This window comes from Lactuca saligna, chromosome 1 (genome assembly GCF_052625555.1).
Source record: "Lactuca saligna cultivar CGN05327 chromosome 1, ASM5262555v1, whole genome shotgun sequence".
Classification (NCBI taxonomy): Eukaryota; Viridiplantae; Streptophyta; class Magnoliopsida; order Asterales; family Asteraceae; genus Lactuca; species Lactuca saligna.
In genome coordinates, this window is record NC_136417.1 from 137,348,281 (window position 1) to 137,420,369 (window position 72,089).

The 72,089-nt window shown below is 39.8% G+C and overlaps 1 protein-coding gene and 1 non-coding gene across 2 annotated transcripts; one reads left to right on the forward strand and one right to left on the reverse strand.

Annotated features, from left to right (window-relative positions):
* Nucleotides 1–29,517: 29,517 nt before the first annotated feature.
* LOC145027970 (small nucleolar RNA R71) lies at nt 29,518–29,624 on the reverse strand. Its single transcript, XR_013675731.1, has one exon. It is a non-coding gene; the product is annotated as a small nucleolar RNA R71 (small nucleolar RNA).
* A 1,189-nt stretch (nt 29,625–30,813) lies between these two features.
* On the forward strand, nt 30,814–31,272 carry LOC145012043 (uncharacterized). Its single transcript, XM_078970814.1, has one exon. It carries the CDS (start codon nt 30,814–30,816, stop codon nt 31,270–31,272), a length of 459 nt encoding a protein of 152 aa, XP_078826940.1.
* The last annotated feature ends 40,817 nt before the right edge of the window (nt 31,273–72,089 follow it).

Here is a 72,089-nt window from a genome sequence, read left to right on the forward strand (position 1 = left end):
GTCATGTAGAGGTTATATGTGCATCAAGATTGTGACTTTACGTGCTAAATAAGCTTGGAGGGACTGGATCTATGGATTAATGGACTGGATCTGGCCTTTAGAGCAAGATTGAGTCAGTGCATGGCACGGACTCGCCGAGTCCGAAGAACAGACTCGGCGAGTAGCTTGAATATTGCACGACCACTCAGCGAGTGGCCTCGCCGAGTTGGGATGAGTGAACTCAGTGGGTCAAGGGGGAGTCAGGATGGTCAGGTGGACCGAGTCAAACCGGACTCGCCGAGTTGTTCTTGAGACTCGGCGAGTTGAGTTGTGGTGGCCCCACAACTCGTGCCAGGTGGAGCTCGTCGAGTTGGGGGAAATACTCGACGTGTCAAGAGAGGATTCCAGGAAAATTGGTGTATGCGCTCAGACTCGCCGAGTCGCTATAGTGCACTCGCCGAGTCCGGTCAAGTTGACCGTTGACCAGCGTTGACCTAGATTGTCTTGTTATAGTGTGGTCAACCCTAGTTGGGAAAGTGTTAATTAGAGATGTATTGTACTATAGGGGGACTTCAGCTCGGCAGATCGAGTGTTTAGCGATTTCAGGGTTACGGTTTACCGAGACACGCGAGGTGAGTCTTCTCACTATACTTTACCTTGAGTAGGTAACCAGAGCTATGTGATAGAGTATTTGTGTGCTATATATATGTTATGTGTTGTACTGCATGATTTCTATGTGATTTATGTGGTGCATGATTATCAGAGTTGGAACCTGAGGGTTCACAGAGTTTGGGTGCACGGACCCACAGAGTTATAGCCTAGAGTGGCTAATATGTGCTATATGTGGTATTTTGGGAAACTCACTAAGCCTTGTGCTTACAGTGTTGATGTTATTTGTTTCAGGTACTAGTGACGACCGCGGGAAGGCGCCGGCTTGATCCGTACACACACGTTTGGAGCTTGACATTTTGATCTTGGGATTTTGTACTATTTTGTTGAACAATTAAAATGGTTGTTTCTATGAATATTGATGGAATTATGTTTTTATAAAAAAAAAATAAAAAAAAAAAAATTTGTTTGAAAATGCGGTGTTACAAAGAGTAATCACAGAAAACCACTCGAATAAGGATTACTACAGAGGATCGAGATCGAGAAATACTCCCATAGTATTTCATGAATTGATTACGACAATGATTCGATGTTTGGGATTTTAGGGTAAGTTTTAGGCATGCCACATACCACAGTCACTCCCAAGCACATGTTGGCCGTGTCTCGAATGAATATAGTTGGCCAGGCCATATTGACCCTAGACACGACTACATAACTACCCAGGTTTAACCATAGTACACAACGCCCAATTACTTATGTTCGGTTCTACTTGTGGTTACGGATGACGACGGTTCAGTATACTTGTACACTTTTGAAAATACTTGTAGTTTGAAGATACTTTTAATTCAGATCACTTAGGCCCTTTAGTGTTTATAGTTTTATACCATGTAAGGTTTGGTATACTTCATTCACTATAAACAAGGGCTCTGATACCAATCTGTCACACCCCGAAAACCGAAGGCAGAAAACATTTCCGGGGTTGACTACCACGTTGAGTATCAAATCCAATGCACATTGTAAGTAAAGTAAAGCAACCATACATTACATAATAAAGTTTTACAGTTGTTTCAAAAGTAAAGTTTGTACAGTTGTGATACATAATATATATAGACAAAATGAAACGGGTCTTCATGTACTCCGTCTTCTGATCAAAAGAAATCTTCGGGTACCTGATCTAACGCTGACCTGAGAACACAAGCGGTTTGAAAATCAGCATAAATCTGGTGAGTTCATAAGCGGTTTTTGTTTGTGAAAATGTTGCGAGTTTCCTTTCTGTTTCTGAAATGTTATATGCACCAAGAAAATCCCATATTTTCTTAATAGTTGGTTATTGTTTCACAAATGTAAAGTATAGTAAGTTTGTACACTGAAAACATGTTTATTCATGTGAAAATGTATAGTTGGTTATCGGACTGGTTAAACTGTTCTGTTTACTTATCATGTGTTACCAGGAAAGTCCAAGACTTTCCTTATTATATGTTACCAATTGTGAAAGATGTATTGTTATCCAATTGTTACTCTTTCTAGTTATGTAAGTGTTACCCAGGAAAGCCCCATGCTTTCCTGCATGTTGGTTTCTAATGTAAACGATGTTAAAGATGTAAAAGATGTAATCATGTTTATCTTCCATGTTTTCCCCAGGAAAGTCCCGTACTTTCCTGATTAATAGTTACTGTAAGTGAAAGATGTAAAAGATGTAAAAGATGTATAAGGTGGTTCATTATTACTATAAGTAAATCTCTGTTATCCTAATTGCGAGTTCCATAACCATACATTAGACTAAAACCTGTGGAAATAAGTAGTCCACATGTGGCAATAAGTCGTCCACATACTTATGACTTTCGTCACCCTTGAACCATTTCGGTTCGGCTGTAGCTAGCTGCCAGGTGTGGGGTAGTCAGCCCTGTATAGATCTATATGCTCAAGTCACACTCTCTAAATACCAGAGATTCTGGTTATGGGTGTAGTCCTCCACTCGCGTATCTCGGTGGAGTGTTCTCCGAGGACGTGTCTCCAATCATACAGGATTAACAAATTTACTAGTAATAATATGATAATCCTCCACTCGCATATATGTGTGGAGTGTTACCAAGGACAAAACATTGTATAGGTATTATGTTCAAATTTCTAATGTCATGCTTTTAACTGATAAATCGTGGAAAAACCATTTGTGAAATATATATAAAACATAGCAGTTTAAAGACCTATTTCACAAATATATGTTACGTTTTCTGCATATTCAAATGGTTATCAGTTATGGTAATCAGTAATAAAAGCATATGAAATATGAAACACACATTTGAAAACATGTTTTGAGTACAAGAATTCCCTTGTAGTTTGCTTGTGTTCCCCCCTGAAAACAGTGAACACAGTGAAAAAGGGTATGGGTATGAACTCACCGGACTCGGAAACGTGTCGGTTTTGAATGCTAGACGTTGGTTCGTGGTTTGATTACTCGCGATGTCCCTATGTAAAATGAAATAATGTCCATATATATACAATTAGGGATACGTTCACTAATCATATGGAACATTACACTCCAATGAGGTTAAACACCTCAAAACGAGCATTTGGAGTGACTCGGGTGACATCTTCGGACGTGTAATGGCACTAGGAACTTGGGACTTGAGTTTACTCCCCAAGAGTAAACATTTTAAGGAGTTTACAACTATTGAACACACACATACATGAGTTTACGGCCGTAAACTCATGTGGGTGTGGTTTTGGGTGATTAAATGGCTTAAATGGACATGGGGGTTGTTGGAATTGATTTCTAAAATGCCTTAGAATTAATTGAATGAAATTATAACACTTAAAAGGGAGTTTACGGCCATACCATAGGAGTTTACGGCCGTAAACTCACCTATGGCCAAGGAAAATTGATTTGAGCTTCAAAGGACAATCACATGTGATTCTAGTTAATTTTCCAAGCTTTGTCATGAATTTAAACATCATTTTGCATACATTTTGGAGTTTACGGCCTAGAGGCATGATCTAAGGCCGTAAACTCTATTATACCCAAGAAAAGTTAGTTTTTGATGCTTAAAACAATCACATGTGATTCTAGAAATTTGAACAAGCCATTTGGGGTGGTTTAATGCATCATTTGACAAAGTTTCATGAGTTTACGGCCAAGGGTATGCTCCTAGGCCGTAAACTCTTATAAGTGACATTTTTTTTGTGTTTCAAACCTTTAAACCATTTTTAGATGCATCTAGATTTTACCACAAAGCCATTGGTTGAGTTTCAAGGCATTTGGACAAGTTTTAGGGCACTAAATCTCTTTTTAAGAGGAGTTTACGGCCCAAGAATAAGTCTTGGCCGTAAACTCTCTTTTGTCCCCCAAAAATCATGTTTAAGGTGTTTAGATGCTAAAACCAATGTCCCTCAAGTCATATCTAAGTCCCAACTATGATTTGGAAGGGTTAATTGGCTCAAAAACCCCTTGGATATGAGTTTACGGCCCAAGAATGTGTCTTGGCCGTAAACTCACTTTTGTCACTTAAAATCAATGTTTTAATTGTTGTAAGTCCCTTCCATTAAGTCATTAAGCCATTACTAATGTCTAACATTGCTTAGGAGGGAGTTTTAGGGCTTAAAAACCCCCATTGATACGAGTTTACGGCCCAAGCTAGTTCCTTGGCCGTAAACTCATGTTCTTGGTCCCAAAACACAAATTAAACACAAATTTGAAGGCTAAAGAGGTTGAATAACAAGTTAGGGGTGTTACCTCTTTGATTTCAAGCCTTAAATCTTTGTTTTGGACCTTGATTTTGGGTTAAGGAGAGAGGTTGTGAGTGTTAAATGAGAAATTGGCCAAAGGCTTCAAACGAAGGCTTAAACACGTTTATATAGTGTTTAAGTTTTGGACACGGTGGAATTCTACCCGATACCGGCGTTAGACGAGGCTTTTGGTCGTACCCGATTGAGTTACCGTAACCCGATACGGTAAATTCTAGAAATATTCCGATCATTAAAGTTGGGTGTTAAAATGATTTCTAAATGTATTAAGACACCCATTAAGTCATTTTAAATGTGTACTAATTAATGACTTAATTATACGGAAGATCGGAAATCGAATTTGGAATGACGATTGGTTGCGCGAATTGTACTACGAAAGAGTTACAATAAATGATACGGAAATTTCGGGTTGTTACACCCACACCTTACCAAAATCGATTACGCAAGCTCTTAGCATATCTTCCAAGGTTTGTATGGTCCTCTCACTTTGACCATTGGTTTGTGGATGGTAAGCAGTACTCATGTCGAGCCTCGTTCCTAGCGATTTTCGTAACGATTGCAAGAATCGCGAGGTGAACCCACTATCTCTGTCGGAGATAATGGATATTGGTACACCATGTAATCGCACAATCTCTCGGATGCAGGTTCGAGCTAGCTTCTCCATCTTGTCGGTTTCTCTTATTGGTAAGAAGTGAGCGGATTTTGTTAACCTATCAATGATTAACCAGATTGTGTCTAGTCCACCCGCTGTCTTGGGTAATTTGGTTATGAAGTCCATCGTTATCCGTTCCCACTTCCACTCGGGTATTTCGGGTTGTTGCAGCAATCCTGATGGCTTCTGGTACTCTACCTTGACCTTAGTGCAGGTCAGACACTTGCTCACATAGGTAGCGATCTCTGCTTTCATGTTCGGCCACCAATATAATTTCTTAAGGTCTAGATACATCTTGTCCGAACCTGGATGCACGGAGTATCGAGTCTTATGAGCCTCGTTCATGACTACATCTCTGAATCCACCAAACTTCGGTGTCCAGATCCGATCCATGAAGTAATGGACTCCATCACCCTTGACTTCAAGATTTTTGTCCATTCCTCTTAGGGCTTCACCTACCACATTCTTTGTTTTCAAGGCTTCCCTCTGAGATTCCTTAATTTGTGTGGATAGATGTGAATGGATCATAATGGTTAAGGATTTCACTCGGCGACCTGAGTATTCTTTCCGACTAAGGGCATCAGCTACTACATTCGCTTTTCCTGGATGATAGCGAATCTCACATTCGTAGTCATTCGGTAGTTCTACCCATTGTCTCTGCCTCATGTTGAGTTCTTTTTGGTTAAGGATGTGCTGAAGGCTCTTATGATCGGTGAAGATCGTCCATTTCGTGCCATAAAGATAATGCCTCCAGATTTTTAGCGCGAAAACGACTGCTCCTAGTTCAAGATCATGGGTAGTGTAGTTGACTTCGTGCGTCTTGAGTTGTCTTGAGGCGTAAGCGATGACCTTACCTCATTGCATTAGTACGCATCCAAGACCTTGGTTAGATGCATCACAGTAGACTACGAAGTCTTCTGTTCCTTCTGGCAAGGACAATATAGGTGCGTTACATAGTGCTTGCTTAAGCGTTTGGAATGCAGCATCTTGTTTTCCTTCCCAAATGAAAGTTACACCCTTCTGTGTCAGGGTGGTGAGTGGTTTAGCAATCTTCGAGAAGTTTTGTATAAATCTACGGTAATAGACAGCAAGACCCAAGAATTTTCGAATTTCCATTGGGGTTCTTGTAGCTGACCAACTCTCGATTGCTTTGATTTTGGAAGGGTCCACGTGTATTCCGTCTTTGCTAACCACGTGACCTAGGAAATCTACCTTCCGAATCCAAAATTTGCACTTGGAGAATTTCACGTATAACTTCTCTTTTTTTAGCGTTTCCAAAACTTGTCGGACGTGTTGACTATGATCCTCTTTATTCTTTGAATAAATAAGTGTATCGTCTATGAACATGATCACAAATTTGTCCAAGAATGAACGACACACTTTGTTCATTAAGTCCATGAACACCGCCGGTGCGTTTGTTAATCCAAAGGGCATCACTACAAACTCATAGTGACCGTAACGAGTTCGAAAAGATGTTTTGGGAACATATCCTTCCAAGACTCATAGGTGGTGACAACCGGATCTTTAGTTGATCTTTGAGAAATAACTTGCTCCTTGGAGTTGGTCGAACAAGTCGTCTATGCGGGGTAGTGGGTATCGGTTCTTGATAGTAAGCTTTTAAGTTCCTAGTAATCAATGCACATGCGGAAAGATCCATCCTTCTTCTTTATGAACAAGACCGGTGCTCCCCAAGGTGAGAAGTTTGGCCTAATGATCCCTTTGTTGAGTAGTTCGTTTAATTGGCTGGATAATTCTTGCATCTCAGCGGGCACCAGACGATACGACGATTTAGCTACTGGGGTAGCTCCGGGAATTAAATCGAATATGAACTCGACTTGTCGTTCTGGTGGGACTCCTGGGAGATCTTCAGGGAACATATCGGGAAAGTCACTGACATCTTGAATGTCTTTGATGCTCTTCGTTTCTTTTTCCTTATCTACTGCGTGGGCTAAGAAGGCATAGTACTCCTTACATAGGTATTTCTGGGCTTTGACGCTAGAGATGATTTGTAAGTTGGTATCGGGTTTGTCACCATAAAGGACAAGAGTTTCACCGTTTGGTAGGTTTAGGCGAACAACCCTTTTGTGACAAAGAATATTGGCATGGTGTAGGCTTAACCAATCCATACAGATGATGACATCAAAGCTCTTTATAGTAATCGGCATTATATCGATTTGAAATGAATGTTCGTTTAGAGTTAGTATGCAGCCTATGTATATATCATTCGTGCTTTCTGTTCTACCGTTTGCCATTTCTACTGTGAATATATTATTGAGTGTTTTAGGGTTCTGTTTTAGTATATGCTTGAATTTATGACTCACGAAACTGCTCTCCGCACCACAATCAAATAGTATGCATCCATAAGCATTATTGAGGAGAAACGTACCCGTAACCACCGTGGGATCAACTATTTCTTCGTTCTTCCCTATTGCCAGCACTCTTCCTATGCCGCCAACATTCCTTGCCTTAGGGCAGTCCCTCTTGTAGTGTCTAGCCTCACCACATCCATAACATGTCTGGGCTACACCAACTCCTTGGACTTGGGTGATCGGTGGTGCTGGTGCTCTACAGAAACGGGCAGTGTGCCCCTTTTCGTTGCAGTTGTTGCAATGCATCTCTCGACAATCTATGTTGTGATGGAAATTGCATTTGCTACATTTTGATAGGTTTCCAGCATATGGCTTTGCTGGTGTAGTGGTAATTGGTGCAGTAGTAGGGGCAGTAGCGGAATGGACTGCCACGATCTGTTGTTTCTTGGAAGGTTCTTGTGAAGGTTGACCCTTCCTTTTTTTCCAGAACCTCTTCTTGTTGGTGTTTTTGGTATTGTCGTTGTTGTTGTTGCTTCCTCTAGGTTGCTCCGGTGCGGTAGTAGCGAAGTTTAGGCAGACCCCGTGGTCTACGAGAGCTTGTGCTAACTTGTTGGCGCTATCGAAGGTGATTGGCTGGGAAGCTAGAACACTCCCTCGAATCTGGGGTGATAGTCACCAGATGTACCTTTCAATCTTCTTACTCTCTAGAGCAACTATTCCTGGGCAAAGGATTGCCAAATCACTGAATCTGTTGGTATAGGTGCTGACATCTGAGCCTATCATGGTAAGATCCCACAGTTCCTATTCGAACTTTTGCAATTCGCCCTGCGGACAATACTCTTGCAGTAAGATTTGTTTTAGGTTCTCCCAGCCCATAGAGTTAGCCACTACTAGAGTTATTGACTTGACATGGCCATTCCACCATGTGAGAGCTCTTTTAGAGAAAGTATAGGCAACAAACTTCACTTTGTTCCCTTCCAGACAAGAACATATTTCAAAAACCGCTTCAGTTTTCTCTATCCACTAGGATAGAGCCATTATTCCTCCAACCCCATTAAAAGTAATGGGTTTGCTATTCATACAATCTTTGTATGTACAATCCCCTAGGCGACCTTGACGTTGGCCATTTGTATAATTGTTTACTCCCCTACCAGAACCATTGTTGCTTATTTGAACCATTGCCGCTGTTACTACAACTATTAATGCGGCATTTTCTGATGCGGGAGGGGTGATGGTGGAGGTGGTGCGTTGTTGACACGACATCTAGATCTACGGGGCGGCATTGTGCTGATAAAGAAATAGAATGAAGAACTTAAGTTTTTAGTGTGTTAATAAATTTTTCATTTTTATCAATTTATCAATTCGACTGAACTACCCATGGTTTAGAGTTTGATTTATAATAAAAGTTTGCACAATTTTAGATAACTTATGAATCTACGTGGTAGTCAAAGAATTTATACACAATGGAATTTCTTCATATATATTAAACACATGCCGAGTTACATTTGGAGTTAGGAAAATTTTCGACCCTTCTAAGGATCTCCGATACAGATGTTAAGGAAAAGTAAGACTTTCAGCTGAGTTCCTATTCTATAACGAAATTTTGGGATTTAGCAAGCACTACTTGCGACGTAGGTTGCGCTTGGAGCTTGACTCCGCATCTGATTGCTTTGCTTCCATAAGACGCCTATTGAAGGCGTCTTGCTGTTCCCTTATCTCTGCGAGGGCTGCAATCATTTGTGCTTGTAACGCGTCGGCGTAGAGGTGGGTGTCATCCTGCAACCTATCCAGTCGACGGATGTCGGAAGTGTGAACTTGTACTTCCACATTGACTTCGCGAAGTCGATTTGCTTGGACCCCGGATTGATAGGACTGGTTGGCCAGTTTGCCCACCATGACTGGAAGTGCTCAGTCGGCTGAACCTCCTTCCCAGATGTCGTAGAAGTTCCAACACATATCGTAGGGAGAACGTATCCCTTGTTGTTGGCTCCAATGGTGGAGGTGACTTCCCCAAACGGGGGTCGGTCCCTGAAAGTTCCTCCTAATGGCTGGAGGGTCGACCACTTCTGGTTCTGAGTCCGTACCAGAGTAATCCCCTTCATCCAACTTGATAGGTTCCTCATCCTCTTCGGGATCCTCCTCTACCCATCCTCCATTACCTTGGTTCGGGTAATAGGGGTCCCCTGGTGGGTAGAATCCAGCAACTTTGCCTATACAAGAATAGGATTATAAGAATTGAACAAAATTTGAAAACATGTAACACTAAGCGTGTCGATTAAACTATTGTATGCACCAAATACTCCTATAGTATTTAAACTTTTATATATTGATACTAGTGTCTATTTTGGTAAGTTTTCACTTTTTGTTCACTACGACCATTCCTCGACATACGTGTCACACCCCGAAACCGATGGCAGAAACGTTCCGGGGCGGAGGACGTCATGTAGTATCGCAACCAATGTACATAGTAAGCATAGTAAACACAACCATTACATTACATAGAAATATTTACATTGTCTTGAAAACAAAGTGTTACAAAAGTTATACACATATATCATATGAACAAAAGTTAAGACGAGTCTTCTATACGCTCCGTCTTTTCCAAAAGATCGTTGTGTATGTGTCTAATGTGGACATGAGAATACAAGTAGTTTGAAAATCAGCATAAAGCTGGTGAGTTCATAAGCAGTTTATTTTATGAAAATGAACAAGTTTCCTTTGGTTTTTCTGAAAAAGTCGTTATCCAAGAAAATCTTAGTTATCCATTTGTTACACAGTCAAGTTAGGAACAGTTCGTAATCCACGAAAATCCCATATTTTCTTATTTGGAAGTTTAGTTATTCGTTTATTCTACAGTTTGGTTAGGAACAATTCGTTATCCACGAAAATCCCATATTTTCTTATATGTAAATTTAGTTATTCGTTTATTCTACAGTTTGGTTAGGAATAATTCGTTATCCCAGGAAAAACCCTTATTTTCCTAAAAGTCGTGGTTAGTTCTTGGTTCGGAATGCTATGTACTAGTATCTATCATACTTGTAGTATTAGTTAGGTATTCTGATATCCTGGTTATCCTACACTCGAATGTCGATTATCTACTTTACTTATCTGTATTCTGGAATGTTTGGAGACACTCAAAGACATACATTAGTTGTATATTCGATGTTCTGATGACTTCCAAAGGCGTACTTTAGACGTATTTCCGAAACTCTGTCAACATCCAAAGATGTATGTTTTCGCAACTCTGTCGATATCTGAAGGCATACTTTCGAATGTAACAGCCCGGATTTCCAGGTATCTTTTATTCGCATATTTTTGGTAATTTGTGAGGGGACTCGGCGAGTTGGAGCTTGAACTCGACGAGTAGGGTTGAGGTTCTGGACGCGGGTTCGCGCCTGGACTCGGCGAGTCCAAGGGATGGACTCGGCGAGTTCGCGCTGTTTGATGAAACCCTAATTTTCCAGTCCTAAGCTCTATTTAAAGGATCTTATGGCCCTTCATTGCGGCCACCTTGATCCTTGAGAGCACCAAATTAGCTGAGAGCTCCTGTGAGTGAGATAAGAGGCTATTGTTCACCAAATTTGTGTGTTTTTGCAAGAAAGGAGGGGGGAAAGTCAACCTAGAAGAGTTGGGAGCTTGGATCTACTTCCATTTCGCCAAGGAAAGCTTCTTGAGGTATCTTTCAGAGCTTATTTCCGTGTTTATGTTGATATGGTCAAATCTAGGGTTTCTTCTTGCCTTATTTGCTTTATGAATGAAGTGTGAGAGGACCCATGGAGATATGGTACCTAGATCTGGACCTTAGCAGGTCCAGAAAGTCCCAAATGATATGCTTTATGTCCTTCCTTTTGGGTTCGAGGCTAGCGTTGCCATATTAGTGGTCATTTCTCCAAAAAGAACCTTGTAAGTGTTGCATGATGGCCAAGACTGTGACTTTACGAGATAAATGAGCTTAGGAGGGCCAAATCTATGAGTTTATGGAGCGGATATGACCTCAGAAGCAAGTTTGAGTCGATGCATGGCATGGACTCGCCGAGTCTGAAGAACAGACTCGGCAAGTAGCATGAAGATTGTCCTTAACCACTTAGTGAGTGGTCCTGCCGAGTTATGGTTGACTCAGTGAGTCATGGGGAGTTAGAGAGGGATTGACAGGTGGACTGAGTCGAGCTGGAACTCGCCGAGTTGTCCTTGTGACTCGGCGAGTTGAGTCGCGGTGGCCCTGCGATTCATGACCAGGTGGAACTCGTCGAGTCAAGGGAGTACTCGACGTGTCAAAGGGAAATCCTTGCGAGTTGGTGAAAACGCTTAGACTCGCCGAGTCGCTCTAGTGCACTCGCCGAGTCCGGTCAAATTGACCATTGGCTGTTGACCAGAGTTGACCAGTGTTGACTTGATAGGGATGGTCAACCTTAGTGTTACAAGTATTAATTAGAGATATATGATGTTATAGGAGGATTATAGCTCGGGGGTTCGAGCACGAGTGATTTCCAGGGTTCGCAAGTATTCGAGATATACGAGGTGAGTCTTCTCACTATACTGTACCCGAAAGGGTTTGACTGTGTGACCGGAAGGTCGAATATGATATGAGATATATGCATTATGTGTGATAAGTTAATCGTTATATGTGCCATGTATGATATGCTTGATATGGGCCGGAAGGCATTATGTTATGGGCCGGAAGGCTTTGTAAAATGGACCATAAGGTTGACATGGGTAAAACCGGAAGGTTTACCCAGTCGGGACAGAAGTTCCCTGAGACACATGGACCGGAAGGTCAGGGCCTGGAAAGGCGTATGTGCATAGGTTGTATTTTTGGGAACTCACTAAGCATTTATGCTTATAGTTGTTGTGTTATGTGTTTCATGTACTAGCGAGGACCGCAGGAAGGCGCCGGCATGATCGTACACACACTCGGGGGAAACAAAGAATGACCGCAGGAAGGCGCCGGCATGTGTTTCTAGTATCTATCTTTACTAGATAGTAAGTATAGAAGATAGATACTTACAATATGGAAGCAAAGAATGTGATTTTCGGCCCAAAACACTAGTATATGTTCTTGGTGTTCTTGGTGTAACTAAGAACACTTGAAGATCTACATAAATGGAATGATTTCATGGATGAAATCATGTACAAACACTTGAATATGGGAGGAATCAACTAGATAGGGTAAGAAACATTTACATTTTAAAGATTTAGAAGGAAAACCGGATGATACTTGAGAGGATATCGGTTCTTGTTCTTGAAAGAGTGGAAAAGTGACAAATATGGCTAAGTGTCATATATATACTCATGGGGGTTTTCGGCCCAAATAGTGTTTAGACCAAAAACTACTAACTCTTGGAGTTTTTGCAAAAACGATTGCAAAATGAACTTAGGGTATCCTCTCTCCTGTTATTCCTTGAAGTACTATGCTTTAAAACACTTAAAATGACTCCCACAATGATTAGTAGATAGCAGAAATAGTTCTGATTTCTATTGAAGTTAATGATTGTTCAGAATAGGAATTTCAGGTTGTCACAGGCTCTAACACACCTTTGGTGCTACCACTTGTGTAACAGCCCGAAATCCAGGTATCCTTCTATTTGGCCCTGCATCTTTGATATGTTGTCATTTTAGGGCTTTCATGTTAGGCGAGTACGTTGGGCGTACAAGGTGTACGCTGCGCGTACTCGCGCGCTTCATTTGGACGCGTTCACCCTCAGGTACGCTGGGCGTAACCGGTCCAGACCTAAAAAACCCTAATTCATTTGGAGGGCTATAAAAGGAATGTGTGGCTGGACTTCTCAGCCATCATCCCTCAAAAAGAAACCCTAAAGAGAGTGTCCATTCGTTCTTAGGCCATTTTGTGAGTATTCTAAGCTTGGTGGTGCCATTCCAAGGTAGCAAAGGAGAAGAAGAGATCATTGGGAATGCTAGAAGTGGTGTTCAAGTATGGATCTGAGCTTTGCAAGGGTTGAAGCTTCATTATCAGGTAAAAAGTTTGGATCTTTTCATTTGGTTCATGTTATATGCTTCAAGTACCATTTTTTAGGGTTTTAGTCCCAAAGGTGGAGGCTTTTTGTGCAAATGGTCTCCATGAGCTTAGATCCATCATATTTATGGTCTATTGGATTTGTAGACTCATAAAAATGATATCTTTGACGTGAATGTTGCACCATGCATGAGATCTAGGTCCTTAAGTTGGAATAGAATGATGTTAAGAAGTGTTGGAGCCTTTACAGCCATGCCAAGGCTTAAAGGTCTCGACTTTATGGGTATAGATGCATAAACAGAGTCGGATCTAGAAGTTGGAGTAATGGCTTAACCGATTAAGACCAGAAATGATGTATGTTGAAGTCTGATGGTTACGTTGGGCGTAACTCCCAGTACGGACAACGTACTGGCTGGAAACCCCGATCCTTAGGTTGGCGATGTACACCCCGCGTACTGCAAAGGGTTGACTTTTAGGGTTTTGGTCAACATGAAGACTTTGGGTCAAGGAGGGGTAAAATGGTCTTTTACCCTATGAGGAATGATGATAAGGGGTAAAGTTTAGTTGTGGAAGTTTTTAATTATTGAAATGATATTTTTATGATTAGGGGAGGTAGAGTCGTCGTTGGGATTTGGAAATAGCGAGTACGCGAGATCTTAGACTTTCCACAAGGTGAGTTTTCTCACTATACTGTACCCGGAAGGGTTTTATTGTGTGACCGGAAGGTCGGATATGTTATGAGTTATATGCATTGTATGTGATAAGTTGATCGTTTATATGTGCCATGTATGATATGGGCCGGAAGGCATTATGTTATGGGCCGGAAGGCGTATATGTTATGGGCCGGAAGGCGTTGTGATGTGGACCGTAAGGTTGACGCAGGTAGGACCGGAAGGTTTACCTAGTCGGGACGGAAGTCCCCTGAGACACATGGACCGGAAGGTCAGGGCCTAGAAAGGCGTATGTGTGTAAGTTGTATTTTGGGGAACTCACTAAGCATTTATGCTTATAGTTGTTGTGTTATGTGTTTCAGGTACTAGCGAGGACCGTGGGAAGGCGCCAGCATGATTGTACACATTGTTGGAGAAACTGTTTTTATGATCATGGGATGTATTTGTTTATGAAAACCTTGTTCACTTTTGAATTTGGAATATTAAACTATGGTTTTTGATTTTGCAAAAATGAAAATTTTGTTTTAAAAATTTACGTTGTTACAAGTTGGTATCAGAGCCTTGGTTTAAGGGATTCGGATACACCTTCGGGCGTAACTGGATTCAAATCGGGGATTTGAGGAAATTTTTTTAATTAAAAGCAAAAAATATTTGATAAGAGATTTCGAAACAACCAAAGGAAGAAGCAGTGTGTACGGTCAGCCAGCGCCCGAACGGTAAAATTCCCAAAATACTCTTACAATATGTGTTATAAGATATGTTGATATGATACGCATGTTAGTAGACTAGCTATTCATATTAGGACTAGAGTGGCCTGATTTGTGATGCCTTAGTCTAGGTGAATTTGCTGCTATGAGATGCTTTGAGGGCGAGTGGGTAGCCAGTGCATAGCAAGAATAGAGTACTCATGATCCGGGGTTCGGGGAGGAGGACTTGTGGTGAATATTGATGCGATGTAGTTGGTAGTATTGGGCCCGTACTACTTAAGACACCGGGTCAGTGGGCAACCCAAGTAAGAATCCTTGGGTATCGGAGACCGAGTAGGGTTGCGTTATCGAGTGCGATTATGCTCGATGGAGTCTGTGATATTTTTATGTTGTATTTCAGAGGCATTATGGTTGGACCACACCACAGACCTGGTACGAGCGGTGTGAGTGACGAGGAGCTTCGTCAGATGATTCACGAGGAGGTGGTTGCGGCGATCCGGGTTGAGATTCCGGAGATGTTTGGGTCTATAAAGACCATACTGATGGAGACTTTTGATGAGCGGTACGCCGCGGTGACTGAGGCTGCAGCCGCTGCAACTACCGCAGTTGTGGCTGCTGCCAGACCATAGGGAGGTGACTCGTTGCCGTTCCGGGAGTTCAGCAACACGAAGCCACCTGAGTTTGACGGGACTCAGGATCCGATCGCTGCGATGAGATGGATTGCTGATATTGAGGGATGCTTCTACACTTGTTCATGTCCGGAGCATCTGAGGGTACGGTTCGCTTTGAACTAGCTCCGCCTGGGAGAAAAGGATTGGTGGAAGTTCGTGACAGCGAACTTCACTCTTGCGGAGGTTTCAGCCGTGACTTGGGAGAGATTTAATGCTATGTTCAGAGACGAGTATGTTCCCCCGGTGGAGAGGGAACGGTTGGTTCAGGAGTTCTTGACCCTCAAGCAGGGTAATGATTCTGTTACGGTGATCACTCAGAAGTTTCATGAGAGGGCGATGTTTTGCCCTGAGCAGGTGTCCACTGAGTAGGCTAGGATGAGCCGATATTTGGGTGTACTGAGGAGGGATATTCGGGAGTTCGTATCGAACTCGTCATACCAGACCTTTGCTGAGCTCCAGGCAAATGCCAAGAAGAGAGAGATCGAGTTGGAGACCCAGGCCAGGGAGGAGGCCGAGTCTCAGCGGGTGGATCGGCGGCCGGCTCAGTCCCAGCCGGCAGCCAAGTGAACCAAGTCTGCCGATTCAAGGACGGGAGGTCAGAAGGGCCGCACTTGCGGAAAGTGCGGCAAGGGTTATGAGGGGGTGTGTCGATCAGGTGCTTGCTACAAGTGTGGCAAGGAGGGGCACATTGCTAGGGATTGCCCCAAGGGATTTATGGTTTGCTTTCATTGCAACCAGACCGGCCATCGGAAGGCCGAGTGCCCTTAGCTTCACCAGGGATCTGCACCTGCTGCTAAGGTTACCGAGAACTCGGCCGGTGAAAGTCGAGGCTCCGGAGGCTCGTGGGAGAGCTTTTCAGTTGACTGCGGAGGAGGTCTGCGCGGCGCCCGACGTCGTAGCTGGTATGTATTCTTTCGTGTATTTACTTTTATGCTAAGATATTGTGTTTATGTTATGATATACGTAGGTACTTTTCTTGTGAATTATGTACCTGCCTTGGTATTATTTGACTCGGGTGCGAGTCGGTCTTTTGTATCTTTGGCTTTTAGCCAGCACATCGATATTGATCGGGAGGTGATGAGTCGAGCCCTGTGGGTTTCTATAGTGGATGAGAAAGTGGTATACGCCACTGACATGATTCGAGAATGTGTGCTCGAGATTTTTCGTGTCAAGTTCCCTATAGACTTGATTCATATAGTGATGGGGGATGTCTGCGTCATCATGGGTATGGACTGGTTGAGTAAGTTTGGGCAGTCATTGACTGCGAGAGACAGCTGGTGACTATACGAGACCTTAGTGGGGGAGTGTTTACTGTGTATCGTGAGGGGACCCGGTGTGGGTTAGCGTTTTGTTCGGCTGCCAGGGCGAGGCAGAGTTTGCAGCAGGTCTGCAGTGGATTCATAGTCTATGTGATGGACACTCGAGTGGCTGTGGGGAGGCCCAATTCGGTTGACGAGGTTCCAGTAGTATGCGAGTTTTCGGATGTGTTCCCCAAAGAATTACCAGGTGTGCCTCTAGAAAGGCAAGTGGAGTTCCGTATCGATATGGATCCGGGAGCGACGCCCATCGCCAAGGCGCCTTATCGCCTCGCTCCACCAGAAATGCAGGAGTTATCCTCGCAGCTTCAGGAGCTATTGGGAAAGGGGTTTATTCGACCGAGTAGCTCACCTTGGGGAGCGCCGATTCTATTTGTCAAGAAAAAGGATGGTTCACACCGGATGTGTATCGATTACCGGGAGTTGAACAAGTTGATGGTTAAGAACCGGTATCCGTTACCTAGAATCGATGATATGTTCGATCAGTTGCAGGGGGCATCTTGGTTCTCTAAGATAGACTTGAGGTCTGGTTATCATCACATGAGGGTTCGGGATGAAGATATTCAGAAGACTGCATTCAGAACTCGTTATGGGCATTACGAGTTTGTGGTGATGCCTTTTGGGCTCACCAATGCCCCGGCTGCGTTCATGGATCTCATGAACAGGGTGTGCAGGCCGATGCTGGATCGGTCGGTGATCGTATTCATTGATGATATTTTGGTATATTCGAGGACTAGGGAGCAGCATGAGGAGCATTTGAGGGAAATTCTTGGAGTATTGAGGTCGGAGAGACTATATGCCAAATTCTCCAAGTGTGATTTCTGGTTACGAGAGGTCCAGTTCCTAGGGCACCTTGTTAACTAGAAAGGGATATTGGTCGATCCGGCCAAGATCAAGGCGGTGACGAGATGGGAAGTGCCGAGATCGCCGACTAAGATCAGGAGCTTTCTGGGATTGGCCGGCTATTATCGAAGGTTTATCAAGGATTTATCCAAGATTGTCGTGCTGCTTACTAAGATGACCCGGAAGGGTGTTGCATTTTCATGGCGACCGGAGCAGCAGTCCTCATTCGAGACCCTTCGTTAGAAATTGTGCGAGGCCCCGGTGCTTGCACTCCCGAAAGGGATGGAGGATTTTGTGGTATACTGTGATGCATCTATATCGGGATTAGGGGTGATGCTTATGTAGAGGGGACACGTTATAGCGTATGCTTGAAGGCAGTTGAAGTCTCATGAGTCGAGATATCCCACCCACGACCTGGAACTGGGGGATGTGGTGTTTGCCCTCAAGATCTGGCGGCACTATCTTTATGGGGTTCGGTGTACCATCTACACGGACCACAAGAGTCTGAAGTACTTGATGGATCAGCCAAATCTGAATATGTGACAGAGGATATGGTTGGATGTGGTGAAGGATTATGATTGTGAGATCCTGTACCACCCGGGCAAGGCTAATGTGGTGGCTGATGCGTTGAGCCGTAGGGCGGAAAGCGCCCCGATCCGAGACATATGTATGAGGTTGATGGTGATGACCCCAATTTTGGACACCATCCGAGGAGCTCAGGCTGAGGCTGCGAGACCAGAAAACCAGAAGAGGGAGCGGGTTGTCGGTCAGGTATTAGAACTCATTACGGATGGTTGTGGACTTCTGACTTTTCAGGGTCGGATTTGGGTGCCGTTTGTGGGCGGTACGTGTACTATTTTGATGGAGGAAGCGCATCGATCGAAATTCTCGATTCATCCCGGGGCTACTAAGATGTATTTGGACCTAAAGAAGGAGTATTGGTGGCCCTGTATGAAGAGGGATGTTTCATGGTTCGTCGAGAGGTGCTTGACTTGTCGTCAGGTTAAGGCCGAGCACCAGCGTCCGCACGGTAAATTGTAGCGGCTGGAGATTCCTGAACGGAAGTGGGAACAGATTACCATGGATTTTATCACCAAATTGTCGAGGACTGTGAGGGGAGTCGATGCGATTTGGGTGATTGTGGATAGATTGACGAAGATCGCTCATTTTCTAGCCATCAGTGAGAGCTCTTCTGCGGAGAAGTTGGCAGAATTATATGTGAGGGAGGTGGTATCGCAGCATGGGGTTCTGATATCGATTGCTTCAGATCGGGATGTAAGATTTACTTCCAGGTTTTGGAAGAAGTTTCGTGAGGCGTTGGGTACGAGGCTGCATTTCAGTACCGCATACCACCCGCAGACGGACGGACAGAGCGAGCGGACAATTCAGACGCTTGAGGATATGCTCCGAGCATTTGTTTTGGATTTTGGAGGGAGTTGGGACACCTATTTACCCTTAGCGGAGTTTTCGTACAATAACAGCCATCATTCGAGCATTGGTATGCCACCCTTTGAGCTGTTGTATGGGAGGAGGTGTCGCACCCCCATCTGCTAGGGAGAGGTGTGGCAGCGGGTGATGGGTAGCATGGAGATTGTACTCCAGACGACCGAGCAGATTCAGCAGGTCAGGCAGAGATTGTTGACCGCGCAGAGTCACCAGAAGAATTATGCGGATAGGCGTCGGTCTGAGCTCAAGTTTCAGGTTGGTGACCTTGTGCTCCTTAAGGTCTCTCCTTGGAAAGGATTGATACGATTAAGGAAGAGGGGCAAGTTGGGACCCCGGTATAATGGACCTTTCAGGGTAATTTCTAGGGTAGGCAGGGTAGCCTACCGGTTGGATCTACCTGCTGAGTTGGTACAGATCCATAATACCTTTCATGTCTCGCAGTTGAGGAAATGTATTGCCAACGAGTCGGCAGTGGTGCCATTAGATGATATTCAGGTGGATGCAGGCCCGAACTATGTGGAGAGACCAGTGGCGATCAGAGATCGAAAGGTTAAGGTTCTGAGGAACAAGGAAGTACCCTTGGTACAAGTGCAGTGGCAACATCGGAAGGGTTCCGAGCTGACATGGGAGTCCGAGTCTGAGATGCGGGATCAGTATTCGGAGTTGTTTTTGTTGGGTCATGAGCATTCTAACACTCCTAAGTGTACATGCAACCCTAAATACCTTGGATCTATGTTTTCTCTATTATACATGCAAATATGAACATCCAAGGTATTATCCTAATCTAGCATACAAAACTATCAATATAACAAGATAGAATACATACCTCTTTGATGTAGAATGTCTTCAATCTTTAAGAGCTTAGCCCCAATAGTGTGGAAGCCTCAAGTGGAATCACAAATCACCAAAACACCTTGGAAGACTTTAGAGAATATGGATACTTGGTTCTCTCTAGTGAAATTGGCTAGCCCTTCGTAGTGTACCCACACTAGTGCCAATTTCACCAACCAAGGACATCTTTATATAGTGTGGAGGATTAGGGTTAAACCCTAATACCCATGACCTTTCATTTCCTAGGATCCATGGGTTAAACAATCCATGGACTATCCATGAAAGCTTAGCCCAACCTAAATGAACTTGGCCCATTCCATATATATACGAGTCCATATTTAATTAGTTCCTTTTGATCACTTAATTAATTATAAATTAATTCTTGATCAATACTAATTAAATAATATGATTCCATAGTAATATATTAGAACTTATAATATATTAATATTAATCATAAACATACTATTCTCAAAAGATTATCCATATAAATTGTGTCGGTGAAGTGCAACCCAAATGGACCATGCCGGGTTGGGTCAAGTACATACCAAATATAGTTATGGACTTAGACATTAATCCAACAGTCTCCCACTTGGATAAGTCTAAAACTATTATTGCGTATGACTTCAAACCTAACTGGCAATCGTAGCTCTTAAAACCACTGTCGAACTCTGATCTTGTCAACGAACTTGTCCATTAGATAAGGGATCATATATTCCTCCATTCTAGATATCATATGGACTGAGACATGGATTATAATCATTCTCTCTATCCATTTGTTGTTTCCCGATTTCCGATTTATGACGACTGACTAATTGAACAAATCAAATTAGTCCTGGCCCGGCTGAGCACTTCCATTTGTCATCATCAAATCATCGAGGGACCCACAAATATTGCTTTTATCCCGAAGGTAAAAGGAATGGATAAACTTCGACTCATATGGCTTGTTCTACTACTTGTTGAATCATACACAAGGGCATGTTTTATGGCACCGAGTTACCAAATGCGTTTTCGTGCAATCAATGTACAACCAACTCATAGTAACAACTCATATCTCTAGGTTTGAAGAATATAAGATATTATCGTCTCATGATCACTCGTGATAAAATCCATGAAGTGATTTCAATGAGCGCGGGTTGAATCCAATACTCAGAACTTATGAGCACTCATGAGTGTTGTAGCCCTTTGTCTAACACCTTAGACCTCTACAAGCCAACCCATGACAATCTTAATTCATATCTACTTCCAACATATGACCGACTGTGGATGGTTTGAATAACTTAGTCATTATGGAAGAATAACCTAGTTTATTCGGGAAGTCAAAACATGCAAAGTGAAACACAATAATAATTGAATCCAATATGGTATCAAAACCTATGAACATAAATAAAACACCTTTTATTTATCACCATATGATTACACATTATTCATTGTATACTGTTTCAGCTATCAACTTTATTCTTGAATTTAAAACAATAGTTGTCCCATGCTCTAAGCATGTACAATATGTTTTCTAAACACTAGTCATGCCACACACCAAGTATGCATACTATGTTTGTCTATGATCTTTACTTTGTGAACTAGATCAATTGAACATAACTTCAATGATTCTCTTTTCACACTCCCAAATCCTTACTGCAAATGCAAGAATTCCAAATTCATGCCATTTACTGAAATCTATTAGATTCTGAACTTATATGCATTGATCCTCTTGCAATGATTATGCACAAATTCACAAAGACTTGGCAACAATCATTACAGAGTATTCCAAAGGAGATCATTTCCTTGGAAACATCTTTCTTGCATTAAGTTTCCTTAATTTTACACAGATTGATAATTTCTGACTTTGAAACATTTCCAGATTCATTTTGACTATCACTTTTGAATAAGAGTTGCCTCCTTACAGATTATGTCAATATGGTCCTTCCAGAATTATCACTATACTTCCAATTGTCATTGAGCAACCAATCTTTGGTAAACCTTAGATTGTCCTCAACAATTGTTTAATCCTTTTAGTCATATCCAGTTCTAAACCTTTCCCTTCTTAATACCCCAGGCATTTGGAAACTTTTAGAAAGGATGAATATAGCACATGTAATTGATCCTATATCTGAAGCATATGGGACACGATCCATGATGTCTCACATAAAGACTAAACCAGTCTTTTGCTATAACATTTCCATTTCTATTTGCCAAGTTCTCATAATTCAAATTATGAAAAGGGATGCCGTAATCATAATCGAATTTAAGAACGCAAATAATGGACCCATATACAGAATTTCCTTATGTTGAGCCATTCCAACATGAAAATTCATATATATCCTTGACTAAATGATTAAAACCTCACGATCCAAGCTTATAGATTTGAGATGAAGTATAATTTCCTCTCCCTTAATTATAGCAAAACAACTTTTTCCCAATTGAAACCTTTTGTTTTCTATAATTAACATTGCTAACATGATGATTATTAGCATAACACTTATGCTCCCACTAGCTTTGACACGTACTCAGAAATCAGCTGGACTTCTAGAAATCAATACTTTATTGACTTTCTTACCAAAGTTCAGATTTCTGATACTGGATTGTTTTGATAAAACTTTATCAAAATCATACACCTTCCCTTAGATAGCACACTAGTGTGTCTAAACAATTATGAAGAGGGATTTCGTAATCATAATGGTTGGACCTTTTTGCCACTTCTCACAAGTCCAGGTTAGTGTGCCGGTAAACCACACACGCTCCACTAACGACTTTGAGAATGCAAATATCACAATTGCTATCTAACTAAAATCTACTTAGTGAAAGTGTTTCCTCACCATCATTTTCATGAATCGGAGAGAAACCTTATGACACTTAGATTTAATGGTGTATGTGTTCTTATCCATGTGAATTGTCAAAACCATAGTCACAAGACAAGGATAATGACAAATCCAAACTCATATGGACTGAACTCAATCTTAACTTCTTGCCACCTGGCAGCTCAAGGGCCTGCCATTTCTTCCAAGTTGTTGTGCAACCAATTGAGAACTCTAAGAACTCAACTTTAACTGGAATGGGCACAGACTATGTCAACACGATAGGTTATAAACCTCAAGTCGTGTGCTAGTGAAGAACTTTAGGTTTTATTCTTGATTAGTTCTTGAGACTTTCAGGACCTTTAAGACTCCCACTGTCCTCTTGACCTATAAGACTCCCTTGTCAAACATCCAAGAGATAGTGTGGATTCTAACCAAGACAAACACTTCACATAGTTGGCCTGAGTTGGTCTTTGTTTTATCCAAAACATCACAACTTACCAACTTCAAATGAACAAGAGTAGGACACTTTTACTCTTACATTTGACACGTGTTTTAAACCTTCTTAAAGACATGTCACTCAAATTACAATCTTGGAGTATGACTCTAAGACTTGTATTGGAACGAAGTATGACTCATCTTCTTGATTTAACCATTTTAACAATTCAAGATTCCTTCTTCTTAGTCATAAGAATGCACTAAGACTTCCTTAGAGAACTAATTTTGATATGGTTTCTTAATCATTAAGATGATCACAAAACTTATACTAAAGTACTCTCCCATCTTTTCAGATTTGAGAAACTTTTATCCTTCTGCCTAATTTGATTCTTCTTATTCGCTCTGCCTTACATTGGAACCTTTTCCAATGTCTTAGAGTTACACTTAAGCTTGTAAGTATAACCATATTTACTAAGCTTTAGTAAACTATGACGAATAGTCTTATCGATCTTTTGTGGTGGACTTGACCAGTGCACAAGAATGTGTACTCAATCCCTTAGTCCTTCACATTACTCACACATCCATGTGAACAAGTAATTAGTCTTAATTTTCCAATACTTGAAAGTTCTCATTCATCATGCTATACACCTTGCATGATTCCAAGTTTCGGTCCAATTGAGACTTGGGTGATGAGAATCTTTCCTTTATTTGGTAAATTTAGACATTACCACAAATGAAAGAATCAATTTCATATTTCCACTCTTGCTATTAATGGAATCATATAAGCAACAATTTTTCCTCAAATGTCATTGTAAGGATATTTTAAAATAACTAAAATCAAAAAAAATTTCTTTTATTTTAAAACTATGCGGAAAACTTATCCTTACAATCCATATGAAAACTTGTTGTTATCTATTCCTAAGCAATATCTCATAACTCCTAAGAAGTAGCTCAAGAATCTGATCTTCAAACTACGCGATAGAAGTCCATCTATGCGATCAGATTCATCATATTCTTTCTTTAGGTTCCTTCACTTTTCTTTGATATTTAAAACATCAACATGTGACCCAGTCACATCATGTAATAAGAATCTTAGAATAGAAACTTAGCAGAGTTAGATACTGGACTTTACCTGAAGTAGAGTCAAACTTATTAACTTTAACATCCTTAGGTAAATTTGGCAGCTTCGCAACTAAATGACCCTTTCTTTGGCATTATAAACATATGGACCCTTTGATAATGGTACACGGGACTATCACAAACTTAGCTTTTCTCTATACCATTTGTTCAACCGAGTTGACTATGGCCGATCCCTTTCCATTTGGAAGAGAATGCTTTTCTGGATTTCCTGTGTCACTATTGTCAATGTCCATCAAGTTTTGAGGAAGTTGATCTTAACAAATAGATAAGATCATTAAGGGTCTTGTCATAGTTTGTTTCATAGGTGTTCCAAAAGAACTCACTATGTGACTTAGAAAGTGATTGAACCACCAACTTTCTCAAGACTTTGACACCCAACTCTCCCGGCTTGTCAATATGTGACTACATCTCCAAGATGTGACCACACCTAGACCTTCCCTTGCCAATAGGGTTCGAGTGACCTTAAACTTTTTAAGAACTTGTGGGGTAGGGAGAATAATTGGAGGAGGTGAAAGAAGTATGATTTCCATGGAACATCATCTTCATTTAGGAAAGCTTGTTTCAAGAAATTTGGGAAGATCATAAATGTCTAAACCAGACATGTTTTGGGAGATATTCAAGATAGTTGATCTTAAAGTCCTTAATATGACACCCAATATGAAATTAAGGCTAGGACCCAACAAACTATTTTATAACTTAGAAGAGGTATGCTGTAATCCAAGCTATAAAACAATTTGAAGGTAGGTGAATGACGATTCACCAATTTCCACCAAGATAAACGAAATGTATTATTAGGTTTTAATTGTTTTTGAAACTCCTAGATCTTTTGAGATTCATTGAACTGTTCAATGGTATGTTTCAATCTCGAGTGTGCCCTTCAGGTTTTGTGACTGGGATGCCAAGGATCACAAAACAAGGTGTGAAGTAACCATGCAAATTACTTGGTACCCTTAAGTGTTTACCCCTCAATCAATGTGCCGGTTAACCACACATGCTCCATCGATACTATGATAAACATTAAGTTACCCTTTTCCTACCTTGTTAAATACGAGTTAGTGTGCCGGTTAACCACACACGCTCCATTAACCGACTTAAACAAAGTGCAAAGTGTAATTTCATGGATTAGCACCTTATTCACATTTTCCTAAGTAACTAAGATTGGGTATTATTAAGAGTTTAGTTACTTAGTATTTATCATTAATACTTTTAATGAAGGGAGAATTATAGTCGTGTCAAACCCGTTCGGCTAACGACCCTCCACTAGTCAAGCAAGCGGTGGGTGAGAGTGGACACCCATTAAGTTGCCATTTTATAGGCAACAACCTTATACCCACCTTATATATATATATATATATATATATATATATATATATATATATATATATATTATTAACTTATAATATTATAAAGTATAAGGGTTGAATTTTAACTTTTAAAATTCTATGGGCTAACTTGGAATTAAAGTATTCATAAGAGAGAACTTTTCAAATTCCAAAACATGAGGGAAAGTTTTGAAACTATTCAAAACTAATTAATTCCATAACTTATGTGTTTAAAGTAGTTTTAATTAAAAAAAACTCTTCAAGTTCCATAACTTGAGGACAAGTTATGGAAGACTTTAAATTGTTTAAAGAATGTAACTTTTTCTTTATTTTGTAACTTATGGAATTAATTAAGGTTACATATTTTTTACTTAATGAAGTGACTCTTGAACCTCCATAACTTAAGGACAAGACTCTTCATTTTTTGTAACCAATGCCAACTTTAAGAGTTTTAAGATTCATAAATGTGACTTTTAAGTTACATAAACACATTTTATGAACTTCTTTTAGATTAATTTGGATTAAAACCAACTAACAAATAATATTTTTCATCAATCTAAATTAACTCATAAAACAAGATAACACAAAAAAACTTTTCATGTTCCATAACTTAAGAACAAGTTATGGAATTCTTTAAAACATTAAGACCAAGTTTTGTAACTCCATAAAAAACTTTGAATCAATTTTTTAAAACCTTTTCATATCCATAACTTATGGAGGTTTCAAAAAAACTCTTTAGATCAACCTTTTAAAACTAATAAAATAATCATATCATTTTAACTTTTACTAAATTTGACCAAATTCAGCTCATATAGCAAATCATTCAAATTTTACAAATAATTAGTTTTTCACAAAAACAAGAAATTATCTTAAAATTTGACAAACTTCATGTTTTTTTTTCTTTTTTTTTTCCTTCAACTTGAAAAAAAATACATTTGCATCAAATATAATAGAAAACAACCCATGGCTCTGATACCACTGTTGGGTTATGAGCATTCTATCACTCGTAAGTGTACATGCAACCCTAAATGGATCTATGTTTTCTCTATTATACATGCAAATATGAACATCCAAGGTATTATCCTAATCTAGCATACAAAACTATCAATATAACACGACAGAATACATACCACTTTGATGTAGAATGTCTTCAATCTTTAAGAGCTTAGCCCCAATAGTGTGGAAGCCTCAAGTGGAATCACAAATCACCAAAACGCCTTGGAAGACTTTAGAGAATATGGATACTTGGTTCTCTTTAGTGAAATTGGCTAGCCCTTCATAGTGTACCCACACTAGTGCCAATTTCACCAACCAAGGACATCTTTATATAGTGTGGAGGATTAGGGTTAAACCCTAATACCCATGACCTTTCATTTCCTAGGATTCATGGGTTAAACAATCCATGGACTATCCATGAAAGCTTAGCCCAACCTAAATGAACTTGGCCCATTCCATATATATAAGAGTCCATATTTAATTAGTTCCTTTTGATCACTTAATTAATTATAAATTAATTCTTGATCAATACTAATTAAATAATATGATTCCATAGTATAATACATTAATATTAATCATAAACATACTATTCTCAAAAGATTATCCATATAAATTGTGTCGGTGAAGTGCAACCCAAATCGACCATGCCGGGTTGGGTCAAGTACATACCAAATATAGTTATGGACTTAGACATTAATCCAACAGTTTTCAGTATGATACTTCGGGGATGAAGTATGGTTCTAGTGGGGGACAATTGTAACAACCCGAAATCCAGGTATCCTTCTATTTGGCCCTGCATCTTTGATATGTTGTCATTTTAGGGCTTTCATGTTAGGCGAGTACGCTGGGCGTACAAGGTGTACGCTGCGTGTACTCGCGCGCTTCATTTGGACACGTTCACCCTCAGGTACGCTGGGCGTAACTGGTCTAGACCTAAAAACCCTAATTCATTTGGAGGGCTATAAAAGGAATGTGTGGCTGGACTTCTCAGCCACCATCCCTCAGAGAGAAACCCTAAAGAGAGTGTGCATTCGTTCTTAGGCCATTTTGTGAGTATTCTAAGCTTGATGGTGTCATTCCAAGGTAGCAAAGGAGAAGAAGAGCTCATTGAGAAGGCTAGAAGTGGTGTTCCAGTGTGGATCTAAGCTTTGCAAGGGTTGAAGCTTCATTATCAGGTAAAAAGTTCGGATCTTGTCATTTGGTTCATGTTATATGCTTCAAGTACCATTTTCTAGGGTTTTAGTCCCAAAGGTGGAGGCTTTTTGTGCAAATGGTCTCCATGAGCTTAGATCCATCAAATTTCTGGTATATTGGAGTTGTAGACTCATAAAAATGATATCTTTGACGTGAATGTTGCACCATGCATGAGATCTAGGTCCTTGAGTTGGTATAGAATGATGTTAATAAGTGTTGGAGCCTTTACATCCATGCCAAGGCTTAAAGGTCTCGACTTTATGGGTATAGACGCATAAAAAGAGTCGGATCTCGAAGTTGGAGTAATGGCTTAACCGATTAAGACCAAAAATGATGTATGTTGAAGTTTGATGGTTACGCTGGGCGTAACTCCCAGTACGCGCAGCGTACTGGGTGGAAACCCCGATCCTTAGGTTGGCGATGTACGCCCCGCGTACATCAAGCAGTACGCCCCGCGTACTGCAAAGGGTTGACTTTTGTTGACTTTTAGGGTTTTGGTCAACATGAAGACTTTGGGTCAAAGAGGGGTAAAATGGTCTTTTACCCTCTGAGGAATGATGATATGGGGTAAAGATTAGTTGTGGAAGTCTTTAATTATTGAAATGATATTTTTATGATTAGGCGAGGTAGAGTCGTCGTTGGGTTTGTAGATAGCGAGTACGCGAAATCTTAGACATTCCACGAGGAGAGTTTTCTCACTATACTGTACCCGGAAGGGTTTTATTGTGTGACCGGAAGGTCGGATATGTTATGAGTTATATGCATTGTATGTGATAAGTTGATCATTTATATGTGCCATGTATGATATGCTTGATATGGGCCGGAAGGCATTATGTTATGGGCCGGAAGGCATATATGTTATGGGCCGGAAGGCGTTGTATTGTGGACCGTAAGGTTAATGCAGGTAGGACCGGAAGGTTTACCTAGTCGAGACGGAAGTCCCCTGAGACACATGGACCGGAAGATCAGGGTCTGGAAAGGCGTATGTGGGTAAGTTGTATTTTGGGGAACTCACTAAGCATTTATGCTTCCAGTTGTTGTGTTATGTGTTTCAGGTACTAGAGAGGATCGTGGGAAGGCACCGGCGTGATTTTACACACTGTCGGAGAAACTGTTTTTATGATCATGGGATGTATTTGTTTATGATAACCTTGTTCACGTTTGAATTTGGAATATTAAACTATGGTTTTTGATGTTGCAAAAATGAAAATTTTGTTTTAAAAATTTACGTTGTTACAACTTGAAGATCCCAAGTCTGCAATTCACAAAAAGAAGGACAAGAGCGTGAAAGAAGATCAAACACCAAAGAAGACACCTTTACAAGAATTCAAATCAGTGTTCTCAAAGAAACCGGGGAAGAAATGGGGGATTCAAGTTCATCTTCAAAGAACAAGAGCAAGCTTGAACACTTGGATCAAATACCCATCCAAACCGAGTCCGAATATGATACCAAGCCTAAATTTTAAGAACATACAAGTGAACCTGAGAACGATCCAAGAAACGAGATGGAAAGTATTGAAGAAATGTCCATGGGAGCTTACAGAAATAGAATTCGAGATGATGTTGGTCCAGGCTTAGTACAACCTGCAATCCCTGCTACTACCACATTCGAGCTAAAGGGACATATCCTTTCCGCACTAAAGGATATCCCATTCTATGGAAAGGATCGTGAGGATGCGTTCAAGCACTTAGATGAAGTGAACAACATTGTCGATTACTTCAATGTCCAAAATGTTAACAGAGACATTGTCTTGCTAAGGATGCTTCCTGCTACCTTTAAAGGAGCTTCAAAGGATTGGTTAAAAGCACTTCCACCTGGTACAATAACTACTTGTGCTCAAATGCGTGAGCAGTTTCTAGATCAATTATGTCCACCATCCAAGATTGCTAAACTCAAGAAGGCAATAGCCAATTTTGAGCAAAACCTAGGGGAGTCACTTTACGAAGCTTGGGAACGTTACAAAGGGTTGTTAAGGAATTGTCCTCAACATGACCACAACATTCAACAAGAGGTGTCCATATTCTATGACGAGGTCAATGTGATGACAAGACAACTCCTTGATTCTCAAGGACCACTTACAAAGAAAAATTTAGGCGAAGTCAAGGAATTAGTTGAAGAATTCGCAAAACACTCTCATGAATATCATAGTCCAAGGAATGAAGGCATTAAAGGAGTTGGGGATGCACAAACTGAAGAGATGGTTGTTGTGATGGCAATGCTTAACAATATGGAGAGGAGATTGACACAAATGGACCAATCAATTCATGCAATTAGAGTTGGTTGCAAGAGATGTATTGGCCCACATTTGACAAAAGATTGCAACTTGGATGAATATGGAAACAAGAAAGCTCAAGTTTGCTATTCGAGTGGGGACAAGTATGATGAAGACTGGAGGAAACCAAAGAAAGAGTGGTTGCCCTATGAGGAATACAAGAAGCAAAAGGAAGAAAAATATAGACAAACTGGCAGAGGCTTCTACCAAAAAGAACAACCACCATCTGAGAAGAAATCAGAATTAGAGACCATGTTGATGAAATTTATGGAAGCTTAAGAAAAAAGACATGATGCTACTAACGCTGCAATGGAAGAATAAAGAACAATAATGAAGAATCATCATTCAATGATGATAGATCAGCAATCATTAATAAAGAATAAGCAAGCCTCCATAAATAACCTTGAAATACAACTTGGTCAACTTACCACTTTGGTTAATGAAAAGATATTCCCGAAAGATCCTGAAAAGAAGACCCAATCTCACGTAATGGCCATAGATATAAAAGAAGAAGGAGTTTCTGAGTTCCTAGAAGACTTAGAAGAGAAGCCACATCAGCCTGATCCGAAGACAAAGAAGCTGGAGCTCAAATTTGAAGAATCTGTTGGAATATTCAGTTCACGTCGTGAGCCCACTATGCTCATGTCGTGGGCCCGGTCTGAACAGAAGAATTATGTATCTGCTCCAGCTTATAAACCACCTTTTCCATTCCCGTCTAGAGCTAATCTCAGTCTACTGGAGAGAGAACATCTGGAGTTTATCAAGCAATTGAAGCCTATTCCTATTAATAGTCCCTTTATTGATTCACTTGCAAAAATTCTAGAACCATCTCTTCAGCAATGAAAGAAGAATTCTAAGGTGACCCTAAGTGAGCAAAGCTCAAAAGCGGTGTTGGGAGAAATACCTAAGAAGATGGGGGATCCTGGACGACTCACTCTCCCATGTGAGTTTGGGAATAATATGAAGGTTTATGTCTTAGCTGATTCTGGGGCTAGCATAAATTTGATACCTTATTCATTTTATCAAAAGTTAAATATTCAGAAAATGAAAGGTACAAAGATGACTATTTACATGGCGAACCGTTCAATGACACAACCCCGGGGCATTGTGGATGATATTCTCGTGAAAATTGGGAAATTCGTTTTTCCAATAGACTTTGTGGTTTTAGATATGAAAGAAGACCTCAATGTACCGATTATTCTTGGTCGCCCATTACTTAACACTGCTGGAGCTTTGGTTGATATACGCGAGTCGAAGCTCACCTTGAGAGTTGGGGATGAGAAGGAAATATTTAGAATACAAGATCGTTTCCAAGTGAATCTTGCTCAAGAAGAAGTTTTCAACATTGATGAAGAAAATGAACTTGAATAATTAGAGAAGCTTATGGAAGAAGAGATCAAAACAGTTCAACAAGTTAAAAGAACAAAACCAAGAGCATCTGTTCCATGTCTAGTTGAAGTCATTGACTACACGAATCCAACTTCTTGGATAAGCAAGGAAGATGATGAGAAGTTGAGTGATGAAGATGAGGTTACTTCAAAAGAAACAAGTCCATTAGTGAAAGAAGAGAAGGATATTATGGAGCTTAAAGATGATGAAGAATTGAAGATTCAAGGGATCAAACGCAAGCTTAATGGCGACGAGGTCAAGGCTAAAAAGGAAAATTCGAAAAAGGCGTATAAAAGAAGTGTGCAAGCGTACAAGAGGCGTTTCAAGGAGAAAAAGATCCTACTGGTGGACTCTTCAGATGATTAAACGTAGGAGGCACGGAGTCCAACTCAAGACTCCTCAAAAAGAAGCGCTTCTCGGGAGGCAACCCGAGTTGTGTTTGCATTTTCTTTCTTTTTCTTTTTAGTTTTTAGCATGTTTTAGTTCTTAGGAAGTCGATCATGTCATCCGAATTATTATCTGCCTAGAGAGTCATTAAAATAAAGTGGTAACACTTATTACATATCTTACAAAAATTAAAATTGGAGAAATTAAAGAATTTCATGATCACACATAATCCACGACGTGAACCATTTTAGATTCACGACATGAATTCAGATAAAATACGGGGATGGTTGTTTTATATGATAACTATATTTTTGTAAGTCTGCCCAATTTCAGTAATGACCAAATATATCCCTTAGCCCACTTCCAATTTAATTGGCCCAATTTTTCAGTGCATACAAAACTCACGATGTGAACCTTTCTAGATTCACGACGTGAGTTGTAAATTATTCGGGACCACAGATTAAAAGATAAAGTATCAGTTTGACCAACCCACTCTCCAAACCTCACGAAGTGAAGATCATTTTCTGGTCCCTGTGACAACCCGAAATTTCCATTCTATACAAACAGTATCACTTCAATAGAAGTTATAACAATCATAGCCGATTTTCAGACTTTTCGTATAAGTTGGAGTAATTTAGGGTTTACACTTCAGTAAACATCAGGAGAGTGGATGCACTACGGTTTTGTGCAACATTGTTATTCCAACACTCGGATATATTAGAAATCATTTCTGGAATAAAAATATTTTCTGTCAAAATATTTCAGGACTATAAATAGATTTATGAACTAAATTCATTCAATATTCACATTTCCAACTAGAGAAAAGCCATTTTCTCTATCACGGATCTTCGGGTTTTCATCCCAAATCGTGAGTCTACTTTCCTAAATATGATTTAATACTTGTTATATGCTTTATAACATTGTTTACATGTCTAAAATGCAAGATCCGGGAGTTTATCGCTCAAGAACGTTCTTGGGGAGTAAACTCCAAAATGGAACTTTAAGGCTACCTAGTCCCAATTCCTTGTTAGGAAACTAGTTAAGGACTTAATGTAGAGTCATTTGAGGCTAGAAATCAAACAAGATCACCAAGTTTTAGGAGTTTACGGCCCAAGAATTCCTTGGACCGTAAACACTTTTTTCAAGGACTTAAAGTGCCCTAAATCACCCCTAAGGCTTTAGACTTTAACCCTCTAATACTTGAAGCTAATTTGGACACCTAAACACATCAGAATCAACCCTTATATGGAATTTACAGCCAAGGAATATCACTTGGGCCGTAAACTCCAAGTAAAGGCACAAAAGTGTGCCTAAAGTCCCCTTTAGCCTTAAACAAAAACCTAGAAACTATCCTTTGTGTGCAAGAGGCTTAAAAGAATTAAAACAAACACCCCATAGGAGTTTACGGCCGTAAACTCTAGGGGTTATGGTCTTTAGGCCGTAAACTCCTCAAAGGAGCATTCTAGGGCCCTAAACTACCTAAAGGATTAATCTACCAATGCTAGGCTTATTCTAGTATTCATTTAGCACACTTAAACACCCAAAACCACCAAGACAAGATTTCACGGTTGTAAACTCAAGGGTTTACAACCGTAAACTCCTTGTGTGGAGTTTATTGGGTGGTAAACTCTAATACAAGGTGTCACACCCCAAAAACCGAAGGCGGAAACATTTTCGGGGTTGACTCTGTTGGGTTTTGAGCAATCTAACACTTCCTAAGTGTGCATGCAACCCTAATAAACCTTGGATCTATGTTTGTCTAAATACATGCAAAATAATAATTTTTCCAAGGTTTATAACCTATCTAACATGGCATGGGGAACATTTCAACATATAGAGTTAGAAGAGATTACATACATTTTTGATGAGATTGGTTCTTGAGGAGTTTGAGGGCCAAGCACCAATAGTGTGAACGCCTCAAATGGAATCACAAAACACCACAAACTCTTGGAAAACTTTGAGAGAGTGTATACACTTGTATATTTCGGCCACACACAAGCTCACACACACTAGTTCACTAGTTACACTTAGGCTCCATTTCATGCTCCATGAGCATGCTTATATAGTGTGCATGGTTAGGGTGAAACCCTAATAACCCATGACCTTTCCTTTCCAAGGATCCATGGGTTAAAAGCTCCATGGATCATACATGGACTTCCATATTAGCTTAGCCCATTAACAAATGAGTATTAGCCCACACTATATAAAATATAATAGCCCACAATTAATTAGTCTTCCTTTTAATCTCTAAATTAATTCATAATTAATTTAAGACTAAGACTAATTAAATAACATGACTTCATATTAATATATTATAAATTATAATATATTAATAATCATATGTGTATAACTCTCATAAAATTATCCATAAATAGTTTGGATGAGATGCAACGCAAATGGACCATGCCGGGTCGGGTTAAGTATATACCAAATAAGTTATGGACTTAGACACCTTATCCAACAGACTCCCACTTGGATAAGTCTAATAACTATATTTGCGTATGTTACTTCAGGAACCAACCAGCAATCGTAGCTCTCGAAAACTCCGTTGAACTATGAAGACTCTGTTGAACTATGAAGCGCCATTTTAGATAAGTGATCGTATTATCCTCTGTCCTCATGATATCAGCCGGACAAATACATGGAACAACGTCGTACTTATTGTCCAGCAGTTTGTTTCCCAATTTCCGATTTGTTTGACAAAGAACTTAATCGAACACATTAATTTAGTTCTGACCGGCCGGTACATTGGTCACAACAAAATCATCGAGGGGCCCAAATATCGCTTCTATTTCTAGAAGGAACAGATAAACTTCGACTCATATACTTGTTCTAATACTTGTTAAATTGTACACAAAGGCACGTTTTATAACATCAAGTTACTGATGCGTTTACGTGCAATCAATGCACAACCAACTCATAGGTAACAACTCATATCTCTAGGTTTGAAGATTTATATCATATTACCGTCTCACGATCACTCGAGATAAATTCCATGAAGTGATACAAGTGAGCGTGGGTTTATTCCAATACTCATAACTTATGAGCACTCATGAATGTTGCAGCAACCATTGTTATGACTAAGCCCATTTAGCCATCTACAAACCCGATTCAGGACAATCTTGATTCATACCTACTTCCAACATATGAACGACTGTGGAGTGTTTAAATAACTTAGTCATTCGGAAAGAATAACCTAGCTATTTTGGAAGTCAAAACATTCAAAGTGAAACACAATAATAATCGAATCCAATATGGTCTCAGAACCCTTTTGAATATAAATAAAACCATCTTTTATTTATCACCATATTGATTACACATTATTCAATGTTTCAAATAATCAACTTAAGACTTGAATAAAAAAAACAGTCGTCCCATGCTCCTGGCATTTACACTTTGTTTTTCTAAACAATAGTTATGCCATACTCTAAGTATGCTCACTATGTTTGTCTATGATCCTTACATTGTGATGTAGATCAATTGAGCATGATTCCAATGATACTCATTTCACAATCCCAAATCCTTATTGTAAATGTGAGAATCCCCGATTCCTATCATTTACCAAAAAAAATCTGTTAGATTTTAAACTTTTATGCAATGTTCCTCTTGTAATGATTAATCACAAAGTCACCAAAACCTTGTCACCAGTCATTACAGAGTATTCCAAAGAAGGTCAACTTCTATGGAACGGAAGTCTCATATTCAAAGTACATTGCTTTGAACATCCTTCTTACATTAAGGTTTTCTAATCTTACATAGATTGAATAACTTCCACTTATGGAAACATTTCCATAGTCCCATTTTGACTATCACTTCCGAACAAGAGTTACTTCTTTTCAGAACATGTCAATATGGTCCTTTCCGACAACTTACATCATACTTCCAACTTTCCCTGAGCAACCAATCTTTGGCGAACCTCAGATTTTCCTCGATAATTGCTTAATCACTTTAGTCATATCCAGTTCTCGACTTTCCCCTTCTCAATGCCTTAAGCATTTGGAAAATTTAGAAAAGATGAATATTATAGAACATGAAATCGATCCTATATCTGAAGCATATGGGACACGATTCATGATGTCTCACATAAAGACATGATACTAGACCAGTCTTTTGCTACAATATTTTTTTTATTTGCCATGTTTTCAAAATTTAACTATGAAGAGGGATGTCGTAATCATAATTGAATTTTGAAAACGCAATATATATACAATTTCTTCAAGTTTGAACCATTCCAACACAAAATTCATATATATTCTTGACTAAAAATGATTAAAACTCAATCTAAGCTTTAGAATTGAAATGAAGTATAATTTCCTCTCCCTTAATTATAGCAAAACAACTTTTCAACCCCTGCAACTTCACGAATTGAAACTTTGTTTCCTATAATTAACATTGCTAGCTTGCAATACTAATCATAATAATCATGCTCCCACTAACATGATGATTATCAGCATAACACTTATGCTCCCACTAGCTCTGACATATTTCCAGAAATCTGCTGGACTTCTGAAATTTAGATTCATACATCTTTCTGTAGATAGCTCACCTGTGTGTCTAAGCAATTTCAAGAACTATGAAAAGGGATGTCGTAATCATAGTCTCAATTGCTTAGGCATTTGCCATTTCTCACAAGTCCATGTTAGTGTGCCGGGTAACCACATGCGCTCCACTAACGACTTTTGAACATGCAAATAACACAATTGATATCTACATAAAATCTACTTAGTGAAAGCGTTTCCTCACCATCATTTTCATGAATCAGAGAGAAACCTTATGACACTTAGATTTTATAGTGTATGAGTTCCTATCCATGTGAATTTTTCAAAACCATAATCACAAGATAAGGTTAGTGACAAATTCAGCCTTACATGGATTAAACTTGTTCAATCTTAGTTTCTTGTCACCTTGGTAACACAAGGCCCACCAATGCTTCCAAGTTGAACTCTGATAACTCACATGCAAATTCAACTTATTCGAAGTAGGTACAGAAATAAGAATTATGTCAACACGATAGGTTGCAAACCTTAACTCATGTGCTAGTGATGAATTACAGGTTTTACTCTTGATTAAATCTTGAAACTCTTTCAGGATCTTTAAGGCTCCCACTGTCCCCTTGACATATAAGTTTCCCTAGTCAAGAACCATTCCTTGACAAAAACAAATATTCAAGGGATAGTGCGGATTCTTATCAAGACTAACACTTCACACAATTGGTATTAGTTGGTCTTTGTCTCATCCAAGACATCACAACTTACCAATCTCAAATGTACAAGAGTAGAAAACATTTTACTCTTACATTTGACTAGTGTTAATAAATCTTCCCTTATGTCACTCAAGGTTACAATCTTGGAGTAAGACTCTAAGAATCGTTTTGGAATGAAGTATGACTCATCTTCTTGATTTTAACCAATCCAACAATTCATGACCTCTCTTCTTAGCCATAACAATGCACTAAGACATCCTTAGAGTATGAATTTGTGATATGGTTTCATAATCATTAAGATGATCATGAAATATGATACTAAAGTAATCTCCCATCTTTTCAGATTTGAGAAACTTTTATCTTTCTGCCTAAGTTGATTCTTCTCATTTGTTTTGTCATACATTGTAACCTTTCCAATGTTATAGAATTATACTTAACCTCATAAGTATAATCATATTTACTAATATTTAGTAAATCATGACAAATCAATCTTTGTGGTGGACCTTGACCAACGCACACCCAGTGTACCTAATTCCTTAGTCCTTCAATTGACTCACATATACATGTGATCAAAGAATTAGTCTTAATTTTCAAAGATGAAAATTCTTATTCATCATACAATACAACTTGTATGATTCCAAGTTTCTGTCTAATTGAAGCTTGGGTGATGAAAAACTTTCTTCATTTGGTAAATTCAGACACTACCACAAATGAAAGAATCAAATCCACTTTCCAATATTGCTCTTACTGGAAACATATAAGCAACAAATTTTCACAGATGCCATTGTAAGGATATTTTTAAAATAAATAAAATTAAAACCCTTTTTTTTCATTTATTTTAAAACTTTGCGGAAAAACTTATCCTTACAATCCACATGAAAACCTTGTTGTGATGTATTCATAAGCAATATATTATAACTCTTAAGCAACAGCTCAAAATTCTGATTACCGAACCATGCGATTGAAACCCACCTTCGCAATCAGAATCAACATATACTTACTTTAAGTTTCCTATCTTTTCTTTGATTCTTAAAAACATCAACATGTGACCCATTCACATTATGTAATAAGAATCTCCAAATAGGAACTTAATAGAGTTAGTCAGTGGACTTTAACTGAAGTAGAGTCAAACTTTTTGACTTGATCAATCTTATGATCTTTCAGGTAAATATGGCAGCTTTGCAATTAGTGTCCCTCCCTTTGGTAATAAAACATATAGACCCTTTGGTAATGGCACATGAGACTATCTTAGACTTAGCCTTTCTCTTTACCATTTGGTCAACCGAGTTGACTATGGCCGATCCCTTTCCATTGGGAAGAGAAATGCTTTTCTAGATATCCAATGCTACCATTGTCAATGTCCATTTAAGGTTTGGGAAGTTGATCTTTTAATCAAATTTGCTTTACTGGTGTTCCAAATCATTTCTGACTCCACAATACCAAGCAAATAGATAACATCATTAAGGGTCATGTCATAGTCTGTCTCATAGTAGTCCCAAAGAGACTCACTATGTTACTAAGAAAGTGATAGAACTGTTGGATTAATGTCTAAGTCCATAACTATAATTGGTAAGACTTGACCCGACCCGGCATGGTCCATTTGGGTTGCATGGCATCATGCACTTGGATAGACTATAATGAGAGAAATAACACTTAAGGTTTGTTAATATATTATAAGTTCTAATATATTAATAAGGTTATTTAATTAGTATTGATCAAGAATTAATTTGGAATTAATTAAGTGATCAAAAGGAGACTAATTAAATATATGGTTTGATTATGTAAATCATTCATTCTTATATATGTGGGCTTGTGATCCAAGATTCCTTATGTTGGACTAAGTCCATGGGGTGACCCATGGATACTCCATGGAGGTTAAAATCCATGGAGCATAAGGAATGGGTAAAGTCATGAGTTACATGGTGTAACCCTAATAGCCACCATATAAAAGAAACCCATGGCTCAAGAAATCGTGCCTATGACTATGTGTGTATGAGGGCTACACGATTCCATGAAGTGTTCTAATTTCTCTCTAAGTTATTCCAAGTGCTTATGGTGTTGTGTGAACCATTTGAGGTGTCACACTTGGGGCACTAGGCACTCAAGCTTCATGAAGACAAGCACTATCAAAGAGGTATGTATTCTATCTTGTTATATCCATTATTTTGTATGCTAGATTAGGATAATACCTTGGATGTTCATATTTGCATGTATAATAAAGAAAACATAGATCCAAGGTATTTAGGGTTGCATGTACACTTAGGAGTGTTAGAATGCTCATAACCCAACAGTGGTATCACAGCCAGGTTTGTTTTCTTGTTATACTTGCAATAGAAGCTGAAAAATCGAGTTTTGTTGCTGTCTACCCAGCGGACTCGCCGAGTCCATGAAGGGACTCGACGAGTCCAAGGCAAAATGCATCCAACTCGCCGAGTTGAGTTCATGCACTCGACGAGTTGGACCCCAGACAGCATATCTTCGAGGTTTTTGGCTAGAAATGGACTAGGAACATTACCCTAAGTTGTTTTTAACTTATAAACTTGTTTTTTAATGTGGTAATGTTCATGCTAATCCATTTTCAAAGATAATTGTCAATAGATTCATGTTTTGTATTAGTTTAAAGGTTAGACTAATTACATGAAAAAGTTTGATTTGAATTATCTTGTTCTTATGAGTTTCTTAGATTAATAGAAAAGTTGAATGAAATAGTTGTTTTCAATCCATTTTAATCTAAGAGTTGAGTATAAAATGTGTTTGTGTAACTTATCCTCAAGTTACATGAAGAGTCACATTAAAGACTCATAAAACTCATAAAGTTGGCAAATGTTACAAAAATGAAGAGTCTAGTTCTAATTAATTGGAGTTATGACTCCTTAATTTGTCCTCAAGTTATGGAGGACCAAGAGTCTCTTCATTAAATAAAAAAAAATGTAACCTTAATTAATTTCATAAGTTATAAAATAAAGAAAAAGTTAATTCTTTATTAGTTTAAAGTCTTCCATAATTTGTCCTCAAGTTATGGAACTTGAAGAGTTTTTGGATTAAAACTACTTTAAACACATAAGTTATGGAATTAATTAGTTTTGAATAGTTTCAAAACTTGCCCTCAAGTTTTGGAATTTGTAAAGTTTTCTCTTATGAATACTTTAATTCCAAGTTAGCCCTTAGAATTTTAAAAGTTAAAATTCAACCCTTATACTTTATAATATTAAAAGTTAATAATATATATATGTATAAGAGTAAAGTCGGTCTTACCGCTAGTACGCCTCATTCACGAAGCTGGTCTATAAGGTGGGTATAAGGTTGTTGCCTATAAAATGGCAACTTAATGGGTGTCCACTCTCACCCACCGCTTGCTTGACTGGTGGAGGGTCGTTAGCCGAACGGGTTTGACATGACTATAATTCTCCCTTCATTAAAAGTATTAATGATAAATACTAAGTAACTAAACTCTAAATAATACCCAATCTTAGTTACTTAGGAAAATGTGAATAAGGTGCTAATCCATGAAATTACACTTTGCACTTTGTTTAAGTCGGTTAGTGGAGCGTGTGTGGTTAACCGGCACACTAACTCGTATTTAACAAGGTAGGCAAAGGGTAACTTAATGTTTATCATAGTATCGATGGAGCGTGTGTGGTTAACCGGCACATCGATTGAGGGGTAAACACTTAAGGGTACCAAGTAATTAGCATGGTTACTTCACACCTTGTTTTGTAATCCTCGGCATCCCAGTCACAAAACCTGAAGGGCACACTCGAGATTGAAACATGCCATTGAACAGTTCAATGAATCTCAAAAGATCTAGGAATTTCAAATCCAATTAAAACCTAATAATACATTTCGTTTATCTTGGTGGAAATTGGTGAATCGTCATTCACCTACCTTCAAATTGTTTTATAGCTTGGATTACGGCATACCTCTTCTAAGTTATAAAATAGTTTGTTGGGTCCTAGCCTTAATATTTCATATTGGGTGTCATATTAAGGACTTTAAGATCAACTATCTTGAATATCTCCCATAACATGTTTGGTTTAGACATTTATGATCTTCCCAAATCTCTTGAAACAAGCTTTCCTAAATGAAGATGATGTCCCATGGATATCATACTTCTTTCTCCTCCTCCGATTATTCTCCCTAACCCACAAGTTCTTGAAAAGTTTAAGGTCACTCAATCCCTAATGGCAAGGCAAGGTCTAGGTGTGATCACATCTTGGAGATGTAGTCACATATTGACAAGCCGGGAGAGTTGGGTGTCAAAGTCTTGAGAAAGTTAGTGGCTCAACTACTTTCTAAGTCACATAGTGAGTTCTTTTGGAACACCTATGAAACAGACTATGACAAGACCCTTAATGATCTTATCTATTTGCTAAGATCAACTTCCTGAAACTTTATGGACATTGACAATGGTGACAATGGAAATACAGAAAAAAACATTCTCTTCCCAAGGAAAGGGATTGACCATAGTCAACTCGGTTGAACAAATGGTAAAGAGAAAAACTAAGTCTGTAATAGTCATGTGTACCATTATCAAAGGGTCCATATGTTTATATTGCCAAAGTAAGGGTCATTAGTTGCGAAGCTGCCTAATTTACCTAAGGATGTTAAAGTCAATAAGATTGACTCTACTTCAGGTAAAAGTCCACTACTCTAACTCTGTTAAGTTTCTATTCTGAGATTCCTTATACATTATGTGACTGGGTCACATGGTGATGTTTTAAGAATCAAAGAAAAGTAAAGGAACTTAAAGAAAGAATATGCTGAATCTGATCGCGTAGATGGATTTCTATTGCGTAGTTTGAAGATCGGATTCTTGAGCTACTTCTTAGGAGTTATGAGATATTGCTAAGGAATAGATAACAACAAGTTTTCATATGGATTGTAAGGATAAGTTTTTCCGCATAGTTTTAAAATAAAAGAAAATTTTTTTGATTTTAGTTATTTTAAAATATCCTTACAATGGCATTTGAGGAAAAATTGTTGCTTATATGATTCCACTAATAGCAAGAGTGGAAATATGAAATTGATTCCTTCATTTGTGGTAATGTCTAAATTTACCAAATAAGGAAAGATTCTCATCATCCAAAGTCTCAATTGGACCGAGACTTGGAATCATGCAAGTTGTATAGCATGATGAATGAGAACTTTCAAGTATTGGAAAAATTAAGACTAATTACTTATTCACATGGATGTGTGAGTTAAGTAATGGACTAAGGGATCGAGTACATAGTCATGTGCACTGATTAAGTCCACCACAAAAGATGTAAGGCTATTCGTCATAGTTTACTAAAGCTTAGTAAATATGATTATACTTACAAGCGTAAGTGTAACTCTGAGACATTGGAAAAGGTTCCAATGTAAGGCAGAGCGAATAAGAAGAATCAAGTTAGGCAGAAGGATAAAAGTTTCTCAAATCTGAAAAGATGGGAGAGTACTTTAGTATCAGCTTTGTGATCATCTTAATGATTAAGAAACCATATCAAAATTTGTTCTCTAAGGAAGTCTTAGTGCATTCTTATGACTAAGAAGAAGGGATCTTGAATTGTTGAAATGGTTAAATCAAGAAGATGAGTCATACTTCGTTCCAATACAAGTCTTAGAGTCATACTCCAAGATTGTGACTTGAGTGATATGTCTTAAAGAAGGTTTAAAACACTTGACAAATGTAAGAGTAAAAGTTTTCTACTCTTGTACATTTGAAATTGGTAAGTTGTGATGTTTTGGATAAAACAAAGACCAACTTCGGCCAATTATGTGAAGTGTTTGTCTTGATTAGAATCCACACTATCTCTTGAATATCTGACAAGAGAGTCTTATATGTCAAGAGGACAGTGGGAGTCTTAAAGGTCTTGAAATTCTCAAGAACTAATCAAGAATGAAACCTGAAGTTCTTCACTAGCACACGACTTGAGGTTTATAACCTATCGTGTTGACATATTTTGTGCCCATTCTAGTTAAAGTTGGCTTTGCATATGAGTTCTTAGAGTTCTCAATGTGTTCCACAACAACTTGGAAGCAATGGTAGGCCCTTGAGCTGCCAGGTGGCAAGAAATTAAGATTGAGTCCAATCCATATGGTTTTGGATTTGTCATTATCCTTGTCTTGTGATTATGGTTTTGACAAATTCATATGGGTAGGAACTCATACACCAATAAATTTAAGTGTCATAAGGTTTCTCTCTGATTCATGAAAATGATGGTGAGGAAACACTTTCACTAAGTAGATTTTAGCTAGATAGCAATTGTGATGTTTGCATTCTCAAAGTCGTTAGTGGAGCGTGTGTGGTTTACCGGCACACTAACTTGGACTTGTGAGAAATGGCAAAGGTCAAAACGATCAAGACTATGATTACGGCATCCCTTTTCATAGTTCTTAAAATTGTTTTGACACACCCATGAGCTATCTAAGGGAAGGTGTATGTTTTTGATAAAGTCTTATCAAAACAATCTAGTATCAGAAATCTGAACTTTGGTAAGAAAGTCAATAAAGTATTGATTTCTAAAAGTCGAGCTTTCTGAGTATATGTCAAAGCTAGTGGGAGCATAAGTGTTATGCTAATAATCATCATGTTAGTGGGAGCATGATAATTACGATAAGTATTGCAAGCTAGCAATGTTAATTATAGAAAACAAAAGGTATCAACTGTGAAAAAGTTGTTTTGCTATAATTAAGGGAGAGGAAATTACACTTCATCTCAAATCTATAAGCTTAGATCATGAGGTTTTAATCATTTAGTCAAGAATATATATGAATTTCATGTTGGAATGGCTCAACATAAGGAAATTTTGTATATGGGTCCATTATTTGCGTTCTAAAACTCGATTATGATTACGGCATCCCTTTTCATAATCTGAGTTATGAGAACTTGGCAAATAGAAATGGAAATGTTATAGCAAAAGACTGGTTTAGTCTTTATGTGAGACATCATGAATCGTATCCCATATGCTTCGGATATAGGATCGATTACATGTGCTATATTCATCCTTTCTAAAATTTTCCAAATGCCTGGGGCATTAAGAAGGGAAAAGGTTTAGAATTGGATATGACTAAAAGGATTAAACAATTGTCGAGGACAATCTAAGGTTTACCAAAGATTGGTTGCTCAAGGACAGTTAGAAGTATAGTGATAATTCTGGAAGGACCATATTGACATAATCTGTAAGGAGGCAACTCTTGTTCAGAAGTGATAGTCGAAATGGAATCTGGAAATGTTTCAAAGTTAGAATTTTCAATCTGTGTAAGATTAAGGAAACTTAATGCAAGAAGGATGGTTCCAAGGACTTGATCTCCTTTGGAATGCTCTGTAATGATTGTTGTTAAGTCTTTCTGACTTTGTGCATAATCATTACAAGAGGATCGATGCATATAAGTTTAGAATCTAACAGATTTCAGTAAATGACATGAATTTGGAATTCTTGCATTTGCAGTAAGGATTTGGGAGTGTGAAAAGAGAATCATTGAAGTTATGTTCATTTGATCTAGGTCACAAAATAAAGATCATAGACAAACATATTATGCATACTTGGTGTATGGCATGACTAGTGTTTAGAAAACATAGTGTGCATGCTTGGAGCATGGGACAATTATTGTTTTAAAATTCAAGAATAATGTTGATAGCTGAAACAGTATACAATGAATAATGTGTAATCATATGGTGATAAATAAAAGGTGTTTTATTTATATTCATAAGTTCTGAGACCATATTGGATTCAATTATTATTGTGTTTCACTTTGCATGTTTTGACTTCCCGAATAAACTAGGTTATTCTTCCGGAATGACTACGTTATTCAAACCATCCACAGTCGGTCATATGTTGGAAGTAGATATGAATTAAGACTGTCATGGGTTGGCTTGTAGAGGTCTAAGGTATTGGACAAATGGCTACAACACTCATGAGTGCTCATAAGTTCTGAGTATTGGATTCAACCCGTGCTCATTGGAATCACTTCATGGATTTTATCACGAGTGATCATGAGACGATAATATCTTATATTATTCAAACCTAGAGATATGAGTTGTTACTATGAGTTGATAGTACATTGATTACACGAAACGCATTGGTAACTCGATGTTATAAAACGTGTCTTTGTGTATGATTCAACAAGTAGTAGAACAAGCCATATGAGTCGAAGTTTATCCATTCCTTTTACCTTCGGGATGAAAGCGATATCTGTGGGCCCCTCGATGATTTGATGATGACAAATGGAAGTGCTCGGCCGGGCCAGGACTGATTTGATTTGTTCAATTAGTCAGTCGTCATAAATCGGAAATCGGGAAACAACAAATGGACAGAGAGAATGATTATAATCCATGTCTCAGTCCATATGATATCTAGAATGGAGGAATATATGATCCCTTATCTAATGGACAAGTCATTGACAAGATCAGAGTTCATCTACAAGGTCAAAGTTCGACAGAAGCTTTTGAGAGCTACGATTGCCAGTTGGTTCCTCAAGTCATACGCAATAATAGTTTTAGACTTATCCAAGTGGGAGACTGTTGGATTAATGTCTAAGTCCATAACTATAATTGGTAAGACTTGACCCGACCCGGCATGGTCCATTTGGGTTGCATGGCATCATGCACTTGGATAGACTATAATGAGAGAAATAACACTTAAGGTTTGTTAATATATTATAAGTTCTAATATATTAATAAGGTTATTTAATTAGTATTGATCAAGAATTAATTTGGAATTAATTAAGTGATCAAAAGGAGACTAATTAAATATATGGGTTGATTATGTAAATCATTCATTCTTATATATGTGGGCTTGTGATCCAAGATTCCTTATGTTGGACTAAGTCCATGGGGTGACCCATGGATACTCCATGGAGGTTAAAATCCATGGAGCATAAGGAATGGGTAAAGTCATGAGTTACATGGTGTAACCCTAATAGCCACCATATAAAAGAAACCCATGGCTCAAGAAATCGTGACTATGACTATGTGTGTATGAGGGCTACACGATTTCATGAAGTGTTCTAATTTCTCTCTAAGTTATTCCATGTGCTTATGGTGTTGTGTGAACCATTTGAGGTGTCACACTTGGGGCACTAGGCACTCAAGCTTCATGAAGACAAGCACTATCAAAGAGGTATGTATTCTATCTTGTTATATCCATTATTTTGTATGCTAGATTAGGATAATACCTTGGATGTTCATATTTGCATGTATAATAAAGAAAACATAGATCCAAGGTATTTAGGGTTGCATGTACACTTAGGAGTGTTAGAATGCTCATAACCCAACAAGAACATCCAACTTTCACGAGACTTTGACACCCAACTCTCCCGGCTTGTCAATATGTGACTTTATCTCCAAGATGTGAGCACACATAGACTATGCTTGCCAATAGGGATTGAGTGACTTTAAACTTTTCAAGAACTTGTGGGTGAGGGAGAACAATTGGAGGAGGTGGAGGAAGTGAAGCATGATGTTGAGGGACACCATCTTCAAGAGATTTGGGAAGATCATAGTTGTCTGAACCAGACATCTATAATGGGAGAAAATCAAGTTAGTTGATTCAAAGTCCTTAATATAACACCCAATATGAAATATTAAGGCTAGGACCCAACACAATATTTTATAACTTGGAAGAGGGATGCCGTAATCCAAGCTATAGAATATTTGAAGGTAGGCGAATGACGATTCACCAATTTCCACCATGAAAAACAAAATAATTTATTAGTTTTTAATTGGATTTGAAATTCCTAGATCTTTTGAGATTCATTGAACTTTTCAATGGCATGTTTCAATCTCGAGTGTGCCCTCTCAAATTTTGTGACTGGGATGCCGAGTATCACAAAACAAGGTGTGAATAACCATACCAATTCACTTGGTACCCTTAATATTATCACCTAATCAATGTGTCGGTTACCCACACACGCTCCATTGATCTATGACAAACATTAAGTCACCCTTCGTGATCCTTACTAGTCCAAGTTAGTGTGCCGGTTACCCACACACGCTCCACCAACGACTTGGTGAGGTACAAAGTGTGAATTCCATGGGTAGCACCAAATTCACATTTTTCCTAAAGTAACTAAGATTGGGAATTAAATAAAAAATATTTAGTTACTTTATAATATTCATTATACTTTTAATGAGAATTTAAAGTCATTGTCCTACCCGTTCGGCTAACGACCCTCCACCGATCAAGCAAGCGGTGGGTGAGAGTGGACACCCATTAAGTCGCCATTTTATAGGCAACAACCTTATACCCACCTTATAGACCGGCTTCGTAAATGAGGCCTACTAACGGTAAAATGACTTGTTCTTATACATATATATATAATTAACCATTAATGTTATAAATAGTATAAGTGTTGAATTTTAACTTTTAAAATTCTAAGTGTTGGAATTAAAGTTTATTAAAGTGTGTGAAACTTTTCCAAATTCCAAAACTTGAGGGCAAGTTTTGAACAATTCATAAACTTTTGGATATTCATAACTTATGAGTTTTAATTAAGTGTTTTAAAGCTTTTAATGAAGAGTCTCTTGGAAATCCATAACTTGAGGACAAGTTATGGAGTCCATAAAACATTTATGGGAAAAACTCTTCAAGAAAATGTAACCTACAACTTCTTTAAAAAAAAAACATTTAAAAGAAAACCTCTTGAAATTCCATAACTTGAGGACAAATTAAGAATTCCATTAAAACACATTAAGATCAAGAATTAACTAACAAACAATTTGCAAATAATTCCTATGATCTAACAAAACTCATATGAACATGAACATCCACATCAACAATTTCAAGAATGATATGAACACATATAAAATTGAAATTTTGATTATAACTTTGAAATTGGTCCACCATCATCATTACCACATCAAAAACAGGTTTTATGAGTCCAAAACAGTTTAAGGTAATGATTCTAGACCAATTCCAGCACCAAAACTCGAAGATATGCTGTCTGGGGGTCCCACTCATCGAGTGCATGAACCAACTCACCGAGTTGGATGAGTTTTGCCTTGGACTCGTCGAGTCCCTTCATGGACTCGGCGAGTCAGCTGTGCAGACAGCATAAAATCTTCGATTTTCAGCAATTTGCATCAAGTATTCAAACAAGCAAGCCTAGGCTCTGACACCACTGTTGGGTTTTGAGCAATCTAACACTTCCTAAGTGTGCATGCAACCCTAATAAACCTTGGATCTATGTTTCTCTAAATACATGCAAACTAATAATTTTTCCAAGGTTTATAACCTATCTAACATGGCATGGGGAACATTTCAATATAAGGAGTTAGAAGAGATTACATACCTTTTTGATGAGTTTGGTTCTTGAGGAGTTTGAGGGCCAAGCACCAATAGTGTGAATGCCTCAAATGGAATCACAAAACACCACAAACTCTTGGAAAACTTTGAGAGAGTGTATGCACTTGTATATTTCGGCCACACACAAGCTCACACACACTAGTTCACTAGTTACACTTAGGCTCCATTTCATGCTCCATAAGCATGCTTATATAGTGTGCATGGTTAGGGTGAAACCCTAATAACCCATGACCTTTCCTTTCCAAGGATCCATGGGTTAAAAGCTCCATGGATCATCCATGGACTTCCATATTAGCTTAGCCCATTAACAAATGAGTATTAGCCCACACTATATAAAATATAATAGCCCACAATTAATTAGTCTTCCTTTTAATCTCTAAATTAATTCATAATTAATTTAAGACTAAGACTAATTAAATAACATGACTTCATATTAATATATTATAACTTATAATATATTAATAATCATATGTGTATAACTCTCATAAAATTATCCATAAATAGTTTGGATGAGATGCAACCCAAATGGACCATGCCGGGTCGGGTCAAGTATATACCAAATAAGTTATGGACTTAGACACCTTATCCAACAGACTCCACGCTAAGTATCAAAATCCAATGCACATAGTAAGTAAAGTAAAAAAACCATTACATTACATAAGAAAAGTTTTACAGTTGTTTCAAAAGTAAAGTTTGTACAGTTGTGATACATAGTATATATAAACAAAATGAAACGGGTCTTCATGTACTCCGTCTTCTAACCAAAAGGAGATCTTTGGGTACCTGTTCTAACGCTAACCTGAGAACACAAGCGGTTTGAAAATCAGCATAACGCTGCTGAGTTCATAAGCGGTTTTTGTTTGTGAAAATGTTTCAAGTTTCCTTTCCGTTTCTGAAATGTTATGTATACCATGAAAATCCCGTATTTTCTTAAAATTTGGTTGTTGTTTCACAAATGTAAAGTATAGTAAGTTTATACACTGAAAACATGTCTGCTCATGTGAAAATTTATAGTTTGGTTATCCGACTTGTTAAACTATTATGGTTACTTATCATGTATTCCCAGGAAAGTCCCATACTTTCCTTATTGTATATTACCAATTGTAAAAGATGTAATGTTATCCAGTTTGTTACTCTTTCTAGTTATGTAAGTGTTACCCAGGAAAGCCCCATGCTTTCCTGCTTGTTGGTTTTCAATGTGAACAATGTAAAAGATGTAAACGTGGTTAGATTCCATGTTTTCCCCCAGGAAAGTCCCATACTTTCCTAAATGTTAATTACCGTACGTGAAAGATGTAAAAGATGTAAAAGATGTATACAGTGGTTCATTATTACTATAAGTAAATCTCTGTTATCCTAATTGTGAGTTCCATAACCATAAGATAGACTAAAACCTATGGCAATAAGTAGTCCACATGTGGCAATAAGTAGTCCACATACTTATGACTTTCGTCACCCTTGAACCATTTCGGTTCAGCTGTAGCTAGCAACCAGGTGTGGGGTAGTCAGCCCCGTATAGATCTATACACTCAAGTCACGCTCTCTAAATACCAGAGATTCTAGTTACAGGTGTAGTCCTCCACTCGCATATCTCTGTGGAGTGTTCGTCGAGGACGTGTCTCCAATCATACAGGATTAACAAATTTACTAGTAATAATATGATAGTCCTCCACTCGCGTATATATGTGGAGTGCTACCGAGGACAAAACAGTGTACAAGTATTATATTCAAATGTCTAATGTCATGCTTTTAACTGATAAAATGTGGAAAGTCATTTGTGAAATATATGTAAAACATAATAGTTTAAAGATTCATTTCACAAATATATGTTACGTGATCTACATGTTCAAATAGTTATCAGTTGTGGTAATCAGTAATAAAAGCATATGGAATATGAAACACACATTTGAAAACATATTTTGAGTACAAGATTTCCCTTGTACTTTGCTTGTGTTCCCCCCCCCCCCCCCTGAAAACAGTGAAAACAGTGAAAAGGGGTAGGGGTATGAACTCACCGAACTCGGAAATGCGTCGGTTTTGGATACTAGACGTTGGTTCGGGGTTTGATTACTCGCGATGTCCCTATGTAAAATGAAATAATGTCCATATATATACAATTAGGGATATATTCACTAATCATATGGAACATTACACTCCAACGAGGTTAAACACCTTAAAACGAGCGTTTATAGTGACCCGGGTGACATCTTCGGACGTGTAATGGCACTAGGGACTTGGGACTTGAGTTTACTCCCCAAGAGTAAACATTTTAAGGAGTTTACAGCCACATAACACACCCACACATGATTTTACGGCCGTAAACTCATGTTGGTGTGATTTTGAGTGTTTAATGTCTTAAATGGACATGGGGATTGTTGGAATGGATTTCTAAAATGCCTTGGAATGGATTGAATGGAATTATATCACGTAAACGGGAGTTTACGGCCACACACTTGGAGTTTACGGTTGTAAACTCACCCATGGCCAAGAAAAATTGTTTTAAGCTACAAAGGACAATCACATGTGATTCTATTTAATTTTCCAAGCCTTGTTATGAATTTAGAACACCATTAAACATACTTTTAGGAGTTTACATTGTAGAGGCATGTTCTATGGCTGTAAACTCTCCTATACTCATGAAAAGTTAGTTTTTGATGCTTAAAACAATCACATGTGATTCTAGAAATTTATGCAATCCATTAGAGTGAATTTGATGCATCATTTAACAAAGTTTTATGAGTTTACGGCCAAGGGTATGTTCCTAGGCCATAAACTCCTATAAATGGCATTTTTGATGTGTTACAAACCCTTAAACTATTTTTAGATGCATCAACATTTTACCACAAGGCCACTGGTTGAGTTTCAAGGCATTTGGACATGTTTAAAGGCATTAATTCCCCATTTTAGAGGAGTTTACGGCCCAAGAAGGAGCCTTGGCTGTAAACTCTCTTTTGTCCCATATAATTCATGTTTAATGTGTTTCAAGTCCCAATTAGCAAGCCTCAAGGTCATATCTAAGTCCCAACTATGATTTGGAAGGATAATTTGGCTCAAAAACCCCGTTTTGAGGAGTTTACGACCCAAGCTTGATCCTTGGCCGTAAACTCATGTTCTTGGTCCCAAAACTTAATTTAAACATCAATTTGAAGGCTAAAGAGGTTGAATAACAAGTTAGGGGTGTTACCTCTTTGATTGGAAGCCTTAAATCTTTGTTTTGGACCCTTGATTATGGATGAGGAGAGAGGTTGGGAGAGTTTTATGAGAAAATGGCCAAAGGCTTCAAATGAAGTCTTAAAACATTTTATATAGTGTCTAAGTTTTGGACACGGTGGAATTCTACCCGATACCGGCGTTAGACGAGGCTTTTGGTCGTACCCGATTTAGTTGTCGTAACCCGATACGGTAATTTCTAGAAATATTCCGATCACTAAAGTTAGGTGTTAAAATGATTTCTAAATGTATTAAGACACCCATTAAGTCATTTTAAATACGTACCAGTTCATGACTTAATTAAACGGAAGATCGGAAATCGAATTTGGAAACGACGATTGGTTGCATGAATTGTACTACGAAAGAGTTACAAGAGATGATACGGAAATTTCGGGTTGTTACACAAGGTCCTTGGAAGCTTTTCAATCCTTTTGCCATGTCCCATATCGACTTAGATGCAACCCTTAGGACCTATAACACTTATACAAAGTGTTTACATATTCCTAAGTGTCCCAACTTATTTAACTAAGTTATTAATTGGCTAATTAGTTATATATATGCCCATTATATGATAACTAGGCTCGTGCGTGTGAACAAGTCTCCGTTTGCCACCTAGCATGGTATCTGATACTTCAATCCAATCCACTCACCACAAGTGAGTTCATACCCCTTCAATTAACCTTTGAAATGATTTTAAATGTTTTAAATACTTTATGGGGGATACAAGTTAAATACTTATAGTTATTACATCAATCACATGTGATTACATTAATCACATGCGATTAAGAACTAGAAAACCAATGATTTTATCACTGTTCAAACTGTTTTACTTCAAAATGTTTTACAAACTCTTTTACTTATCAAATGCTTTTATTAAACTTTGTTTTACTTCTTATAAATTACATGCCCATATATGTATAGATATATAAGAAATGTTTAAAGGGCTTAGGAAGGCTATCCACCCTATTTCCTATTCGCGCATTGAGATGTGGTCTGGTGGGATTTCGGGTAACCATCCGAAGGTCGTTTCAATATTAATTATATATCAAATATACATGTATAGACATAAAAGTACTTCCATATTCATACTTATCAGTACATCATCAGTAAGTTACCATCAGGGTAACATAGGATCGTACTACTACAATTTCTAGATAAATGAGTCAGTTCATTCATGAGTTAATACTTAGTACTCCGAGTACTTATACAACTATACTAAAAAGAGAAAATATACAACTATACTAGAAAGAGAGCATATACAACTATACTAGAAAGAGAACATATACAACTATACTAGACAGAGAACATATACAACTATACTAGAGGAAGAACATATACAACTATACTAGAACAGTTCATTTCATTACATATACAAGAATACGTTAACAATTGTGATCCACTGTATCGGAGCATGCCTTAATTGTCATGGCCCGAGTTGTAGCCAGAATTCTCTTGGAGGGAGAGCGTGAGTTTGCGTATAGATCTATATTGGATTGACTATCCTACACCTTGCTGCTAGCTACAGCCGGACCTGCAGGTCTGCGGGTGCCAAACGTCATTCCGTTATTACGACCATTCGTATGTCGTTGTTACCATTCGATAGCATGGTGTAATTTATCACATGATACCTTAATATAAATCCGGTTTAAGGTAGTTAGTACAGCAGTAGTTCCTATAATACAACACTACAGTACTACATTAATTTACGCTTTACACAATTAGTGATCTTTTCACTTAAACAATTATGTACAAACTATATTTTGAAAATGATAGTTACACTTGAGTAAATTACACACTTTTATAACAAACGAGCATACAAAACAGTTAAGCCTTGGTAAAAGGCTGCTTTTATAGAAAGTATAGGTTTTTCTGAGAGATTCAAACTTTTACAAACACTTACAAACATTTACATACATTTTACAAACTTACACTTGATACATGTTCAAACGTTTTTGGATGACAAATACCGACACTAAAATACTTATGAACTCACCAGCTTAATGTTGATAAACTCTTTCAAAATAACTTGTATTCTCAGGTCATCAGTAGACAGGTACTGAGGCCAGCTTTTGAGAAGATGGAGCGCATCCAAGACTCATCTTATTATTTTGGATATACATTTTTTTTGGTGTCTATATTGTACAGAACACGCTTGTATTAAAATTAGATATTTAATGCAATGGATGATGTTGTTTGCTTATTTACATTTACTGTGTTGTGATACTTTACATGACGTCCTCCGCCCCAGAACGTTTCCGCCGTTCTTGGTTTTGGGGTGTGACAGATTGGTATCAGAGCATTGTTTATAGTGAATCAAGTATATCAACCCATAAAAGATATACTAAACTATAAACCCATTTGGGATTAAAACACTATGACCAAGAGTCTATACTTTAAATACTAAGATATTTAAGTAAGTATACTAGTCTGCATTCATACTAAAATCAGTGTCACAATGACAAGAACAAAAGTATTACGATTGTTAAATATCACAGGTAAGCTCGGGGATGTATGGTCAGTCCTGGGAATGGCATAGCCTGATCAACTATGCTGGTCTGAGGAGTGATTAGCATATGCCTTAGAATGGTTGTGATGTGTGAACAAGTCTAAAAACTTACCAACAATACCACAAGAAGATCAATAGAACCTAAACTTAAAATAGTATAGGTGTATTTTGTACTACTAGCTACATATATACTATATCCTTATACCTCTCTTCTCGCGTAGATTTAAATGGCTGGATTCCATCACGGCGACCCGTACTTTCAAAATGAAGGCAATGCAGGATGGCTTGAAGCAGAGTCCGAAGTCAACAACCTACCTCCAGTAGGTCAAGCCCTGAACAACAACCCTCGACCAGTTTTTCCAGGTCCCACTCCCTTGTGGGTAGATAACTTGAAACGCTGGAGTGACGAACAGGGTCAACCCTTACCATACATTAGGGACCGAAGCTTTTTAAACGTCAGCGAAGGTGGTTCTGCTGACCGAGCTCTGCCCGTCATTATCCGCAGAATAGCTCGTAATATTGAGCAAGGTCGAGAAGCCATCGATCGGGTCGTGGAGATTGATGCCAACTCCGGTGTCAACACAGTCCGCATCCGCCATCTCGAAGAAGACATGGAACGGACCCGGAGGACCAATGAAACCCTACAGCAACATCTGGTTGCCTCTCAAGCCGAGTTCATGGAACTTCGAGCTCGTCAAAGGGCTCATGAACGACACCTTCAAGAGGTGATCCGTCAAATGAGAGACCTCAGGGTTCTCCCGAGGAATACTCATCGCCGTTAGATGATGTCTAGTACATCGTTATCTTTTGGGTTAAGGATTAGCCTTTAACATCTGTGATCTAAGTAGCACTTATCTGTAAAATATTCCTAACTTTCAGTAGTCTAATTAGGAATATATGAACCATCAAACTTTCCGTATGGTATGATGTAAGACCTACTGTTAGGTCAATTTTCATTGAACTCGTTACATCAGTAATACCAGTATTGTTGACAACTACCTACTCTGTGGGAAGAATCTTTACATTTGTGTTTTCCTACAAAATCTTCCTTGCTATGATCTCAAACACTCATTCAATTGTTGGGCTATGGTTAGTTAGTCCATGTGTCATTCTCACCTTACTTAAAAATTAATTCTTACCACTTTTCTCATCTTTATAAACTTATAGCTGAAAGACGCCTCCTCGCAAATATCCCCAGAATAACCCTACACCTACACCGCCTCCTCCGCCTCCGGTCATCGATACAGCAGCCCTAAATGTTGTCGTAGCTGCAGCAGCGGCAACTGCCATGGCACAGTATCACTCTACTGATGCCAGCAGAGGTGGAACCCCTGTAAACTCTATTCCGGTTGAAACTCCTGTGCGCTCGAGAGAGTGCGCTTACAAGGATTTCACCAACTGCAAGCCGAAGTCCTTTCATGGGATCGGCGGAGTCATTGCTCTCTCGCAATGGTTCGAGAAGACTGAATCAGTCTTCAAAATTTGTTCATGCCCTGCTGCGAGCAAAGTTAAATATGCCGCATGCACCTTTGAAGGAAAGGCCCTGACGTGGTGGAACGGCCACGTTAAAGCTCTAACTCTCGTCGTAGCCAACAACATAGGCTGGGAAACGATGAAAGACCTCATGATTGAGGAATATTGCCCGAGGGCGAGATCCAGAAACTAGAGCAGGAGCTTTGGAGCCTGACCATGAAGGGCACCAACATTGTTGCTTATACCACCAGATTCAGCGAACTGGTGGCCCTCTGCCCTAATATGGTTCCCACTGAAGGGAAAAAGATCGAAAGGTACATATGGGGGCTAGTGCCTCCATATCAGGGGAATGTCCTATCATCAAACCCCGCTACCTTCGATAGTGCCAAGCGACTGGCACAACGTCTCATTGACCATGGAGTCAAAACCCCTGCAACCAAAACAACCCTAGCCATCCCGGAACCCTCTAAACCCACTGACACCAAGCGGAAGTTCTGGGATGACAAGAAAAAGCAGCGAGCTGCCAAAAAGCAGCAAATTGTGGCAGTGCATGCCGCGGTAACCCCTGCTGCTGCTACTGCTCCGATGAAGTAGTATGCTGGAAGTTTGCCAAAGTGCAACAAATGCAACTTCCACCACAACGGCCCCTGCCGTGAAATGTAGTGCTCTAACTGCAACAGGAAAGGACACACCGTCCATTTCTGTAAATTCCCGGCACAACCGATCACACAAGTCCCCGACTCTGGCGCGCGCCGACCTTCTATGGATGTGGCGAAGCAGACCACTTTAAGAGGGACTTCCCCAAGGCGAAGAATGCTGGAGGAGCAGGGAGGGTACTAGCTATAGGCCACGTGGAAGTATTTGCTAACCCGACAGTGGTGACTGGTACGTTCCTCCTCGATAACTCATATACATGCATTCTGTTCGATAGTGGAGCGGAGCGAAGCTTCGTGAACCATAAATTTGCTTGCATGCTTAAACAACAACCACACGCACTTAAAGAACAATTCACAGTAGAAATGGCTAACGGAAAAACTGAAAGTACAAATAGCATATACTTAGGTTGTACCCTAACGCTAGATAACCATTCATTCCCAATCGACCTTATGCCGGTCTCGATTAAAAGCTTCGACGTTATCATCGGCATGGATTAGTTGAGTCTTCATCGAGCCGACATCATGTTCTTCGAGAAAGCACTCTGCCTAAACCTCCCGTCTAACGAGACACTTATCGTCTACGGTGACAAACCCGGTGCGAGTCTTCGCATTATATCAAGTATTCAATCACAGAAATATCTGCGCAAAGAATACCATGCATTCCTTGCTCACGTCATCGACACGAGCCTCGAAACGAAAGAACTAAAGAACATTCCAGTAGTGAGCGACTTCCCCGACATTTTCCCAGAAGAGCTACCTAGATTACCTCCGCAATGACAGGTCGAGTTCAGAATCGACTTAGTCCCAGGAGCTACCCCAGTAGCCAAGTCGCCCTACCGCTTAGCACCAACAGAGATGTAGGAATTATCTGGTCAACTTAACGAACTGCTCAGCAAGGGCTTCATAAGGCCAAGCTTCTCACCTTGGGGAGCACCAGTCTTGTTTGTTAAGAAGAAAGACGGATCGTTCCGTATGTGTATCGACTACAGAGAACTCAACAAACTGGCGGTCAAGAATTGTTACCCCCTGCCTAGCATAGACGATCTATTTGACCAACTGCAAGGGGCGAACTATTTTTCCAAAATTGATCTGAGATCCGGATATCACCAGTTATGGGTACTAGAGGAGGATGTTCCAAAGACAGCCTTCTGAACTCGTTACGGACACTACGAGTTCGTGGTGATGCCATTCGGATTGACCAATGCGCCCGCAGTTTTCATGGACCTGATGAACAGAGTATGCCGACCTTACTTGGATCAGTTCGTCATCGTTTTCATTGACGACATCCTAATCTACTCCCGAAGTAAGGAAGAGCATGGCGATCACCTGCGACAAGTTTTAGGAACTATACGAATAGAGAAACTCTATGCAAAGTTCTCGAAATGTGAATTTTGTATCCGAAGAGTCGAATTCTTAGGACACGTGGTAAGCGAATAGGGAATCCTCGTGGACCCATCCAAAATTAAAGCCATTGAGAACTGGTCAGCACCGAAGACGCCTACTGAAATTCGACAATTTCAAGGCCTCGCTGGCTACTACCGCAGATTCATTCAGAACTTCTCACGAATAGCGAAACCTCTTACAACCCTGACCAAGAAAGGCGTGGCCTTTGACTGGGAAGAGAAACAAGAAAAAGCGTTCCAAACGCTCAAGCGAGCCTTGTGGACCGCACCAATACTATCCCTCCCCGAAGGGATAGAGGACTTCGTAGTCTACTGCGATGCATCTAATCAAGGGCTCGGGTGTGTTCTGATGCAGCGAGGTAAGGTCATCGCCTACGCCTCCAGACAGTTGAAGACACACGAAGTTAACTACACGACCCATGATCTTGAACTGGGAGCAGTGGTGTTTGCTCTGAAGATCTGGAGACATTACTTGTATGGAACGAAAAGCACTATCTTTACCGACCACAAGATTTTACAACACATATTCGATCAGAAGGAGCTCAACATGAGACAACGACGGTGGGTCGAGCTACTCAGTGATTACGAATGTGATATTCGTTATCATCTGGGTAAAGCCAACGTAGTAGCAGACACCCTAAGTCGGAAGGAATACTCTGGTCGCAGAGTCAAGTCATTATCAATAAACATCCATTCACACTTGTCTAAACAAATTCAGGCGGCCCAACATGAAGCCAAGAAACCTGAAAATGTGTGTAACAACGTAAATTTTAAACCATATTTTTTTCATTTTTACAAACATCAAAACATCGAGTAATAATTTAAGTTCAAATGTAAATAATATTGTCACAACCGATTACATAAACAAAGATCACAAAATGGTTTTCCCCGAGTGTGTGTACAATTACGCCAGAGCCTTCCCACAGTCCTCGCTACTACCTGAAACACATAACACAACATCTATAAGCATAAATGCTTAGTGAGTTCCCCAAAATACAACCTACACACATACGCCTTTCCAGGCCCTGACCTTCCGGTCCATGTGTCTCAAGGGACTTCCGTCCCGACTGGGTAAACCTTCCGGTCTGACCCACGTCAACCTTACGGTCCATTTTACAATGACTTCCGGCCCATAACATATTCGCCTTCCGGCCCATAATATAATGCCTTCCGGTCCATATCATACATAGCATATATATCGATTAACTTATCACACATAATGTATATAACTCATATCATGTTTAACCTTCCGGTCACACAGTTAAACCCTTCCGGGTACAGTATAGTGAGAAGACTCACCTCGTATGTCTCGATAACTCGTGAAACCTGGAAATCACTCGTGCTCGAACCCCCGATCTGTAATCCTCCTATGCATCATATATCTATAATTATTACTTGTACCACTAAGGTTGACCATCCTAATCAAGTCAACCCTGGTCAACTCGGTCAACAGTCTTTGGTCAAATTGACCGGACTCGGCGAGCGCACTAGAGTGACTCGGCGAGTCTACGTGTTTCCACCAATTCGCAAGGATTTTCCCTTTGACACGTCGAGTACTCCCCTGACTCGACGAGTTTCACCTGGGCATGAATCACGGGGCCACCGCGACTCAACTCACCGAGTCGCAAGGACAACTCGGCGAGTCCCAACTCGACTTGGTCCACCTGTCGAATACCTTTCTAACTCCCTGTGACTCATTGAGTCACCCATAACTCAGCAGGACAACAAACTGGGTGGTTTTAAGGACAATCTTCAAGCTACTCGTCGAGTCTGTTCTTCAGACTCGGCGAGTCCATGCCATGCATCAGCTAAAACTTGATTTTGCGGTCAGATCCGTTCCATACACACATAGATCTGGCCTTCCCAAGCTCATTTATCACGTAAAGTCTAAGTCTTGGCCGCCATGCAACACATATAAGGCTCTTTTTGGGGAAATAACCTCTAATATGGCAACCCTAACTTCTAACTCAAAAGAATGGACATAAAGCTTATCATTTGGGGCCTTCTGGACCTGCTAAGGTCCAGATCTAGGTTCCATATCTCCATGGGACCTTTCATACTTCAAATCCAAGCAAAATAGGGTAAGAAGAAACCTTAGATTTGACACATCAACCAAAACACGAAGTTTAGCTCTGAAAGTTACCTCAAGAAGGTTCCCTTGATGAAATAGAAGCAGATCCAAGTTCCCCAACCCTTCAAGCTTGATCTTCTCCTTCCTTTCTTGCAATAAGACACAAATTGGTGAACAAATAGCCTCTTATCTCACTCACAAGGTCTCTTAGCCGCTTGGGTGCACTCAAGGCTCAAGGTGGCTGCAATGAAGGGCCATAAGGTCCTTTAAATAGGGCTTATGACCGGGAAATTAGGGTTTCATTAAACAGCACAGACTCGCCGAGTCCATCCCTTGGACTCGCCGAGTCCGGACGCAAACCTCCGCCCAAAACTATGACCCGACTCGGCGAGTTCGACCTCCAACTCGCCGAGTCCCCTCACAAAATACCAAAAATATGATAGTGAAGATACCTGGAGATCTGAGCTGTTACAATTCTCCCTCACTAGAACAAGACTTCGCCCTCGAAGTCCCGCTATGCAAATAGCTCCGGATGCTGCTAACGCATCTCACGCTCCGGTTCCCAGGTCATCTCTGATCCCTTCCGATGTTGCCACTGAACCAATACCAGGGGTACCTCCTTTTTCCTCAAAACCTTGATCTTCCGATCTCTGATGGGTACTGGTCTCTCAGCATAATTCAGGCTCGCATCCACCTGAATATCCCCTAATGGAACCACTGCTGATTCGTCAGCTATACACTTCCTCAACTACGACACATGGAAAGTGTCGTAAATCTACCCCAACTCTGCTGGCAAGTCTAAACGGTAGGCTACCCGGCCCACCCTCGTAATCACACAGAAAGGACCAATATATTGGGGCCCCAACTTGCCCCTCTTCCTGAATCGAATCACTCCTTTCCAAGGAGAGACCTTCAGGAGTACAAGATCACCGACCTGAAACTCAAGCTCGGACCGGCGTCTGTCTGCATAACTCTTCTGTCGGCTCTGAGCGGTCATCAACCTCTGCCTGACCAGCTGAATCTGCTCGGTCGTCTGGAGTACGATCTCCGTGCTACCCATAACCCGCTGCCCTACCTCACCCCAACAGATGGGGGTGCAACACCTCCGCCCATACAACAGCTCAAAGGGTGGCATACCAATGCTCGAATGATGGATGTTGTTATACGAGAACTCTGCTAAAGGTAGATAGGTGTCCCAGCTACCTCCGAAATCCAACACACATGCCCGAAGCATGTCCTCGAGCGTCTGAATCGTCCGCTCACTCCGACCGTCTGTCTGGGGACGATATGCGGTACTAAAATGTAACCTAGTACCCAACTCCTCATGAAACTTCTTCCAGAACCTGGAAGTGAAACGCACATCACGGTCTGAAATAATCGAGATCGACACTCCATGCCGCGATACCACCTCCCTCACATATAACTCTGCCAATTTCTCCGCAGAAGAGCTCTCGCTGATGGCTAGAAAATGAGTGCTCTTCGTCAGCCTATCCACGATCACCCAAATCGCATCGACTCCCCTCGGAGTCGGTGGTAACGTAGTGATGAAATCCAGAGTGATTTGTTCCCACTTCCATTCAGGAATATCTAGCGGTTGCAGCTTACCGTGCGGTTGCTGGTGCTCGGCCTTGACCTGCGGACAAGTCAAGCACCTCTCGACAAACCAAGCGACATCCCTTTTCATACAGGGCCACCAGTACTCCTTCCTTAGATCCAAATGCATTTTTGTAACACTGGGATGAATCGAGAATTTTGATCGATGTGCTTCCTCCATCAAAATAGTACGCGCACCGCCCACAAACGGTACCCAAATCCGACCCTGAAAGGTCATAAGCCCTCGACTATCCGTGATGAATCCTGATACCTGACCTACAACTCGCTCCTTCTTCTGATGTTCTGGATTTTCAGCCTCTACCTGAGCTCCTCGAATAATATCCAAAATCGGGGTCAATACCGTCAATCTCGTACAAATACCTCGGATCGGGGAGCTTTCCACCCTACGGCTCAACGCATCGGCTACCACATTAGCCTTAACCGGGTGGTACAGGATCTCACAATCGTAATCCTTCACCACATCCAACCACCTCCTCTGTTGCATATTCAGATTCGGTTGATCCATCAAGTACTTCAAGCTCTTATGGTCCGTGTATATCGTACACCGAACCCCATACAAATAGTGTCGCCAGATCTTGAGGGCAAATACCATAGCCCCCAATTCCAGGTCGTGGGTGGGATATCTCGACTCATGAGGCTTCAACTGCCTCGAAGCATACGCTATCACATGACCCCTCTACATAAGCACCGCCCCCAAACCCGATATAAAGGCATCACAGTACACCACAAAATCCTCCATCCCTTCCGGGAGTGCAAGCACTGGAGCCTCGCACAATTTCTGACGAAGCGTCTCGAATGAGGACTGCTGCTCTGGTCCCCATGAAAACGTGACACCCTTCGGGGTCATCCTAGTAAGTGGCACAGCGATCTTGGAGAAGTCCTGATCTCGGTGATCTCGGTGGGCGATCTTGGCACCTCCCACCTCAACACCGCCTCAATCCTGGCCGGGTCGACCAATATCCCTTTCTGGTTAACAAGATGCCCGAGGAACTGGACCTCTCGTAACCAGAAATCACACTTCGAGAATTTGACATACAGCCTCTCCGATCTCAATACCCCAAGAATTTCCCTCAAATGCTCATCATGCTGCTCCCTAGACCTCGAATATACCAAAATATCAATAATGAATACGATCACCGACTGATCCAACATTGTCCTGCACACCCGGTTCATAAGATCCATGAACGCGGCCGGGGCATTGGTGAGCCCAAAAGGCATCACCACAAACTCATAATGTCCATAACGAGTTATGAATGCAGTCTTCTGAATATCTTCTGTCACACCCCGAAAACCGAAGGCGGAAAACATTTCCGGGGTTGACTACCACGTTGAGTATCAAATCCAATGCACATAGTAAGTAAAGTAAAGCAACCATACATTACATAATAAAGTTTTACAGTTGTTTCAAAAGTAAGGTTTGTACAGTTGTGATACATAATATATATAGACAAAATGAAATGGGTCTTCATGTACTCCATCTTCTAATCAAAAGAAATCTTCGGGTACCTGATCTAACGCTGACCTGAGAACACAAGCGGTTTGAAAATCAGCATAAAGCTGGTCAGTTCATAAGCGGTTTTTGTTTGTGAAAATGTTGCGAGTTTCCTTTATGTTTCTGAAATGTTATATGCACCAAGAAAATCCCATATTTTCTTAATAGTTGGTTATTGTTTCACAAATGTAAAGTATAGTAAGTTTGTACACTGAAAACATGTTTATTCATGTGAAAATGTATAGTTGGTTATCTGACTGGTTAAACTGTTCTGTTTACTTATCATGTGTTACCAGGAAAGTCCCATACTTTCCTTATTGTATGTTACAAATTGTAAAAGATGTAATGTTATCCAGTCTGTTACTCTTTCTAGTTATGTAAGTATTACCCAGGAAGGCCCCATGCTTTCCTGCATGTTGGTTTCTAATGTAAATGATGTTAAAGATGTAAAAGATGTAATCATGTTTATGTTCCATGTTTTCCCCAGGAAAGTCCCGTACTTTCCTGATTAATAGTTACTATAAGTGAAAGATGTAAAAGATGTAAAAGATGTATAAGGTGGTTCATTATTACTATAAGTAAATCTCTGTTATCCTAATTGCGAGTTCCATAACCATACATTAGACTAAAACCTGTGGCAATAAGTAGTCCACATGTGGCAATAAGTCGTCCACATACTTATGACTTTCGTCACCCTTGAACCACTTCGGTTCGGCTGTAGCTAGCAGCCAGGTGTTGGGTAGTCAGCCCCGTATAGATCTATACACTCAATTCACGCTCTCTAAATACCATAGATTCTGGTTATGGGTGTAGTCCTCCACTCGTGTATCTCGGTGGAGTGTTCTCCGAGGACGTGTCTCCAATCATACAGGATTAACAAATTTACTAGTAATAATATGATAATCCTCCACTCGCATATATGTGTGGAGTGTTACCGAGGACAAAACAGTGTACAGGTATTATGTTCAAATGTCTAATGTCATGCTTTTATCTGATAAATCATGGAAAAACCATTTGTGAAATATATATAAAACATAGCAGTTTAAAGACCTATTTCACAAATATATGTTACGTTTTCTGCATATTCAAATGGTTATCAGTTATGGTAATCAGTAATAAAAGCATATGAAATATGAAACACACATTTGAAAACATGTTTTGAGTACAAGAATTCCCTTGTACTTTGCTTGTGTTCCCCCCCCCCCCTGAAACCAGTGAAAACAGTGAAAAAGGGTAGGGGTATGAACTCACCGGACTCGGAAACGTGTCGGTTTTGAATGCTAGACGTTGGTTCGGGGTTTGATTACATGCGATGTCCCTATGTAAAATGAAATAATGTCCATATATATACAATTAGGGATACATTCACTAATCATATGGAACATTACACTCCAATGAGGTTAAACACCTCAAAACGAGCGTTTGGAGTGACCCGGGTGACATCTTTGGACATGTAATGGCACTAGGGACTTGGGACTTGAGTTTACTCCCCAAGAGTAAACATTTTAAGGAGTTTACAACTATTGAACACACACATACATGAGTTTACGGCCGTAAACTCATGTGGGTGTGGTTTTGGGTGTTTAAATGGCTTAAATGGACATGGGGGTTGTTGGAATGGATTTCTAAAATGCCTTGGAATTAATTGAATGAAATTATAACACTTAAAAGGGAGTTTACGGCCATACCATAGGAGTTTACTATTGTAAACTCACCTATGGCCAAGGAAATTTGATTTCAGCTTCAATGGACAATCACATGTGATTCTAGTTAATTTTCCAAGCTTTGTCATGAATTTAAACATCATTTTGCATACATTTTGGAGTTTACGGCCTAGAGGCATGATCTAAGGCCGTAAACTCTATTATACCCAAGAAAAGTTAGTTTTTGATGCTTAAAACAATCACATGTGATTCTAGAAATTTGAACAAGCCATTTGGGGTGGTTTAATGCATCATTTGACCAAGTTTCATGAGTTTACGGCCAAGGGTATGCTCCTAGGCCGTAAACTCTTATAAGTGACATTATTGTTGTGGTTCAAACCTTTAAACCATTTTTAGATGCATCAAGATTTTACCACAAGGCCATTGGTTGAGTTTCAAGGCATTTGGACAAGTTTTAAGGCTCTAAATCCCCAATTAAGAGGAGTTTACGGCCCAAGAATATGTCTTGGCTGTAAACTCTCTTTTGTCCCCCAAAAATCATGTTTAAGGTGTTTAGATGCTAAAACCAATGTCCCACAAGTCATATCTAAGTCCCAACTATGGTTTGGAAGGGTTAATTGGCTCAAAAACCCCTTGGATATGAGTTTACAGCCCAAGAATGTGTCTTGGCCGTAAACTCACTTTTGTCACTTAAAATCAATGTTTTAATTGTTGTAAGTCCCTTCCATTAAGTCATTAAGCCATTACTAATGTCTAACATTGCTTAGGAGGGGGTTTTAGGGCTTAAAAACCCCATTGATAGGAGTTTACGGCCCAAGCTAGTTCCTTGGCCGTAAACTCATGTTCCTGGTCCCAAAACACAAATTAAACACAAATTTGAAGGCTAGAGAGGTTGAATAACAAGTTAGGGGTGTTACCTCTTTGATTTCAAGCCTTAAATCCTTGTTTTGGACCTTGATTTTGGGTTGAGGAGAGAGGTTGTGAGTGTTAAATGAGAAATTGACCAAAGGCTTCAAATGAAGGCTTAAACATGTTTATATAGTGTTTAAGTTTTGGACACGGTGGAATTCTACCTGATACCGGCGTTAGACGAGGCTTTTGGTCGTACCCGATTGAGTTACCGTAACCCGATACGGTAAATTCTAGAAATATTCCGATCACTAAAGTTGGGTGTTAAAATGATTTCTAAATGTATTAAGACACCCATTAAGTCATTTTAAATGTGTACTAATTAATGACTTAATTATACGGAAGATCGGAAATCAAATTTGGAAACAACAATTGGTTGCGCGAATTGTACTACAAAAGAGTTACAATAAATGATACGGAAATTTCGGGTTGTTACATTATCCCCCCGTTAAAGGGAATTTCGTCCCGAAATTCAAAGTTTAGAACATAAGACAAGATACAAATCATGGATAAGAAAAGAGTTGCGGATACTTCTGTTTCATTGAATCTTCCCGTTCCCAAGTGAATTTTGGTCCCCGCTTGGCATTCCAGCGAACCTTCACTAACGGGATGCGACTTTGTTTTGTACGTTTGACTTCTCGATCCATGATTTCGATCGGCTCCTCCACAAAGTTGAGGTTTTCATTGATCTCGATCTCGTCTAAGGGAATTGTAAGGGTTTCATCGGATAGGCACTTTTTGAAATTTGAAACATGGAAGACAGGATGAATGTTACTGAGTTCGTGAGGTAAATGAAGTTTATAGGCAACTGGACCGATCCTGGAGAGGATCTCAAAGGGTCCAATGTACCTTGGATTAAGTTTCCCACGCTTACCAAAGCGTACAGTGCCTTTCCAGGGCGAGACTTTCAACAGGACACGGTCTCCAACCTGGAATTCTAGTGGTTTCCGACGATTATCAGCGCAACTCTTTTGACGATCACGTGAGGCTTTCAGTCGGTTACGGATTTGAATGATCTTTTCGGTGGTTTCGCGGATGATTTCAGGACCAGTGAGAGCACTGTCGGGGACTCGACTCCTGGCTAACTGAGTATCCCCCACCTCGGCCCAGCACAGAGGGGATCTGCACTTACAACCGTATAGGGCTTCGAACGGAGCGGCCCTAATGCTGGTGTGGTAACTGTTGTTGTATGAGAATTCGATCAAGGATAGATGTGTGTCCCACGACTTTCCAAAGTCAATGACACATGCCCTAAGCATGTCCTCCGGGGTTTGGATTGTTCTCTCACTCTGTCCATCGGTCTGAGGATGATACGATGTGCTCATATCTAGTTTGGTTCCAAGGGCTTTCTGAAGGGATTGCCAGAATCTGGAGGTAAACCTACTATCTCGATCAGAGATAATGGATACAGGTACACCGTGAAGACGTACTACCTCCTGGATGTAGATTCGCGCGAGTCTTTCCATCTTGTATGATTCTTTAATTGGAATGAAGTGAGCGGATTTTGTCAAACGATCGACAATTACCCAAATGGTATCGTACCCACTAGAACACTTGGGTAGTTTGGTGATGAAGTCCATGGTAATCATCTCCCATTTCCACTCGGGAATCTCGGGTTGTTTGGCCACCAGTATTGTTTCTTGATATCCAGGTACATCTTGTCCGAACCCGGGTGAACAGAGTATTTGGTTCTGTGTGCTTTCTCCATGACTATTTCCCTGAATCCACCGGATTTGGGAATCCAGATTCGATTCATAAAACAGTGAACTCCGTCACCTCTGATCGAGTTTCTTTTCCATTCCTCTCAAGACTTCATTTGACATGTTCTCGGGTTTGAGGGATGTTAACTGAGCTTCTCGGATTTGCATGGGTAAGTTGGAATGGATGGTCATCGTCTGGTTCTTCACTTTGTTGCATGCACTATCCTTTCGGCTAAGGGCATCTGCTACCACATTGGCCTTGCCGGGGTGGTAACGGATCTCACACTCATAATCACTGAGTAATTCTACCCATCGCCATTGCCTCATGTTTAAGTCTTTCTGATTAAAGATGTGTTGCAGGCTCTTGTGATTAGTGAAGATTGTGCACTTAGTTCCGTAGAGGTAATGTCTCCAAATCTTCAATGCAAAGACTACGGCTCCTAGTTCCAAGTCATGCGTAGTATAGTTGACCTCATGTGCTTTCAGCTGTCTTGAGGCGTAGGCAATCACCTTTCCTCTTTGCATAAGCACACAGCCTAAACCTTGGTTAGACGCATCGCAGTAGACAACGAAATCCTCTGTCCTTCCAGGCAGAGACAGAACAGGCGCGCTGCATAAGGCTCTCTTTAATGTTTGGAATGTGGTTTCTTGTTTATCACTACTACAAAAGGGTACACCTTTCTGTGTTAGAGTGGTTAAAGGTTTGGCGCTTTTGGAAAAGTTCTGAATGAATCGTTGATAGTAGCCGGCAAGACCCAAGAATTGACAAATTTTTGTGGGTGTTTTCGGTGCCGACCAATTCTCTATTGCTTTGATCTTGGAAGGATCTACATGAATACCCTCTTCGCTTACCACGTGACCGAGGAAAGTTACCTTCCATATCCAGAATTCACATTTGGAAAATTTCGCGTATAGCTTTTCGGACCTAAGGGTTTCCAACACTAGCCTCAAGTGTTCCTTGTGGTCTTCTTCGCTTCGGGAGTATACGAGGATGTCGTCAATGAACACGATGACGAATTTGTCAAAGAAAGGACAGCACACCTGGTTCATCAGGTCCATGAACACAGCCGGTGCATTGGTTAGACCGAAGGGCAACACTACGAACTCGTAGTGTCCATACCGAGTCCTAAAAGCTGTCTTGGAAACATCATTCTCCTGGACTCGTAACTGATGGTACCCTGACCGAAGATCTATCTTAGAAAAGTAACTGGCTCCTTAGAGTTGATCGAAGAGATCGTCTATTCTGGGAAGAGGATATCGGTTCTTAATGGTTAACTTGTTCAGTTCACGATAGTCAATACACATCCGAAAGGATCCATCTTTCTTCTTGACAAACAGAACCGGAGCTCCCCAGGGTGAGGAACTCGGTCTAATGAATCCTTTACTGAGCAACTCATTGAGTTGACTGGATAACTCCTGCATTTCTGCCAGAGCTAAGCGATACGGAGATTTTGCTACGGGAGTAGCTCCAGGAATTAGGTCAATACGGAACTCGACCTGACCTTCGGGAGGAATTCCTGGAAGTTCTTCGGGAAACACATCGGGAAAGTTACAGACTTCGGGGATGCTCGCGAGGTCTCTAACTTCTTGTTTCTCGTTAATTACATGAGCTAAAAATGCAACGCACTCCTTTCGAAGGAGCTTTCGAGCTTTGATGCAAGAAATGATATGAAGATTGGAACTGGGTTTATCGCCATAGATTACGAGAGTTTGATCCGAAGGAAGATTGAGACGGATAGCTTTTTCGTAACAAAGAATGGCAGCATGATTGGGACTCAACCAATCCATGCCAATGATAACATCAAAGCTCTTAATGGAAACGGGCATGAGATCTATAGGAAATGAGTGATCATTTAAGGTAAGCGCACAACCTATGAATGCATCGTTAGCGCTTTCTTTCTCACCGTTAGCCATCTCGACGGTAAATGTTTCAGTTAGTGGTTGAGGATTTGGTTCTAGATTATGTTTGAATGCATGACTAAGAAAACTCCTTTCAGCACCCGAATCGAAAAGAATATGAGCATATGAGTTGTCGAGAAGGAACGTACCCGAAACAACAGTGGGATCAGCAACTGCTTCCTCCCGTCCCATGGTTAGAACCCTTCCAGTGTTATCAGTAGTGGACTTCTTGGGACAGTTCCTTTTAAAGTGCCCAACTTCTCCACAGTTGTAGCAGGCTTGACTAACGCCTGCTCCCGATGATTGGTTGGTTGATTGGGTAGGAGTTCTGCAGAATCGAACCGTGTGCCCTTTCTTACCACAGTTGGTGCAAGACAATTCTCGGCAGGGACCAGGATGATGATGGTATTTACACTTGTCACACAGAGGGAGGTTACCAGCATATTTACTGGTAGGAGTTGAGGCTGTGGATCCCATGACAGAAACAGCAGCAACAGGGGTAGTAGTAGCAGCATGGACTGCTACCGTCTGTTGTTTCTTGGAAGATCCTTGAGAAGATTGACCCTTCTTCTTCTTCCAGAATTCCCTCTTTTCACCACTCCTTTGAGTCGGCTCAGAAGTGGTAGTGATGTCCTTAACATCGTCGCTGTGATCAATCAGAATTTGAGCTAAAGTCTTGGCACTATCATAGGTATCCGGACGAGCAGCCAAAACATGACTCTTTGTCGGTTGAGATAACCCCCAAACGAACCTTTCGATCTTTTTGTTTTCAGGAGTGACTAGTCCCCGGAAAAGAAGTGCGAGATCATCAAATCGGGAAGTATATGCAGCAATGTCGGAACCTTTCATCTTCAGGTTCCAGAGCTCATGCTCTAATTTCTGCATTTCACCACGGGGGCAGTACTCGGCAATGAGAAGTTCTTTCATGGACTCCCAGCCCATGGCATTGGCTACGGGTAAGGTCAGAGATTTGACTCGGCCATTCCACCAAGTCAAGGCTTTATCAACGAAGGTACAGGCTGCGAACTTGACTTTATCGGACTCCGCACAAGCACAGATTTCAAAAATGGACTTTATATTCTCGAACCATCGAGATAAGGAAATGACACCTCCAGCGCCATTAAAGGATGTTGGTTTTGCGTTCATGAAATCCTTGTAGGAACCCCATCTTTGGTGTCCCTGGCTACCTTCAGGGTTTTGAGATTGAGGACCACCACTTGAACCACTAAGGTTCATTTGTGACATAGCTGCTACCATCGCAGCTGTCATCATCGTCTGGAGCGATGCTAGATCAAACTGGGGAGGAGGTGGCGGCGAAGAAGGATTGTTGTTGTTCTTATTGGATAAGGTGTCTAAGTCCATAACTATTTCTGGTATGTACTTGACCCGACCCGGCATGGTCCATTTGGGTTGCATGGCACCATGCAATTGGATAGACTAAATGAGAGAAATAACGCTTGGAGATTATTGATATATTATAAGTTCTAATATATTAATAATATTATTTGATTAGTTTGATCAAGAGTTAATTTAGAATTAATTAAGTGATCAAAAGATAACTAATTAAATATATGGGTTGATTAAGTAAATCATCCATATCTTGTATAGTGGGCTAAAAGGCTCCATGGATCATCAAGTTGGGTTCCACCCATAGGATGCTCCATGGATGCTCCATGGGAGTTACAAACCCATGGGTCATGGAAATGAAGAGTCATGACACATTAGGGTTTAACCCTAGATGTGTCAACACTATATAAGTAACATGTTCTCCTCCCAAATCGGCTACACACTAAGAAATAGAGGGCTAGGCCGATTTTGTGATGTGAGTATACTCTCATAAGTTCTTCCAAGAGCATTTGGTGTTGTGTGAAGCATTTGAGGCATCACACTTGGGGTGCTAGGCTCACAAGGTTTCAAGGAACACAAGCAACAACAAGGTAAGTTATTCTATCTATACTTTATGTTAAAATTGTTCCCTATGTATGCTAGATAGGAATATAACCTTGGAAATCAACTTTGCATGACAAAATTAGACAAACATAGATCCAAGGTTATTAGGGTTGCATGTACACTTAGGAAGTGTTAGAATGCTCAAAACCCATCAGTGGTATCAGAGCCTAGGCTTGTTTGTTCTTATTTGTGCTTAAAAGTTGAAAAACAGAATCGGAAATTTGCTGTCTGCGAACGGACTCGTCGAGTCTATAGGGGGGACTCGTCGAGTCCATGTGTATCTTCAACCAACTCGGCGAGTCATGTTCATGCACTCGGCGAGTAGGGTCGAATGAGTGCAGAATTTCGATTCAGTTGCTGGAAAATGAATTAGAAACATTACCCTAAACTGTTTTAGTAAATGTAAACTTGTTTTTGATGGTGTAATGTCTTGCTAATTCATTTACAACAACTAGTTATCAAAATTACAAAGTTTTATGTAATTTTTTGATTGTGTTCATATTCATGTTCTTGTTCTTATGATGTTTTAGATGATCATAGGAATTATTTGTAACCTATTTGGTAGTTTAATTCTTGATCATAATGTGTTTTAATGGAGTTCATAACTTATCCTTAAGTTATGGAAAACCAAGAGTCACACTTGAGTTAAAACCATTAAGAAAACACAAGAGTTATAAAAATGAAGAGTCTTCATTTTATGACTCTATTAAACTCATAAGTTACAAGAAATGAAAAGTTTTGAAAGTTACAAAACTTGCCCTCAAGTTTTTGAACAAGTAAAGTTAAGTTAAAACTTTAGTTCCAACCCCTAGAATTTTAAAAGTTAAAATTCAACCCTTATACTTATATTATGATAATTTAATAATTATATATATATGTATAAGAACAAGTCGTCTTACCGCTAGTACGCCTCATTCACGAAGCCGGTCTATAAGGTGGGTATAAGGTTGTTGCCTATAAAATGGTGACTTAATGGGTGAATATTCTCACCCACCGCTTGCTTGACTGGTGGAGGGTCGTTAGCCGAACGGGTAAGACAAGGACTTATAAATTCTCATTCAAAGTATGATGAATATATAAAGTAACTAAATGTTTATTAAATTCCCAATCTTAGTTACTTTAGGAAAAATGTGAATAAGGTGCTAATCCATGAAATTACACTTTACACTTTGTCTGAGTCGTTGGTGGAGCGTGTGTGGTTAACCGGCACACTAACTTGGACTTGACAAGGTAGGTAAAGGGTGAATTAAGGTTTATTATAGTATCGGTGGAGCGTGTGTGGTTTACCGGCACATCGATTGAGTGATAAACTTTAAAGGTACCAAGTGAGTTGCATGGTTACTTCACACCTCGTTTTGTGATCCTCGGCATCCCAGTCAC

Excerpts from the sequence above, each read along its gene's own strand:
- LOC145012043 (XM_078970814.1), top strand. The coding sequence starts at position 30,814 with ATGGGGGATCCTGGACGACTCACTCTCCCATGTGAGTTTGGGAATAAT.